At 44.5% G+C, this 71909-nt stretch overlaps 2 protein-coding genes and 1 non-coding gene across 4 annotated transcripts; 1 reads left to right on the plus strand and 2 right to left on the minus strand.

Moving 5' to 3' along the window:
• The first annotated feature begins 24732 nt into the window (after window positions 1-24732).
• Window positions 24733-28448, plus strand: LOC123182587 (F-box protein At5g46170). The gene is made up of 2 exons (XM_044595217.1): window positions 24733-26137; window positions 27920-28448. The coding sequence occupies exon 1, from the start codon at window positions 24812-24814 to the stop codon at window positions 26093-26095; it is 1284 nt and encodes a 427-aa protein (XP_044451152.1). The 5' UTR covers window positions 24733-24811; the 3' UTR covers window positions 26096-26137; window positions 27920-28448.
• A 1969-nt stretch (window positions 28449-30417) lies between these two features.
• LOC123182586 (serine/threonine-protein kinase ATM) lies at window positions 30418-57784 on the minus strand. Of its 2 annotated transcripts, XM_044595214.1 has the most exons (78): window positions 57573-57784; window positions 57319-57427; window positions 57093-57236; window positions 56216-56377; window positions 55931-56129; window positions 55636-55792; window positions 55415-55551; window positions 55256-55343; window positions 55045-55151; window positions 54412-54510; window positions 54269-54325; window positions 54020-54095; window positions 53266-53349; window positions 52521-52562; window positions 52338-52408; window positions 52018-52066; window positions 51216-51293; window positions 50034-50171; window positions 49859-49951; window positions 49348-49532; window positions 48456-49062; window positions 48294-48362; window positions 48016-48180; window positions 47238-47363; window positions 47028-47155; window positions 46730-46886; window positions 46526-46572; window positions 46383-46446; window positions 46209-46283; window positions 45520-45642; window positions 45000-45185; window positions 44651-44775; window positions 44493-44562; window positions 43756-43883; window positions 42932-43073; window positions 42712-42852; window positions 42502-42600; window positions 42374-42420; window positions 42053-42251; window positions 41743-41961; window positions 41462-41533; window positions 41295-41364; window positions 40684-40792; window positions 40472-40595; window positions 40242-40400; window positions 39458-39526; window positions 38952-38999; window positions 38423-38527; window positions 38226-38312; window positions 37613-37912; window positions 37416-37528; window positions 37172-37238; window positions 37011-37085; window positions 36808-36930; window positions 36549-36713; window positions 36366-36467; window positions 36052-36203; window positions 35759-35939; window positions 35637-35684; window positions 35457-35540; window positions 34650-34733; window positions 34429-34509; window positions 34254-34343; window positions 34100-34162; window positions 33600-33740; window positions 33443-33499; window positions 33286-33351; window positions 32978-33072; window positions 32780-32888; window positions 32526-32615; window positions 32358-32437; window positions 32161-32239; window positions 32029-32075; window positions 31830-31929; window positions 31624-31755; window positions 31369-31503; window positions 31213-31278; window positions 30418-30998 (listed from the first exon to the last, which is right to left on the minus strand). In XM_044595214.1, exons 1-78 carry the CDS (start codon window positions 57639-57641, stop codon window positions 30780-30782), a joined length of 9048 nt encoding a protein of 3015 aa, XP_044451149.1. In that variant the 5' UTR covers window positions 57642-57784; the 3' UTR covers window positions 30418-30779. The 2 variants fall into 2 exon arrangements, with proteins under 2 accessions (XP_044451149.1, XP_044451150.1); XM_044595215.1 differs by lacking the exons at window positions 51216-51293; window positions 52018-52066; window positions 52338-52408; ... (12 more) ...; window positions 57319-57427; window positions 57573-57784 and adding an exon at window positions 50552-50642.
• A 5582-nt stretch (window positions 57785-63366) lies between these two features.
• LOC123183736 (U6 spliceosomal RNA) lies at window positions 63367-63471 on the minus strand. The gene has a single exon (XR_006492765.1). It is a non-coding gene; the product is annotated as a U6 spliceosomal RNA (small nuclear RNA).
• Between the last annotated feature and the right edge of the window lie 8438 nt (window positions 63472-71909).

The following is a 71909-nucleotide window of genomic DNA, read 5'->3' on the forward strand; positions in this document are numbered from 1 at the left end:
GATCCTGTTCATCGGGAGGGGTCTGGCGTACTGCAAGACGGAGGAAACGGATCTCCTACGGTGGAAACGGGGTCCTGTTGATCAGGAGGGGTGTGGCATACCGCAAAACGGAGGAAACGGACTTGTGTTGGAGCGCTACGGTCGAAACGAGGGTCCTGTTCATCGGGAGGAGTGTGTCGTACCGCAAAATGGGACTCCACGGGATACTGTTCATCTCCACCGTCGACTGCCTCCACGGGCTACTGTTCATCCACCGTCGACCTCCTCCAGCCTCCACCTGCGGTTGTTCATCCACGGGCTCCTATTCATCCAGTCTCCACCGCGCGCTCCTCCACCGGCTACTGTTCAACCAGCCCTCTCCACGGGCTACTGTTCATCCAGCCCTCCACTGGCTACTGTTCAACCAGCCCTCCACGGGGTCCTGTTCATCCACCGGCTCAATTGATCAGGGTACTGTTCATCCAGCGGCAGCGGCCTCTACTACCACGAGGTCCTGTTCATCCAACCCCCCACTGGGAACTGTTCATCCAACCCCCCCCCCCCCCCCCCCGCCAACAATGCTCACTATTCATCCAGAGGCAGCATCGATCGGCTTCAGTTAGCAGTAGTAGCGAAGGAATCAGTCGGGTTCAATTAACAGCAAGGGATCGATCGATCGCTCGGATTCAGTAACACGTAGCCTGCAGTGCAATCGCTCGGGTTCAGTTAGAGCCCAACGCCTCGCGCACACACGCGTACGTACGAGAGAAACGCGCATCGCTCGGCCCCCGACCACCCACCGTAACCGGGAACTCCCCGATATTTTCCTCGCCCTCGCTTCTACCATGGTTTCTTCCGTCATGGACGGCCCAAAGAATGTCATGCAGCTGCGTCTCCGGCCCACCCAGGATGAAAAGCCCATTTTCTGTCATGAATTTTTATCATAGAAGTAGGACCCCACCACATCTATGATGATACCGAGTTTTGCCACAATTATCGTCATAGAAGTGTCATAAGTATGACAGAAAAAAAATTCGTTCGGCCCAAAATGTCACGGATGTGTCTTTTTTTTGTAGTGTCTCCTGCATGACAGAATTAAAACAGTTAGTAAATAGACCACACCTAAAATAATTAAACAAAGAATGCAACATTTTTAAATGACCTGGTGTAAATTCTTTCTCATCTCAAGACTTGGTTTTAGAGCTTTCCCACAGTTAGTATATCTATGGCCTTGTAGACCACAATTGCTGCATGTAATTGTTCCCATCCTGCTTGTGTCCTTTGGTGCAGGCACCTCAAACTGGCCCTTTCTCCTAGTTGTCTGTTTCTTGCCTGGTTTTTCTTTGAACACTGGGGGCTCAATATCCCGAGTATGGGTGTCAGGCTAGAATTCAGGACCAGGGACAGGGTACAATATGCCTTTGTATGCTTCAATATATAGTGGTTTTTTGAAAAATTCATGCACATAGTCCTCTCGGTGCATGTGAAGCTTGCTCATTGCTGCTATTGCATGACTGCATGTCACACCTGTCATGTCCCACCTCCTGCAGTCACATGAGTTAGTAGCTATGTTCACACAGTACTGATTTTCAGCACTAGACACTTGCCAAATGTCAGGACCAGCCCTATGTGCCTCACAAAATTTGGCATACTTCTTATTCTCCTCCAGTTTCTCTGAATAGTTGGGTGTGATCATCCACCTGCTGGTCTCTGTCTTTTCCCTGGTCTTCTGCCTTTTGATCATCTGCTTAGTCCTAATTCCTTCAAACATAGTCCTAATTGGTTTGGCCCTAACATCAAGGATCATTTTGTTGAAAACCTCAGTAAGGTTGTTCACAACAAGATCAGTTTTGCAATTATAATCCATTGCAGACCTACACCAAGTCTCCTTTGGAATTTTAAGCCACTTCCAGGCATCCTCACACTCTGCTTTAAGCTCTGCCATTGCTAATTCATGGCCATGTTTGGTGAATGAGTAGCTAGCCTGATCTACTAGCTTCTTTAGTTCTGCTCCTCTGAAACCAGCGGACTAAAAATTTGCATATATGTGCCTGAGGCAGTATCTCTGAGGGGAATCAGGGAACACCTCATTTATAGCCTTAAGAAGACCCTGATTATAAATTAATAACCATGGTCATGAACAAAAAGAAATAAAGCCAGTAATAACAATATATCTGAACTACTGGCTAAGATAGGGTGCATACCTTTTGCCTGTCAGAAATAATGGTGTAGCTTCCAAATTTGCTTCCACTTCCAATGCAACATCTTAGCTGGGTTAGGAGCCATGTCCAACTATCAGAATCTTCCTTATCAACCACACCAAAGGCTATGGGGTAGATGTTCTTGTTGCCATCTCTTCCTATGGCTGCAAGAATTTGTTGTCCAGTGGTTAGCTTGATGAAGCAACCATCAAGCCCTGCATCCATACCCAAATTAGCTACCATAAATTTCTCAAAAAGATATTTTGAACAAAATGCAGTTGTAGATTTACCTATAAAGGGCCTGCAACCATTAAGAAATCCTTGCTTTGATGCATGCAAGCAGTAGAACATGTACTTAAATCTATGAGTTGGTGCAGGGTTTTCTGGGTCCTCAAATGTTGTAACTATACACCTGCTACCGGGGTTTGCATCAATAACTGCTTGCAGGTAGTCCCTCAGTCTATAGTACTGCTCCTTCTGGTCACCTTGCACAACCTTCATAGCCTTCCTCCTTGCCCTATAGGCCACACTCTTTGATACATCAACTGAAAACTTGACTTTGTTGTTTCTAATAACAGGTGCTCTAGGATCTGCTCTAAGAGAAGGCTCAACTGCTTTGGAAAGCCACTTAGTAGTAACCTTTCTGTTCTCTGCTGATGCTGGACAAGTGTGCTCCATGTTAGACTCCTTAATGCAAAAAGTTCTTTCATGAGCTATCCTGGAGGCACACATGTAAAATTCACATCCATGTTCTCTCTACGAACACCAAACAATAATTCTTGTTGGGGAGTTCCCGTGGTAGTGAAAAGACCTCAAAGTCCTTATATGAAAATCGCTTAATGCTTCTCTGAACTGGTAAACATTGTCAAAACACAAGCTCTTGCACAACAGTAAATGTGAATTGGGAATTGAGGGGTCAAAATATACCCTTTCCTTCATCTTTTTCTTACTACTCTTTGTCTTTGGCTTCTTCATGAGGTATGGTAGTTCAACTTCATCTTCTTCTTCCTCATCACTTATGCCTACATCATGAGCAAAACAAAACTCATCTGCTTCAGGAAACCAATCTTCAAAACATTTTTTCTCTACCTCATTGTGACATCTGCTAGTTGGACCAGGATTCTTCACATGTTTCACAACAGCAGTACTTTCCAATGCTCTATCCTCTTCAGAGGCACACTCTATTTCCATTTGAACAGCTTCAGCACTCCCATCTGAATGAACTGAATCATCAGAACAAAATTCAGACACTTCAGTGTCTCCTTCAAAGTGGTTGAAATCTGTCTCTCTTTGAATCCTGCTCCTCTCAAGCTGAGCCTTTCTATCATCTATCTGATTCTGAATCTCAGATTGCTCCACAACCTTTTTCACACAGCAGCTCTCTTGAGTGTTTATGTAATTCTCATTAGCCTGTGTACTAATTCCAGGTTCAACATTTCTCACAACCTTTATGTTCACAACCTTGACATGATGAAAAAACTCCAACATTTCATGAACACTAGCTTCATTACCTAAATACTTTACTCTTTCAGATCCAATTTCCTCCTCCTTCACATAGTACATGTAATCACTCTCCCCATACCCTTCACTAGCAATGAGTGATTGTAGAGTAAGAAAAGAAATAGATGTCTCATATATACCCCTTTTCACATGGTTTCTTCCTTCTAAATGAAACCATATCTCCCACTTCTGGTCAGCCAAACTACACAAATATGTGCTCATCAATTGAATTGAAATTGACAGAACTAGAAGTCTCACTAATAGAAACATGTTCAACAAATTTTACTAAACATGTTCAACAAACAGAAACAAAGTCTCACTAATTTTCCAGATTGAAGAAAACATGTGCATTTAAGCAAGAGATTCTCCATACCTGCCACCCTTAGAACATCCAGGTGTCGGCGATGACTGGGCGACCGGTGCCTCCGGCTGCTGAAACCCTGCCTGCGTCGCATAGCTGCTGCTCCCCAACCAGTTATCCACTTCAGAGAACGAGCCCACAGCGTCCAAACTTGTGCCACCACCGCCGTTGTCCCCGCCGCCGTCGCCGCCACCCATATCGCCGCCGCCCCCGTCCGGAATCACCGACGCCATGGCGGCCGCCACCTAGGTCAGACAGAGGACAGAGGGAGAGGAGGGATAGAGTGAAGCGTGAGAGGGGAATGGATCAGATCTTGACCGTTCCGACCAACAGCTGCCGTTTCCGACCGTAGACGCGCCGTTAACGACCGTTAACGCGCGGCGGGCGTCGGTTGGCCACCTTGGCACCTGAATCGTGGGACCGGCCGGTCAGTTTGGTGATTCGCGCGGGCGAAGCAAGCAGTTTCGAGACTTGGTAGTTTTTTGCCATTGATTAGGACAAAAGTGGTAGTTTTCCGCACAAAAACGTAAAGTGGTAGTTTTTCGTCACGTTTCCGTGAAATGTGGTAGTTTTTGGTTAAATACTCGGCTACATTACAGGTGTGTTCATCCAGCCGAGTCAGGTAAGGGCATGTACAATGGAGGCACCACCCAGTGGTAGTCACAGGTGCCACATTTGCTTAGACTATAGCACACGAAATGTTCACCCAACGCAGCTGATGTTAGGTGGTAGCCTCCATGATCCAGCTGCTAAGATAAGAAAGCTTCAAACGGAAGAAATTGGGCGCTCGCACTCTCTTTCTCTCTTGTCTTTTTCCTGCGAGGACCACTCTTTTCCCATGGAGAGACCGCTTCTTCTGTAGGATCCCGCTTGCCTCTGCAAGCTGCTATCTTTTCCCTCAGACTTGTACATAATGGCTCTTCTCCGACGTGGAGGCCGTGAGGCGCCTGTCTAGGCTGGAGCATTGGCCACGCCCTAAACAAAGATCTCCGCACTTGACTGAGAAATGACCAGAGAGCTCTCGACTTTCCCAGCCCAAGAAAAGATATCCCATCATCACCCACACACCGCACGTCTGCACGACGAGACAGGCATCCGCGCTCTGCGGCTCGGGTATCGGCGGGAGGCCGAAATCAATGTTCTCACCTTATCAGTATTTTTCGTCGCAAACTAAACCTGACATGAAAATATTTCACGATTTGACCATTTTAGAAACACCAAGGCCCGTGGCGTTTCTAATCAACACTGAAACGCCAAGCTAGCTGGCGTTTCTTCCCTGGCCCACTGCCAGGCCGAGAACGCGTTGCTTGCTGATGTGGCAGGCCAAAAACGCCGAGGCAGATATTTTAGGTGCCCGTGGGGCTTTCACCCACCACTCACCACTAACTCTCTTCTCCCTCATTGGCATATCCCGAGCTCTTGCCCCCTTTCCCCCTTTGTGTCCCTCACTTAGCCCCTCTCAAATCCTTGTAAATCGATTGGGTTGGTCCGTGGATCCGGTGTCATTTTCGTTCGTTGAGGTAACCTCCTTCATCTCACAAATTTTTATTGGTTGGATTTGTCTATTTGGGTTGTTTTATTCATGTGGTTCCTAACCCTAGTTTTGAACATGGATCTATAATGTGATGTTCTTGAGTATTGTTGTTCCAATAGTGTTGCATTGTGATGTTGGTGAACATACCTTATTGTTTGGGTTATGCCTAATGTTAAGATTTAGGGTTAGGGTTATGCCTAATGTTAAGATTTAGAGTTAGGGTTAGCGGTTTTGTTAGCAATGTGGTATATTTAGCACTGTACATTTCTTATAGGATATTTCTTGAGACTCCTAGTTATGAAGAGGTTGTGGAAGAAACACGGATAAGATTAAAGTGGGTGGATGCAAGTGACCAAGTTGAATTAGTAGGAACATATGATGTTGGGTCGGCACACAAGTGTCGAATGAAGATAATGCCTATCAAGTCCAATTTGCATTGGGTTGCATATAAGGAGGTTGTTGCATCCTCGGCAGCAGTGGCGGAGCTTAGTACAAGGCTATGCATGGCTTAGATTTGGAAAATATGAATCATTTGCCCTCCCAATTGTTCATATTTTCGCTTTGGCCCCCCTGAGATTCCTGTCAAGCTCCGCCACTGCTCGGCAGTCAAGTCACTCAAAGTCTTTGCAACTAAGGTGGTCAATGCTCCTCTCTTTCATGTTGACTTAAACCAAACCTTAGTAGATGATGTGAGCCCGATTAGTAGTGTGCCACCTATTGTTGAGCATAAAGTTGAAGTGGAAGCCAATGAGTATCCCCGATATGAGTTCGGAGGTAGTGCACCGATCAATGATGATGGTCATGACTCTGACGAAGAGTATGAGAGGCACCACAACATTGTTGGTGACGTAGAGGCTGAAGTAAGGCATAAGGACATGGATCCTGACATTATCTATCAGCGTGCTTCTGTGGATGACTCGGATGATGAAGGCCTGGTGAATGAGTTGGACGAGGATGGCTTGACTGAGAAAGAAACAGAGTGGTACGCAAAAATCACCGGTAGGGACCACAAAGTTCCCTTGTTTTGTGATGTTAGCCTTGCAGATAAGGCTATAGTCGACGGTGGCATGTGCAAGACAATTGAGGCTAGACAATTCGCAAGTAGTACACCCAACGAGATTTCGATGTCGTACGTAAGGAAAGGCTTGACAGTCCATAAGGGCGGTAATGGCCGTCGAGGTCAGCCATGGTGGTGTGCCTTTAAAGTTGAGCACAAACTAAAGAAGATCCATTCCTCTAAAATAAGGCTCGTAGCGATGGTCATACTTCATAGACTCGCGTGGGTTGTGGCCTCTCAACCAAAGTATTAGATGAACCTACAAAACACACACGCACAATTTAGATACTTCTCTAAACTACTCAAAATATGAGAATCAAACAATGTAGATACATAATTACCTCCCCTTTTTCCACTAGCACAACACGATGCTTCTCCTCGTAATAATCGTCAAGGCCGGGATATTTATCCGGCTCAAACATCCTACAAAAATAAGGTGAACGGATTCGTTATGATATATGCTTAAAATTATGAGCACGTCGTATACAAAATCGTGTGAGAAACTACTACAAATCACGAACCACATTACCAACACCAATTCTTTTCAACCAATTTTATCCCAAAGAATATATTACAACTAATTATGAACAAATAATAGGTTCAACCTAATCCAAAAATATATATTACAACTAATTATGAACAAATAATAGGTTCAACCTAATCCAAAAAAATGGTCTATCTATAAATCCAATACTACACAAGTTCACTAAGAATACTTCAACACAAGGAGTGCATGTCTTCTTTCTAAACATAATCTAACCAAAATATTCATCAAACAAATCACTAACAACTCATCTTAGGGTTCCACCATGTTTGAAAAAATGCATCTACAATAGCCAATCTTGACTGAAAATAAATGGAGGATTGGGAAGAGAATACCTCAAGCAACTCGGGGATGCTCCGATCTCCTCGTCTTGATGGTCAAAATAGAAGATTTGGGAGGGATTTGGTGAAGAAGGGGAGGGGAGGCCACCAGTTCTTCGCTGGGACGAACTGCCCGACCGGGGCTGCGAGTGGGCTGGCTCCGGCCCCCACAGCCCTGCGCGCATTACTTAATCCAGGCCAAAAATGCCAGGGACGTTGGCGTTTCAACCCTGCCACGTCAGCGACAAAAGCGGGCTCGGGCTGACCGTGGGCCAGGGTTGAAACGCTAGCTACCTCGGCGTTTCCAAGTTCGTCTGCAACACTAGCTGGGTCGGCGTTTCAATGTTAATCCGAAACACCGCGGGCTCTGACATTTTTAAAAGGATCAAATCAGTAAAATACTATCATGTCAAGTTCAGTTTGCGACAAAATACGCTGACAAAGTCAGAACAGTGATTTCGGCCTCGGCTAGAGTCCAGTGCACGCTCCTTCCTTCCACCGAGAGAAGAGAAGACGAGAAAACCCACACATTTTCCGACGCCTCCCAGCGGTCCTACTCACTCTCCCTGTCCTGTCCTGTCCTGTCCTAAGGGGATGCCACCTGCCAAAGAGAGCCCGGTCCTAAACAAAAGGATGAAAGCTGGCTGAGCAGAATCCATCCACGAAAAAAGGTCTCGAGCCCTACCCTACCCTACCGTTACCATGGGTGGGCAGCCACTCACACCCCGCGTGCACCGCATCGCATCACTCACCGCCGCCCAATGCAACCCACCCTCCAGCTCCAGGTTCTACGCAATTCCTGCAATTTGCTTACCACCATATTAACCAATCAATCAATCAATGAATCAAATTCACGCGTACGGAGTTGGACGGATCGTGCAGCAATTTGCGAATGCTTCCTGCGTTGCAAGATTCTTGTGATCGAATCAACAAGTGTCTCTCTTACCCAGAGCACACAGGGAAGATCAAATCAGAGGCAAACCAAGTTGGTCTTAAAATGCAAGTTAATATAACTGTATACGTCTTTTTGTCTCTATCAACGGATGCGTCTTCTCGTCTACAATCTCATGATAGATTACCAAGCTTCGTTCGTGCCTACCTTTTTCTCGGGTACGCATATTTTGCAGTTTCCTGCCTACATTTCCTCTCGTATATTCTAGACTTTGCGTAGCTTATATAGCGCTTTAGTTTCTCGTCATGGTGGTAGGGTTCGCACCGACGAAAGCTACCCAATTTCCCTCTCATAAAACTCGTAAGACTTTGAAGATTTCAAGTTATTAGTCTCCCCTTTTTGTTTTACACTCCTTCTTCGATACAACCCCCTGACACATCAACAGTCCAGATTAGAAGATACCCTTTCGTGAGGATAAGTGAGGAGGGGTAGGATGGGAAATTTAGGTGGGCGCGGCGTAGCGAGGTGCGTGGCCGTACGGCCCGCTGTACGCCCGTATGTGGGCGGTGTACGCCGCGTGAGGAGGAGGGCGGGCCCACACGTACTTAAGCCTAACCACGCGCTAAACCCTAATTAATTCGGCACGGATTAGGCGAAGCCATTAACGCCGGCGTCAATCCGCACACGCCACCGTCTGACCGCCTGCCGCGCGCCTGCACACGCCACCGCTTGACCGCCCGCGCACGCCGCCCCCTCGCCTACCAGGCATTAATCGCCGCCGCCGATTCTCACGCCGCCGCCTGACCTTCTGCGCCCTTGACCGTTCAGTGCACGCTGCCCGCTCGGCTGCCCCGGCATTGATCGCCGGCACCCACCCACCCACCACTTCGCCCTATAAAAAGCGCCTCGCCCCGCCGTCGCTCGCACACCGCCCTCGCCTCCCCTCTCCTTCTCCCCCTGTCGCCGGCGTCGCCCTCTTGCGCCCTTCCTCTCCCTCTCGCGCCCTTCCTCTCCCTCTCGCCGGCGATGGCGCACCCCAACTTGACGCTCGAGGAGGCGGAGGAGCTCGCCCACTTCGTCATCCCCGCCGCGCCCGACGTGCGCCTGCCGGCGAGGTGGCGCCTGAGCGTCGACGGCGTACCTGTGGAGCCGGTGCCCGAGGTCGGCATCCACCTCCTCGCCCGCGCCGTCGGCCTGTACCGGGCTCGCCTGTCGCCGGAGGAGCTCGCCGACCCCCAGTACGCCCCCAACAACCCCGGCTGGGCGGACCGCCTCGCGGCCGACCACCTGCGTCGCCTCCACGCCTACGCCGGCCCGCGCCCGCCCACGAAGCACAAGCGCGCGCGGCGGCATCAGCTCTGGGATGGGCGCACCTTCGAGGAGGTGGTCGCGCCGTACCGCACGCAGGCGGTCACCGGCGTCGTGCCCGCTCCGCCGGGGTACGGCTTTGAGCTGTACCGCCGCGGCCAGGCGCGCTCCACCCGTGCCCGCGTCGACTTCGGCGCCATGCACCCGCCCGCGCCCCGCGCTGGCCCAGGCGGTGACCGCGGCGATATCCGCCTCGGCCCCGGCGATCGCCGTACCGCGGGCAGGAACGGCGCCAGGTCCAGCCGCGCCCCTCCGCCCGAGCCGCAGCAGCAGCCAGAGCCGGCATTGGTGGCGGAGTACAGGCGGCTTGCGGCGGAGGCCGGCGACCCGGACGACAAGCCGGCTACCTGACGGCGCTCGGGGAGTCGGAGAACATGCCGCGGCCGCCGCTGCTCGTCCAGGAGTACATTCAGCTCGCCCCGGTCGCCGTCCACCCGGAGGACCCGGAGGACTTTCCCGGGTATCACGCCGCGCTCGAGGACTCGATGGCTGCGCCGGCCGTGCCCGTGGTGCCCCTCGACGACAGCGACGACGGCGACGGGCTCTATGACGAGGCAGACTTCGACGGCGTCGAGGACGAGTACTTTAGGGTTACTTTCAAAATGTCGTTTAGTAATGTTTAATTATTTTCGTAATGTTGTTTAGTTAAGTTTAATTTCTAGTACTATGTAAAATATTTATGAAAACTATAATGAAATATCGAGTGTTTGAATGGATGGTTTTAAAATATTGTTGAAGAATCGAGTGTTTGAATCGATACTGTTATTTTAGTTTTAAAAAGAGTTCTATTGTCAAAAAATAAAAAATCAGAAAAGAATTAAACTTTAATTGGAAAAAAACTATGAAAATTAGAAAAGTAAATAAAAAACAAAACAATAAAAAAATTACATAATACTAGCAAAACAAATTAGAAGAATTTTTTTTAAAAAAAAAAGAACGCCGGCCCGGAGCCGAGCGAGGCTTAGTAAGTCGATCCCAATCAAGCCGATCGGCGAAAGGGACCGCTTTTCGGCCCCGCAAGGCCCACGGGCCCAACCAGGCGGCGTAGAGAAAGTAGGCGGTCTATTTATTTTTCTTAGGATCACGGCGGTGTAGGGTGGGGCGCGCTATTTAAGCTGGTGCGGGCGAGCTCCGGCAGGCGAGGTGGGACTAAAGTTAGAGCTCGCCTGTCGCGGCGCTGCGCGTGGACCGTCAAGGTGCGCCGAATTCTGTGGGCCGCTGTAAGGCGCGCGTGCGAGCGGCCTCTCGCGGCGCTGCGCGTGGACCGCCGAGGTGGGCCGATTTCAGTAGGCCTAGTGGGTCGCTGGAAGGCGCACGTGCGAGCGGTCGAGGGCGCAGGGGCGGGCGGGGGGGGTGGGGCGGTACGATGGATTGTTTTGTTTAGTCCCACCTCGTCCGCCGAGGACGCCCAGACCGGCTTAAATAGGCGGATTCATGCACCCTGACAGATAAGATAGTTAATAATAATGTGATTTGACTTTGCACTGCCCGGACAGCTCTGCCCCAGCTGCCCGGACAGTGTTACACTGTCTAGACAGCTGCGGGAGTGCTGCTAGTGCATTATAAACTCACATCATATCATTACTATCTATCTTACTTTTGATATTTTTGATAGTTTAGCACTTTACGCAAGTTTGTTTTATTAATACCTAAATTTTTGTAATATTTTTGTTCGGTCAGCGTTTTAGGTGTTTCGACCGAAAAAATTATAGAAAATTTATAAAGTGGCAAGAAGCCACGAAACTTGTCATGCATCCTAGTCATGATGGTACAACACTATGAAAAAAAATTGGGTTCATTTGAAGGATGTCGAAAAAAAACTCGTTTTCGGACAGGGCCTTTGCTCCTACCCGAACGGTCTACGGAGAACGAGGTCAATTTTTGACATCTTTAGAATGGCCTGAAATTTTGCATGTGAGTTAGTATGCCCACTCCCACACGGAATCCAAAAATTGATCGTATTTCGATACCAAGACGTTGCGTCACGTCCGGTCAGCGTTTTAGGTGTTTCGACCGAAAAAATTATAGAAAATTCATAAAGTGGCAAGAAGCCACGAAACTTGTCATGCATCCTAGTCATGATGGTACAACACTATGAAAAAATTTGGGTTCATTTGAAGGATGTCGAAAAAAATCTCGTTTTCGGACAGGGCCTTTGCTCCTACCCAAACGGTCTACGAAGAACGAGGTCAATTTTTTGACATCTTCAGAATGGCCTGAAATTTTGCATGTGAGTTAGTATGCCACTCCCACACGGAATCCAAAAATTGATCGTATTTCGATACGAAGAGCATGTTGCGTCATATGCCACTCCCACACGGAATCCAAAAATTGATCGTATTTCGATACGAAGAGCATGTTGCGTCACGTCCGGTCAGCGTTTTAGGTGTTTCGACCGAAAAAATTATAGAAAATTCATAAAGTGGCAAAAGCCACGAAACTTGTCATGCATCCTAGTCATGATGGTACAACACTATGGAAAAAATTTGGGTTCATTTGAAGGATGTCTAAAAAAACTCGTTTTCGGACAGGGCCTTTGCTCCTACCCGAACGGTCTACGGAGAACGAGGTCAATTTTTTGACATCTTCAGAATGGCCTGAAAATGTAATGTTCATTATTTACTTTATAAGTAAGAATAATGAGTTGTTTATTATAATTTATACGTAAAGATAATGAGATATTTCTCATAATTTTTTATGATTTTTTCGTTAATGCCTAACATTTTTCAGTTTATTAAAAATTATAATGAGTTATTTGCTACATTAAAAACACTACTTAATATAAAATTTATTTAGTCAACAATGATAATTTATTAAGTAGTTATAATAAAAACAGTACTTAATATATAATTTATTAAGTAGTTATATTAAAAACACTACTTAATATAAACTTTACTATTGCTATTTGTGTCAACAATGATAATGATTTGTTTTATATAATTTTGGATCCCACGCAAAATTTCAACAAATTCGGGCACCAAACGCACGTTGTGTCACGCCCAGGTCATGCAAATAACCCTACGCAATTTGAAGGATGTAAAAAAATTCTCCGTCGGGACGTACAAAAAAATCTTTAAGCGCGGATACTCATACCTTACAACACTTATACAGGTCATGCTATATCAGTCCACAATAATTGTGGAGTGACAGAGCAGAACTTGCATAAGCATAGTAAGGTATGGCCACCACGATTAAAGATTTGATGTTGTAGATGGATGAAGCTATTTAAACACGATATTAGCCATGAAAACTAGCAATATGGGACTAAAAATACAACACTGTGGGCGGTTGGCGCCACTAGCGGCGCACACACGGCCGGCCGCCCCATCTTGGCCCGTACGCGCCGTGGGCCGCCCTTGCTTTGGCCCGTGCGCGCCGTGGGTCGCCCCCGCGCGCCTTTATGTCCACTGTAGGCGAAATTTTTATTACTTTTATAAATACAAAAATAATGTGTCCAAAAAGTACTGTATTTGTAAATATTAAAAAACAGAATAAAAAACTCCTGTAGTGTTTACGGTACAAACCAGGCACAATGGCATAGGAGGAAGAAAATCTGTTTGGACAGAATAGTGAGTCCGGATATGAAAACAAGTATCCTAAAAAAGAATTCCAGTATGATGACATACACACACCTAATGGCCGAAATGGCAGTGGGCATTATGATTTGGATTCTGAAGGAGGGGGTTCGTTCAAACTCGGTACTGGTCACTTGAGTAGCTATAAAGGTGAGAAGGATGATCCTATAGATGTCCGAGAGCAGTCGGAAAAAAAAGAAGCATCATCTCTAAAAACCCATGAAATAGAAGCAACAAGATGGCAAGTGCAACAAAATGAGCAAGAAGTGTCACAGGCGTGTCAGATGGTAATAGCGAGATAGAAGAGAAGAAGGAGGTGATTCCAGGGAAGCGAAAGCAGAGTGCGTCAAAGTACCAGAAATCTCCTTATGTTAAAAAGACTCCGAGAAAACGTGCGAAACGTTGCGCGAAAGCGAGTAAGTTAAACATGGTATGAATATTTTTTTGATAATTATATATTACAAATTTGTACTATAACTATATTGACTTGTGTTGTAGAACTGTTTAATGAAACAACCCCTCAGTTTGATCATTCTGTGGACGATACGGTGCGTGCCACTGTGCAGTACGTGAAAGCGTACGAGCACTCACCAAAACACAAGAACCATGAAATATTCAACAATGGTAAAGATGAAGGACTTTCTGCGGCAAGAGTTTGCCAGATACTTAACCATGCATGGTTATCCGGTGATGTATGTACTTTTATTGTCATGCTTATTTCATGTGTTAAGTATATTGCATCCATGTTAAATTTAGTCATCTATTTCAAATAATTGACGCATATGCGACGTACATATCGGATTCAAGTATCGTCAAGGACAGGTATCTTGTACCCACCCATAGGTCTTATTGGTTATTGAACACTCGTCCAAAGTTAGTAAGACGAGGGAAGTCGGTAGACGATCCAGAAGGTTTAACACATGCAAATGAACCTCTCAACAGATGCATGACAGAATATTTTGCAAAACCGAAGGTACCGTTTGTATTGCAGAATTGTATTTTCATTACTATCATATGCGAGCTTAGTAACAATATTTAACTTGTGAAATAGGCTTATTTTGCTTTAAATAAGGATAAAACCATTGGATTACGTGTGTTATGCACACTAGAAAGAAAGAGTTCCAAATTCTTGATTCTTTGAGGGGGGGAAAATATCTCTGAATCTACCAGGAAATTCGTTGAAAATTTTGTAAGTCGTATTCATGTGTGTACAATTAACCATATAATTTGTTTACCGTATGTAGTCAACGCGTTTATATTTTTTTATCAGAGAGCGACTTGCAGGAGATATCCAAGATGCAAATGATAGTGCAATTATGTCGTTCCCGGATGTGTCCGCATGGCCTATAGTCCCGTACGACATGCCTCAACAAGAAGATGGGTGAGTTACATGTTGCACGTGCTTTTGAAATACATTAATTGATTCAGTGCTATCTTACTTAACGTGCTTTGAAAATTACACTTATGATTTTCAAACACAGGAATTCATTTGGGTTGTTTGTCCTTCGCTGTTTTCAATACTGGGACGGAGAAAATTTTATTACTGCTATTTCTCAGGTGGGTACATTTTTAGTATGAAAAATTAGTTCATCATATTATATATAAGTGATGAAATTAAAATTATTTTTATTCCTTTTCAGGAATCTATTGACAGTTCGAGAGAAAGAATGATAACTGGAATTATTTTGTCCCCAGAAAATAAGCTTACAGAAGTGAAGAACAAAATAATTCGACTTGCGAAGAGGAAACAAAAATAAAAATCTCATACGAGAATTCTACATAGTTGTTTTCAAAACATGATGTGTTCATGAGCGAGGATTGTGTGTGGATGGTCTTATTTTTTTATGTGAGTTCCAAATATATTTCACATGTCCAGATTATGTAGACTGACAAATTTATTTAAAGTATATTTTAATCATTTGATTTTTTAGAATTTAATTTATATTTTGTGTTGAATGAGTGTTCACGCGAAAGTACAATGTTGGGGCTTTAAAATACACAGTTGATATATCATGTTGACGTATCAGAGGCGAGCGTCGCCCGCGCCGCACCACGTGTTCGGCGCGAGATGGCACACGTGGGCCGCGTCATCTGGCCAGCCGGCCCGCGCCGCGCGTCGCTCCATGGTTCGCCTGTGCCGCCCCCGAGGTTGATTCCCCGTCTGCCCGCGTGCGCCCCTCTGCGCCCGAGGGCGGCGTCTGCCTCAGGATCGCCATCTGCGGCGGTAGCAGAATCGTCCTCGTACGTACCGCCCATTTGCGCCCGCTGGCGCCACTCGCCCCCAGGGGCTGTTAACGTTTTTATTTTAAAATAAAGCAACCGGCGGCTGTACAACGCCTCCAATCGCCCAACATGCATGTTTTATATACAAAATCATATATTTCTACGAAAATAATGTATACATCATATATCGTATTAAAAACAATGCCTATAGCGCCAAGAAATATATATTATAACGTAAAATGTGTATGTCGCATATCATATTAAGAACAACGAGTATAGTGCCAACAAATATGACATAAGTAAACACCGATTACAAGTCTCCCGTATCGATGTTCCGAAACAAATATATAAGTACTATTCTTCAATAGAACCAAATAAATCGTCAACTCTATTCAGAAGTTGTTCTTCTTATTCAAACAATCCTTGCTATGATCATCATGCCATGTTCCTGCATAGAAAGATCATAATATACGTCAAAATTTTGTAAAGAATAAACTTAACAAGAAAAGAACGTTAATAAAAAGGTGTGCACATAGTTAGGATTCTGAGGACAATTGTTTTTGAAATGACCTTTTATTCTGCATAAACCGCATAGGCGTACAGGAGGTTTCTCATCAAAACCTTTAGGTCTACCGTTTTTAGTCACGCCAGGTTCCTTACCACGGCCTTTGTTATTCTTCCCTTTCGGTGCTCCTTTCGTATTGATTTTCTCTGGATCACCAACAAAAACATGATCTTGATCCGGCACAAAAGCATCGTCATGTGCAACCCTATGCTGTCTCACATAATCTTCCTCCTCAACGTCCTTGTTTGCTATCACATCCTCCAGAGCAGCCTTCGGTTTATCAAATAGGAATGGTCTATGACATGCCGCATGATTTGCTTCCGCGGACAAAATAGTCAACTCACTATACTTAGTTCTCTCCTCAGTACCTGCCCATCCCCATGCGAAGAGATCGCTAGTGCGTTTCACGGGCAGTCCACCTCTAGCATTCTTGGTGAATCTTCGCAGCACTAAGCACTTAGGTAAGTCCTTCACGTTCAACATGGCTAAAACATAAAGGACATGCTTGCATGGAAGACCTTTACGTTTCATACTATCACAACTGCACTTCACTGTTTCTTCTGAATTAGTAGGTGTATAGTCCACTTTGAATCTCAGTTGCCTCTTATTTTTCCATGCCACTATGAATCTCCTACTGACGGCTCCACTGAGTATATCTATGATCTCAAGATCCGCTGCCTTCTTCATTTCTTTCTGCAAGAGGTAAAAGTTCACCGCAGTGAAGTCACGGGCAGCGGCTTTTTCAATGCATTTGAACTCGTCGAGTACTGGTACAGGGAGTGTCTGTGTGGGCATGCAGTCGTCGTGTGACTCGTTCTCACGAAGCCGAACAATGCAGTTCTCATAATGCACAACCATATCAACAATTGTCATGCCAGAGTCAAGATGCATATGAAGGCAAGAGTTCAGACTCTCACTCCTCTGGTTACTCCGCATACCAAGGAAGAACTCACCGGTGAGATATGATGCAACCCAAAGCCTTTTCTTCCTATACATCCTACGCAACCATGTTTCAGTTTTCTCCGACTCCCATTTAGCTCTAAAAGCTGTCCATCTCGCCTCAAACTCATCATGTGTAGTAGCATAGTAAATAAGAGACCTGAACTCCTTAAGGGACTTGTGGTGGAGGTGTTTCTGCATGTTTTTCTCTATATGCCATGAACAAAGTCGATGCCACACGTCAGTAAGGACCTTCCTGACGACCCTTATCATGGCTGCGTCTCCGTCTGTAATTACAGACCTTGGCTTCTTCTGACAATGAGCTCTCAAGAAGGTCTGCAACACCCAAACATATGTATCCTCCGTCTCATCTGACACAACAGCACAACCAAACACAGTGGTGCAATGATGATTGTTTAGACCAACAAAAAGTATGAATGGCATTCCGTACCTATTCATCTTGTAAGTGTTGTCGAAGACGATTACATCACCAAAGCCAAGGTAATCCCGACGTGACTGAGAATCACACCAGAACATGTTCTTCAGCTTGCCTTCTGCGTCAACAGTGTGCTCAAGGAAAAAGTCTGGATCCCTTGCCTTTCTCGTCATCATGATACCAATCGCAGTGTCCGCATCACCCTTTGCTAGCAACTTCATTTTCTCCCTATAACACATGTTATAAAGCTTCCTCCTCCCGAAACCAGCCCGTGCATATGATCCATACCTACTAACGAAGTTGTCATAAATCCAATGTTTTTTTAGCCCAGCACCTGCCATTGCTAAGATCTCGAGTTTCTGGTCCCTTTATCTGATTATGAGATCGAAGATATATAACTTCATCCGGTCTAGCAAGAGTGTGACTATGATCATCGCTGAAACTGCTGACATACCAAATGGAGCGCTCTCTGTCAAGCTTCACAGTTAGATGGGCCTCGCAATAGCACCGAGTCTCCGCTCTCAGCCTGCGCTTCTTCCCTTCCATGGTACAAAACTTGGCATGTCGTTTCCCAGCCCTTGAACACAGAAACCTCCTCAAGCGCCTACGTGCGTCGATACCCTTTGCATATTTCAAGTTGTCCTTCCTAATGTTGAAGCCACGCTTTTTTGCATAATCGTTATAGAAATCATATGCCTCCTCGTCTGTCCTGAACGTCGTGGACATCACCGTCCAATGCCTGTCTAGTGACTCTTGCTGGTATTCATTGTACCCAGTGTCAAAATTGCACTCATCACCATCGGCATCATCATCGTTTTCGCACGCGGCACCAACCTCTCCCTAGAAAAAAAATACAAACAACCTTATATGTCAGTAAGTAGTTGTATAAGGACTATCATATGTATTCACTTTCCACTACTTACTTTGCTCGAGCTGTCATTATAAGATGCATCAATATCGTTTTCGTCATTGGTATCATCGAGAAAATTCCACTCATAGTACCCTTCCACTTCCATCTGCGCAAATTGTAAATATGATAAGTAAGATTTGATGCGTTTTTCATGTTACTTTAAAAAAACTACAATACATAAATCTAAACCTACATGGCTTCCGCTTTCAGCATATGAATCATCTACATCCATATCCTCATTGTCATCATCCCTTCCTATCTGTGCAAAGTCAAACATGTTATTGTCATCGCGGATGCTTGTATTTAATATGGTTGACAACATGCAGACCACTTACATTGCCACTGTAAGACTCATCCAAACTCATATAATTTTCGCCGTCATGTTCGTCTTCATCCAATGACAATGATCCGTCCTCGCTACCGCCATCATCACCGTCATATCCTATTTCAGCCTCAATCTATACACGTTCATATATAATCAAAGATCCATTCAAACATCAGGTAACATCTTCGCAATTAAAATCCGTTTTTAAATCACTATGCCAGCGCCTCGCGTACCTCGTTGGCTTCGTCAGACATGAGAATAGTGTTGGGATTCGTCGGAGACTCGACGGCGAACAGCTACGAGCTGGCGGCGGCGGAGGCGTCTGCCCGACCGAGGCGGTTGTCGGCGTCTAGTCACACACAACGCGAGGGAGAACAGCACGCCGGGCTGACGAGGGGCGGTTGTCGGCGTCCGGTAGCGCACAACGCGTAGGTTTTTTTTTCCGTCGGCCAGGTACTGCCGGAGATGGCGGCGGCGGTGGTGGCGCCTGAGGCGACGTGAAGATAGGGTTCGCCCGATCGGTTTTTTTTAATCATTCGGGCGTACGCAGCGGGGCGGGCGTGCATGCGGGCGGGCGTACACCGGGCGTGGGCGCGGACGGGCGGGCGTACGCGACAGCGCCGTACGGCGACGCGGGCGTGCGTACGGCGGGCGGGTATTTTCATACGGCGTGTGAAATGACCACCCTACCCCTTGTACGTTTTTTTTTGGGGAGGGGGTTGTACCGAAGCGCGCCTCTTTGTTTTATAAAATACTGCAAGTGTACAACTGTCTACTCTTGTTTGTCTTTATCAACTGGATGTATAAATTCTCGTCTACTATCTCATGATAGATTACCTTTTTGTCTTAAAATACTGCATGGAGTCTCCTGCCCACATTTTCTCTGGACTAAGCATATTTGACATGGATATAGGGTACTCGGACGTTCCTGTCACGTAGGATCTGACAGACCGAACCCACCCTAAATCCCTCCAAATTGATCTAGTCCGCCAAATCGATTGCTGCCCTCCCACGTATGTCCCTCATTTCCTACGGCCGAGCTGTCGTTGTCCTCCACCCTTGCTCCCTGTCCGCCATCGTCCGCTGTCATAGATGACGTCGCTGAGTACCCCGTCCCTCACCGCCGGCATGGATGATTCCTGGCGGAGTCCATGGGGGTTAGTTGCAAGGTGTAGTATGTGTCCGAAGGGAGCGGCGCGCCAAGTAACGCACGTAGGAAGCTGTGACCAGGAAGTGGTCCACATTGAAGTCGCTTGTGGTGAAGAAAAAAGAGATCAACACATGCAAAGAGAGCACGGCCGCGGTCGCGAGGGTCGAATGATTCATTCTTGCGTCGTCTATCTATAAACCGTAAAAAAATTTGGCATGTGTTGAATTGTGGTTTATTCTGCTTTGTTGCATTGTTGAATTGACGATGAATTTATGCTGTATGATGGAGGCGCATGAAATTGCATGATTTCGAGAGTTTCAATTTGAGAGGTGTGGTTGTGCGAGTGGACAAATAGAGAGTTTCCTGCCTACTCTTTTTCTAGCCTAATCTAGAGTTTGCTTGGCAGCACAGTTTTTCTAAAACCGTAGTATTACAAAACCTCAGTATTCCAACGCGTGGGCGTTTAATACTTCAGTATCTAAAAACTGCGGTTTTTCATGGCTCTGGCAAAACCAGAGAGGCGTTTGCTAAATCGGTTTTTTCTCAGTTTTCTCCAATTCTCACCTGTTGTTAGGTTGCATGGCTAACCCTGAAGATAACGAACTGAACCGAACTCAGCTACACGATCTGACCAGCTTGTGCTCACGGCTGTTGTATGCATGCAGCGTTGCCTTTACCGTGAACAAGTGGGCATGTGTCTTCACGCTATGGATGCCAACTCCTGCCGCTCGCAGGTCTAGAGTGTGAGAGGGAGCAGTGGCGCAAGGCTGCCAAGGAGGTCGCGGCGGCGCTGTGCAGAGACAGGCAAGGACAAGCAGGACGTGGGGGTGCTGTGCTAAATCAACAGGCTGCCCTGGTACAACACCAATTTTTTTTCATGGTAATACGTGTCTTGTTCATATTACAAAGAACAAAGTACAAGTCACGTAAAGACCGACATGATAAAACTGAAAAGATAGCAGAACATCTCTGAGCTTTACACCAACGTTCGTCACCTGCCTCCGGCACCACCACAACAGCCATCGAAGAAAAGAACGACGAATCACCTCCTTACCCGAGCCCGACGCGGTTTCATCGTTGATATGCAGCTTTGCGGACCTCCAAGGTGGCTCACCAAAAGTGAAGCCCTTGCCGTTGAACGAATCAGACCGGGCAACACTCCGGACACGCCATCGAACTCCAGATCTGGCACCCCACCACGACTAAAACACCGAAGGAGAAAACCATACCTGCCATCCACGAACCACGAGCCAGCACATGCTCCGTCTTCCAGATGTCGTCGATGCAAACCATAATCTGCATCCGCTCCTGGACTACCTCCCAAGCTCCGCGCAGACGCTGGAGCAAACGCCGTCGCAACGGCGGAGCCCGAGGACAAGGTCCACCACGAGGATGCCGTCGCTGCCGCCACACCATCCTTGCTTGAACAGACTGATTTCTAAATCCACCTCAACTATAGGACCGATGACCTTGTCAGGGAAGGATCCGAAGAATCTTTATTCAGCGTTGTCATCATAGCCGCCGAAGCAAAGACAATAAACAACCTAAAAAACCTAAACTACGAGGGAGTAAAAACGACCTACATGCGTGGATCCGGTGACCCCCTCACCACCGACGACCGAGGTTGCCGGCGGATGGGAGCCGCCGGAGAACGATGTTGAAAGATCGGCCTCTCCTGGCGGCGGCCAGGGTTCCAGCCGCCAGGGAGAAGAGGAAAACAACGATACGTCGTGATTACGTGGTTCAGGTTTAACCTGCGGGGTACAATACCAAATTGGCGAGATCAACGACAGAGTAGATCAATAGGCGTACAAGGCCACAAGGGCACGTACCTTCCTTCCCATGTGCTGAGCTTGGATTGTTTATTCATAGCTACAGAAAACATGCGGTATAATCACAATGGTTGACGGCCGGAAAGATGGAGTTGAGAGACCAATGAGAGCGATCGTTTCTCGGTTTAAAAGAAAGGGGTCCGGACCTCTTTTTCTGATACTGTGAGAAAACCAGGGTTTTGGAGATACTACGGTCTTGTAAACTGGAGCATTTGGTGACACCAAACACATCAAAGTATTTTAAACCGTGGTTTTTAAAAGTACCATGGTATTTTTCTAAAACTCCAAAAATACTGCAGTGCCAAACGCAGCCTTAGAGCATCTCTAGCCATTGGCCCCTCAAGGGCGTCGAAAAAGAGCGGCCCGGGGGCGAACCGGCGCTAGATTGGCCCCTGGGGGCGATCTAGCTCCCAGCCACGCCCCCAGGCGCCGCCTCCCAAGACGCGACAAATTCAAACTTGGTCATTCCCGCTCACAAAAAAAGCCACAAGTCCGGAGATCAGCGGCTCATCAGTTCGGCGGTCACCTTGCTAGAGTTCGGCGATCGGATGAAAAGTTCGGCGTACAAAAAATGGAAAGGACGTGTGGGCATCAAACGGCGGGGTCGGCCTCTTGCGTCGGTGGAGTCGGCGTGCGCGGGCTTGGCGGTGTCGGAGCTGCTTCTGTGTTGGGCGGCGTCGGCGCGGCTTCTGTGCTGCTGGGCGTCGTGGAGGCATCATCGCTCGGGCTTGGCGGCGTCGTCGGCGTGGGCGTGGGAGTTGGCGGCGCCGTCGACGACAGCTGGTTCAGGATGAGGCCGTGCTCCGCCAAGTACCACGCCTTGAGCTGCTCGTCGTTGCTCTGGAGCATGTCCGCCCCGCCCATGAGGAAAGCCAGGTCGGTGTTCCTCTTCTTCGCGGCGACGTTGGTCCGGAGTAGGTCGAGCTTGACGGCGCTGTTGGTCATCAACGCCGACCACCGCGCCTCGGTCTTCTCTTCACGCAAGGCGGCCCGGGCCTGTGCGTCGGCGAGGCAATGCTCAATGGACTCCTGGACTCGTGCGGTTGCCGAGTCGGCGTGTTTCCCCTTCTTGGCCCCCTTGTTTCCTTCGAGGCGCCCGTCGCCCGCACCCGGCGTCGGCGCGTCCAGCTTGTAGGTCTCCTTGGCCTTGGCGAGGGTGCGCCGGACATCCGCGCACTTCTCGCACTTCTCGATCCGCTTGAAGACGTGGAGGTACTTGAAATCTTGGTCGCTGCTGTCCTGGCGAAACATGGCGAACATCCGCACCAACTGCGCCGAGGAACAACCAGTCAGCGGCGCGCACCGACGAAAGGAAAAAGGAGAGGCCGGCGTGTCATACGTGATCCTCGATGCTGGCGTCGCTCTCCGAGCGAGTCGCGATCTCCTCGACGATCCCATGCCATTTGTTGCACGCCGACTGGATGAGCCCCCAATGGTTCGCCATTGCCTTCGCCCCGCGCTGCATGTACACGCCTTTGAAGTAGGGGTCGACGAGCTTGCGCTCGTCGAACTCGGCCTTGATGCGGTCCCAATACGTGTCGATGCTCTGGTTCGTGCCGGTGATCGGGTCGAGGCAGACGACTTTCCACGCTTCGGCGAGGCACTCGTCCTCCTTGGACGCCCACTTGATGCGCGGCTCGCCGGTCCTGGCCGTCCCCTTCTTCTTCTTCTTCTTCTGTTTCCTCGCCGGAGCAGGCGCCGGCTCCTCCTCGTCCTCCGGCTCCGGCTCCGGCTCCTCCTCGCTGTAGTCGAGCTCGCCGTCCATGTCGCCGTTGATGTCGTCATGGGTAGTAAACCCGGGGGACGCGGCGGCCGCGGCCGAGCCGGCCGTGATGATGTCGTCCATGTCGGCTTCGGTCGCGTCGGTGTCGCGGAGAAGCGACGTGGAGGCTTGGGAGAAGGGCAGCGCGCCACGACGGAGAGGGGGCGTCGGGGAGGATGCGTAGGCCGGCGGTGAGTAGGTGTACAGAGGGTATTGCACGCCGGCGAAGGCGGGCGAGGGCGTCCGGCGGGCCGGGTGACCATGGGGGAAGGTGACGTTGGGGTTGAACCCGCCGGGCGCGTCACCGTCGGTGTAGCCCGGCGACGGCGTGCAGCCCCAGGGTTGCGGCGACGACGAGAAGCCGGCCAGAGAACCGACGCTTTGCTGGCTTCAGGGCGCGTACTGGCCGTGGCCGCCGGGTGGGTTCATCATCCCCACGCGAGCCGCCTCGGCTTGTTCGGCCGAGCGCTCCGCCTGCTCCGCCGCCGCCGCAGCCGCGAGCCGCGCCGCGCTGTCCCGTGCCTTCTTGGCGTTGGCCCCGTTCCTCCGGTCGGTGGTGACAGCCTCCCGGCGCTGAACTTCCGCCCACCAGTCGGCGTTGGACATGCCCGGCGGCTTGGACGGCAGCGCCCTCGGCTTCCTCTACTTCGGCTGGGCGACGGCGGCGGTCGGAGCCGTCGCGGTGGGGGGGCCACGTACTTCTTCGGTGACATGGCGGCCGACGGGGAGGGGAGGAGGAGGAGATTGACGGGAGGAATGGAGAGAATGAGAGGGAAGCCGGGTGGAAAAGCGGGAAGAAACGGCGGAAAAAGGCCCTCCTCTCGCCGACGGAACGGCCCCGCACCCCTTTTCGCTTGTGCCGGCGCCCCCAGCGCGCTGGGTTCGGCTCGGGTGCGCCGGCTGTTATTTTGGTCCAACCCGACGAAAAACAGACTTCTAAAGACGCGACTGGACCGATTTTCGCCCGTCAGCGCTAAAAAATCGTCTGGAGAAGGCCCGTTGAGGGCGCGGATGGAGTCGCTCTTGGCGTTTCATTTTCTCAATCACATCGTGGTGCCGGTAGGGCCTGGCACCGACGGAACCCACAGCGAATTCCTCTCCGAAAACTCCCAAAGCTGAATTATTAAAGTGAAAAAGAACTGCATTACACCGCCACGATTTCGGGAAGGTGCAGGGGCTCCACGGCATTTTGTCTTCCCCGAGAGAGCAGAAAACATCATCAAGGATTCAAGGCAGTGCAAGCCGTCCACCTCCACGCCCGCTCCCTCCTCTCCTCGTGGCCTCCCACGCCCCGCATTCCCCCCTCCCCCAGATCCGGCCCCCCGACGCCGCCGGCCGATGGCCGCGGACGCCGCCGCCGCCGCCGCGGGGCCCCGCCGGTGGCGCTGCGAGGAGGAGGAGCGGCAGCCGCACCGCCTCTCGGCCGCCGCGGCGGCCGACGACCGCTTCGACGGCCTCCCCGACCCGCTGCTCCTCCTCATCTTCAACCGCATCGGCGACGTCAAGGCGCTCGGCCGCTGCGCGCTCGTCTCCCGCCGCTTCCACGCCCTCGTGCCCCTCGTCGACTCCGTGCTCGTCCGCGTCGACTGCGTCATCCCCGACGACCCCGCCTCCTCCGCCTCGGGCTCCCCGTCCTCCTCCGCGCCCTCCTCCCCCACCGCCTCCGCCTCCGCCCGCGCGCGCGGCGTCTTCTCCCAGATCGCGCGCATGCTCATCGGCGGCATCGTCAAGCCCATCCAGGCGCTCGGCCAGATCCTCTCCCACGCCGGCTCCGCCTCCGACTTCCCGGCCTCCGCCTCCCTCTCCTCCTTCCGCCGCTCCGCCGCCTCCTCGCTCTCGTCCTCGGCGTCGGCGCCCCCCGGCGACGTCTCGCACCACTCGCCCTCCGAGGTGCTCCGCTCCTTCAAGGAGCTCCGCAGCCTGCGCATCGAGCTCCCCGCCGGCGAGCTCGGCATGGACGACGGCGTGCTGCTCAAGTGGAAGGCCGACTTCGGCTCCACGCTCGGCAGCTGCGTCATCCTCGGCGCCGCCTCCGCCTCCGCCTCGCCCTCCTCTGCCGCCAAGGACGGCGCCACTGCCGCACCTCCTCCTGCGACCGCTGATTGTGCCGAGTCTGACGATTCAGGGAGCATACCGGAGTCCTTCTACACCAACGGGGGGCTTAAGCTGCGGGTGCTATGGACCATCAGCTCGCTGATTGCGGCGTCGGCCCGGCATTACCTGCTGCAGCCCATCATTTCCGACCACGCGTTGCTGGAGAGCCTGGATCTGACGGACGCCGATGGGCAGGGCGTGCTCACCATGGACAAGTGGCAACTGCAGGAGCTACGGGTCAGGCCAGTATCAGCGTCTGGTGACTCGCACCGCACGCTCATGCCGGCCCTTAGCATGCGGTTGTGGTATGCGCCACACATTGAGCTGCCTGGGGGCACGGTCTTGAATGGAGCAACACTGGTGGCCATCAAGCCGAGCGAAGAGGCAATGATGGATGCAGTTGGGAATGCAACTGCTGGGTCAGCAGGTGGATCCTGGGTTTCAGATGCTTTTGAGGAGCCATATCGGACGGCCGTCGGTGTGCTTCTCAAGCGGAGGATGTATAGCCTTGAGATGAACTCATTCTAAGCTATGGAGGGAGTGCCATTCCAGAAGTTTCATCTGTGAGAGGTAAATTTCACACTGCATTCGGTCCAATATTTGTCTGATTATTTAGCTTTGCCTCTAAGGACTGACTCAACCTTATTTTGCACAATTGTGACACTATCATCACCAGCTCACCACCATTGTGATGCATTGTAGATTTGTAGCCAACGTAGTTAGAAATTTTAAGATTTGAGTGTTAGTCGGAATGTTGGATTTAGGTTTACCTCGTGTTAATATTTTGGTTATTTGTCGTAAGAAGCAAATTATTATAAACCAATCATCGAATTAGTGTGTACTTATATGGAGTTATTGTGAAGCACTTGTTTCGGCTATTGTATACTAGTTCTCCCTTTAAATATTCAGTTTTGGCTCCAAACTCAATTTACATGAGTACATTGCTAGACTGAGTGTACAACCATACAATGGAACTCAATTTAAAATCATACTTCTCATGAACATTATGAACTCTGGCAATACGTTATTGCACAAATCCTGAAAGAGTATCGGAGTTTGAACAGGCTCCTAGATTCATGATTCAGCAGTGATGTGTTTGGTGTTCGTTACTTCAGTTTTTTTGGTGATGGTGATAAGCCAGTAACCTTCATATAAACTTAAATGAAATAATTCAATTCGTATGATCAACAAGTGGTTTGCCAAATCATTATTCCCGGTCACTTTCTTTCTTTTTGCGACGTTGGAAAATTATGTTAGCACTGATCATCATTCATCAGTGATACATGACATAGATAATCCTGTTTGATTTGCCTGTGGCGCTTAATTTATGAGGTGTCAATTCTTCTTCTGAGTTCTGACTCTCGAAAATTTAACTGACTGACCAAGTTGAAACCCACATATAAGAATGTCCATCTTTCCAGCAAGAAGCAAACAGGTTTAGCTGGCTAGCTTTCTTTGCTATGCCTAATATCTTGCATTTTCTTATGTACAAACACCAATATCTACCCGCAAACTGTCGTTTTCAGCTGTTTTACCATTTTGATAAGAGCTGTACTCTGCACTTCATTAAGAACCATCTTTCCCATTATTACTTTGGACATGTGCAATTAAGGAATAGGAAATAAAGAGAGGGGGTGTTGGAGATTTGGGGAATGCTAGGGGCTAAGGGCTAGTGGAAGGCAATTGTGGTTTAAGAAAAGAAAAATGCTGTGCACCAACCTGTACTTTCGGGATGTATTATTTCTACCCATTATGATAAAAGTTGCACCGCGTGCTCTTTAAGGATCACCCGTTCCATTACTACTTTTGAATTGTGCAGTTAAGGTAGGAAAAAAAGGAGAAATGTTAAGAAGTCTTGATGCTAGGCTAGTCAAAGGAAAGTGTGCTTTCTGGGACAAAAGCCGATCTTCTTAATTGCGTTGGTTACCAACTTACCATCATGTGTATCTGCCGATATGGCCCAACATGCTGTGTACTTTAGTCGTAGAATTAGGTACTTGCTATCCATAGCCCAAGCACATATGAGGAATCTTCCGCATTCATCCATCTAAATTGGTTAGTTCCGCTTCAAGGATTTTCGCTCAGGAGAAGATGAGGGTGGATGGGCCACTTAAAATGTAGGATCCACTTAGTTATATGTAGGCTGTAGATTTCAGGCCCTACTACAATAGTTTCTGGTCGATTTATAATGCCATAAAACTCAAATCTGTTTAATGTAATGTGCAGTTGTACACTAATTAACTAATGTGCAGAAGGCTATATGGAAAGCTGTAATAACTTTGTAACTGTGAAGTCCCTTCACTCTTCATAGCATTTTGCTGAAATGTTTCACGTTCCTGTCTCTGTTTTCAGGTTTATTCTGTTCTCTCACGAGATGCAACTCGAAGCACAATGTAACTTAAGCAATGGAGTCGAAGTTCTCTGGCTGCCTATTTTACTCCAGCCTGCACCTACCTGAGAAACCCGGACAAGTAGTTAGTAATGTATGAACGTGGAGAAAAGCTATGTGCATCCTTCGGGTCTGTTCGGAACCTCTCAACTCGTCGATGTTGGAGCTGCTAGACAAGTCATCGTTGAGCCTGCTGGCGGCCGTCCCTCCACTTGCCTACGTCGGATGTGGCGGCATTACGGGTAGATCTTCGTTGTATGTATGGATCCTCGTGAAGCTGGTGCTAACACCATGTCGATTTCTCGCTTCGGATTGTAGCTCTTTTTGGAAAGGAAGTTTGCAGCGTTCTGTAGCATGAGATGTACATGAGTATCTGCAAGTTCGTTTCTAGTCTGAACTTGCAGACCCTCCGTAAATGTTTACTTCGAAACAAGGGCTAATGTAGTGGTACAATGCTGTGTGTTGAGTGCTGAAGCATTTCTGTGTCGATGCTGCTGCTGAGAGCATGTCTTATTCGGGGTCGGCGTGAAATATTATTTCGGCCTCGACTCTCTTCTTGTACTGTTGTTCTATGTGTTTTTGTTTGTTTGCGGGATTTTTTTTTTGAACGAAGAGAGGCCTCCCCCTCTGATTTCTGTTATTAAAGAAACCATCTGATTCATTACATAGACCTACTCAAAGAACTACCAGCATATCATCATCAAAAACCTGAAAGCAAACCCGCTAAACAGGCAGTAAACACCAGACTCCATACTTACAGCACATTGCATGGCAATGAAATGCACGGGAGGTTGAAGTTGAAGAAGCTTCAGCCATGGATCCGGAAAGAAGTTGAAGAAGCTTCAGCCATGGATCCGGAAAGCTCCAGGATGCCACCCTTGAGATGCTCGGCAAACTTCACTTACATGCTCTATGATTTTTGCTCCCAGCATCAACACCTTTGGACTTTCCTCCTTTATCTGCGACATTGCTTTTTATCAGTACAACAGAATCATTACTGATAGTCCTTTCAAATACTATGTCATTTCTACATCTCAAAATAATCCAAAATATAGCAGCAACACCAACCAACACCAACTACTAAAACATACACTCAAACTATCAGGTATAGATCTTAAATTGAAAGCACACTTAAAAAGGCTCCATACCAGTCTAGTAACAGAACATCTAAAGAAGAGATGCTCAATGCTCTCATCATGACCACAAAACACACAGTTTTGCTGCCTTTCCACCTCCTTAGCAGATCATCTCTAGTTAGGACATTATTCATGACCATCAATCAAAGCATGACTCTGATTTTTGGTGGAATTTCGGTCCTCCATAAAAACTTTCGTGGGAATTCATGTCTGCTACAACTAAATGTCTATAGAGAGATTTGACAGTGAATAAACCATCAACAGTCAACATCCATTTTACTAATCTTTATTATCTGACTCATGTCAGGAGAGTAGGCGCCTGTATCGTATCTTTCCCTTTTTCTTGTATAAATTTAAGTTGGCCCAGTCCTGCGTTCTTCATGCAGTTGAACACTTCGGGTGCTGATCCAGATGAATATGGGGCCTGTTTGGATGATATGACACTTTTCGTGTTTTCCCGAATCCTATTCAGGGTATGTACGTTTTGGGTCACGTTCGGCATCATATTTGTTTGCCTCCAAAATCCCAGTCCGCATCGTCCTTCATAGTTTAAATTGCACTACAAGGAGTTTGCATCTATGGAAATGGTCGATTCAGGCGTTCCCACAGAGCTTGTCTGAGGGGTGCCTTGAGCTTCGTGTCGTGCAAAACTAAACAAGCATACGAGTAAGCAAACAACCGAAATTTGACCCACTGTGCCATGGATTAGGAGGGCCACTCACAACCATGAGGCGTGGAGCTCCCACAAGGCACTAGTCATCAGCATCTCCTCGGCCCAGAAGTAGATGTTTAACTCGGTTTAGCTCTTAATTTAGGTTGTGTTATGTACAATGAACCAACAAGTTCTCTAAGTCTAGTTTGAACTTCTATTTTAAATGACCATCTGCAGAAAGTTTCTATTTTGAGGAAGGGTTGGTGCAAAAAGCTATAACTCAAATTTGAGGACTTCTAATTTTTATGGGTTAAAATTTTGGGGAGGTGCCAGAGATGATCTAATATAAGTGCTAGCTCATGCAAGTCATCTAAAATATTTATTTCAATTCGATAATTTTCCACTTAACCATCATGGGCTCATTCATTAGGATAATCAATACCAAAACTTTGCAGATACCAGATTATGAATATTTGTATTCAATGTTTGTTGTGAATGATATCTACACTAATCGCACATAAAATTATTTCCCTGCTTGCTGCCTCTTATTTGCTCTCCAATTCACTTTCCACACATCAATAGTTGTTGTGCATCAGACACCGTGGTCAAAAGATATTCATGTCTTTGTGGCGTGCATTGCGGTTAGTGAATTATAAAGAAAAGACAATAGTCCTTGAAAAGCAACTTCTTTTACATTTCGTCAACACTAATGAGTTTTACCTTTCTTCCGCGTACATCCTCCAGACAAGAGGCCCCTTTATATCTACAACAGTTATATGTACACCTACAGGCCCATGTATGATGTGATAAGTCCCTCTCCCACCTTCGCGCACAAGAGCAAGCACCGAAAGTAAAAGCTTCTCAAGCAGTGACAAAATCGCTTTTACCGTGGGTTCGGAATCTCCATCCATGTTTCTCACCTTCACGCACAAAAACAGGCGCCGGGCACCAAAAGTAAAAGTTTCTCTAGCAGTCACAACATCGCTTTTACCGCGGGTTCGGAATCTCCCATCTATGTTCTTTCTCATGGGCGCTTCACAGCCAAGGTGCCCACCCTGGGAACATCTGGCATAACCGATCAGTGTCTACCGCGTCCTGTATGAGCTGCTGGACCTGCCCCTCTACGCTCCTCATCTCGCCGTCCTCATAACCGTCCAGCTTCTGTTTGACGCGGAGTATCGCACGGGCCGCGTCCTTGTTGCCCTCGCACGCCTCTTGAGAATCATCCAGGCACGAGTCATTGTATTCAGTTTCCTGAAAGATCAGATGTTACTTCAGACTTTGGAATTCCACACCTTCCAAAGGGAAATTAAGAAAAAAATGGTGTATGTTTCGACAAAGATTGTATGTATGGACGATATAGTGGCTTTAGCGCTAACATATGCAGCAGCACCAGCGCTACAAGCTGTAGTCGTGCATAGTGGACATTTATAGAGATACTTGTATAAGCGAAAAATCATCTGGTTACCTTCTGACGCTGTAAGGCTTTCAGTGGCGAAAGGGCCCATTTATAAAGAGGATCATGGATGAAGACCTGACATGTTAGATCAATTATCAGGATAAACTGTAATGGCGACTTGCCTGAAGAATGCATTTATGAAAAGACTTTTGGCAACAGACATACTTCAATAATGGTAAGCAATGCCTCTTTATTTTCTCTCATTACAGACAGAGTTTTCTCACAGCATCTTTTGAATACACCTTCAGTGCCAGTAACGCCCATGCCGTCTATGATGTCCCTTGTCAGCCGGAATGGAACCTACAAGCACAGATGTAAACTTAATCCAGGCTATCATTTATAGTAGGCTTCACGCACATAGTAGGCTTCAGGATGGTAACTAGTAGCAAACATTACAATGGTATGGTTTCGATCACGTACCCATTCAGGTGTTTTAAGCATGAGACCCTGCTCAAATGCAACACCAAGATCAATGTGCACAACCTCGGCTGTGTCTTCATCAATGAGAATGTTCATGGAATGGCGATCTCCAAGCCCAACAATATATCCCACCTGAACCCTCAAAATTAGTAACCGGTATAGGCAAAGACAAATGACTTCCGTTCACCAACTAAAATGAAAGTTACCATTGAGCTTGCTGCCACACTTCTTGTGTACGCAAGTCTACTTTGGAACCAGTCTGCGGGCTGCAAGAATCTCTCAATGAAGAAATGGTGCATCACAGGCCTGGTTATTGCAGGACAAGGAAAAAAGAAAAGAAAATGTAAGCAAAACAGACAACTTTACTTCTGCATTTTTCAGTAAATGAAAATAATCAACAAAAACCTAAAGTTGTCGCAGATTTTGAAAAACGCCTTCCTTTTGTCTTTCTCCTACAAAACATAAGTGCTTTCAGAAAGGACACTAATCATCATTTATTGGAATATATAAAAGTGAAAGCTCCAGATATGAACATACACACGCCAGGTGCTCTCTACATTGCAGAAATGTCCAGTCTCCAGTTCCATATCGTGCATGTGCTCCGCCAATTCTATTGCTGTCCGAACCAATGAAATACGTGTTTTTTAGAAATAAAAAATACCTTTAATTAATAAAAAACATCCAGAAATTGGAATTTATTTTACATATAACAACTGGAATCTGAACAGAATTACCTGTCTAAGAGATAGTCACCAAGCGGAACAGTCCTATTTACCCATTCAACGACACCAGCACTTGGGGTGAAAGGAACAACCTTGAGAAAGTAGTTGGATTTGTCACAAGTTGCAAAATAGGCATGGAGAAACTTAAGAGAAATGCAAATTTATGGCATTCATTCCTACATTATATGTGCGTATTCGCAATCTCCTTTCCGAAGTATCTCTGTGATTTTGCAAGAACATATTTACCAAACTGAAAAATTGCTCCATAACCTGAAATTTACACAAGACAGCGTTTACTCAGGCTCCGGGTGGAAGTGCGGTGTATTATGATATTCACAGGCAACTATAGCTTTTGCCAAAGTTAAGTACTAATTTAGTGTCAAACCCTGTATGTCTAATACATTGTCACAATAAAATGAAAGAGAAGAACATACAGCATCTTGTCGCAGGTCATCATTTCCAGATTTTGCAAGTTGGCGGTATCTGTTACCATCCGAGCCAATACACTGAATAACTTTTGGAGCATTAATTCCATTCATTATACTGTCATGGAGGAAGTCCAACAGTCAATAAAGACCAAAAACAGTAAATCCTCGGGTACAAACAATGTGTTAAACCAAAACCCAACTTACGTAATAGAATCCACCAGCCCACTGAAATGTGGAAAGGTACCTTCTTCATACCGACAATTAGGGTCAACTGGAATAGTAGCAGTCACAACAGGAACCTGATGAAATCAAACAAACAAAGAAGCAGCGTAGTGAAATTTCCATAAGTCATTTAAAACACCCACGGTTGAGAACACACAGACCCAGGTTATTAATCAAGGAAAATCAGAAGGTCCCACAAAGCAAAGACTGCTTATTGTCCTAACCATATGGTAATTTTTCAGCTGGAAGCGACAGAAGGAATTTGTAGAAGTAAATTTCATAAAAAGTACCTTTGCAAGTTCAAGCTGGCAAATGCTGCGGAACTCCCTGGGTAGTGAGATTTTTTTGTTAGTGTCCTGAAAACCAGATGTACAAAAAGAATATGTCAGCATGGAGAATGTATGTATACAAATCCCCTACAAGCCATTATTTGAACAGGTAACTAACCTCCTTCCTAGTCTCCAGTTCCGCTAACCTAATGTAGATCTCAACCATTTGCTTCATCTATAAGACGTGGGGATGAGCATCATGAATAATATATTACATGACCACCTCCATGGTTAAGAATATCGCGATAAAATGATCATTGTAAGAAGTGGCAAACCTGACGAATCAAAGCCCCATGAAAAGAAGATAGCTCCTTTAATAGATTCTCAGCAGCAAGCTTCTTGTCCATATCTACAACAAAAGAACTTCTACTTCTTTGCTTGTCTTTGACACGGTCACCATTTGCTAGAGCCAAAAGCTGAGGCCAAAGAATGACACATACTTAAAACAGCAAAAGAGTGTTCTACTGGCCTGAAAGAATCTCAGATTTAACAAAAATGTGCTCGAGTTGCTCCATACATCAACTCGGCCTAATGGTGAAAGTCGTGGTGGGGTTCTCCTAAAACAATGTTGTGTTGGTATTTGTATTAGTTGATACAGTACTGACCATGTTATACGATTGTTTTACATGCATTCAGCATTTGGCTGACTAGATCTGGGTTCACTATTCAATATACTATTAGGTTCAACACTAAAACAATACGAATTGTATGAAAACCATGAAAATAGACTTTGATCGTAGTTCCTCCAATATATAGAAGACTGTAACTTTAATACCTGACATATTGTATGATATGGATGATCAATGGCCATTTTCTTCAAGAGAGAAGCTAATGCATTCTGCCAGGGAAAATAATGATCTTACTTGAGAGGTTCATATTCATGTTTACTCGCGGAAGCAACATATGACAGTTCTCAATGTTGTGCATACCTGGAAGTTTGTTGACCCCTGAGCATCTTTTGAACTCCCAAGTCTAGAAGCAATCTGGTAGACCAATGGTATGAACTTGTAGCTTTGGACCTATCGAACCAAAAAATAAAGTTTTTTAGCATGGAAGGGAAAAAAGTACCAGCAGGAATAATGAAATGGAGCTAAAAGAGATGACCTCTTTTGTTGTTTTAATCATTGAGTCCACAACTTGTTTCCTTGAGAAGAGATTAAACCACAGTGATACCAACCGGAAAACCTGAATGTAAGATGTTTGACACTGACATAAGCAACAGTATCCTTGAGAACAGAACACAGAATTGAAGGTAAACCGTTTTGCAGTATGAACCACATTGAGACTGAAAGAACAAGAACATTCCCAGCAAATATATTGCATACCACTTGTAGGTCATATTTGCCACCAACGACTAGGGAACGTTGGTACCCCTCAAGTGCTAGACTCAAGAACTCGTCTCGATCATCCTGGTAAAAGGGCTCAAGTTAATAAAATGCTCAAAACAAACTGAAAAATTTAATATTCCATGGAATGCGTTGCATAACACTCAACATGCCCAACTAATTGTAACGCTAAAATTATGCTGTGGGTTTCTACTGAGGCCATAATGAACGAGGGACTCCATATTTGGTGCTCCTATGGACACCAAAACCCCATTTATGAAAATCACATGACACGCTAGTCCAAAATGTAGACGGGGGAAGCAGGACAGACACCATAGGAGTCAATTCTAGTGCATGGGGTCAGATTGACGAATGTATGAGCTTAGCTCCATGGATAGATAGTGATTGTATAAGATATGCAAAAAATTATTAGGTTAACTCATTGGTGGTATGCTGGCTCCACCTCTGGATGTAGACAACTACGAAAAGAAAAAATCAGTAAAAGAGAATAATGCATGATGCAATAATCGTCATTCTGGCACTCTATGCCTCAGATGAATTTACCACTAAATTTGGCATATATGCACAACATGAAGTGAATGCATCTTTCTGTAAATTATCATAATATTGCATCATCCGTTTGCCAAATAGTTAATTTTTGAGAATGGTAGGTTTTGCCTATATATCAGCACCTTTTCTGGATATATGGTTATTGGACAGAACTATTAAACAGTATATTTGGTATATATGAAGGGACCATGAACTTGAAATTTTGGTGTGAAGCTTGGATAAACAGTATATGCACACCTGAATCTTCTGTGCTTCTTCTCTGTCAAGTGCAAGTTGTTTCTGCAACTCTTGGATTTTCGCACCGTAATCACTTTTCTCAGCCTGAAATTTTGAAGGCTTAGTATACGAGGTAGCAAGAATAAAAGACCTTGCTTTTCAGGTTTCAGCAACACTCAAAAGTTCCAGTTATCTACGTGCCTTGGATGAATTTTTGAGTCTTTTAAGCAGCGTATCCAACTCCTTAGTCTGCATTAAATAGCAATTGATTAAGATAAACAAAGCTTAAAGTCAAATATTGATGGCATTGTCAACTCAGCTACCTTGTATTTCCTTAAACGCAGAGCGGCTTGCCATTCATTGGATGAAAGTCTTTCCTCGTAGCTTTTGAACAAGTTGTATGTGTAATGTGCTAAATGAAAATGCGTGCGACACTGCCTGGACATGTACTTTTTGTCAAGAGCTACAGAGTGGTTTAGGTAGTCTTCAATGATTGTTCTGGAGCTACAAAATTATTATAAAGAATGTTCATGTTAACAACACATACAAAAAGTTGGAAGAGTTCTCACTTCGCAATAGAAAAACAGTATACGAGGCATCAAATATAAAGGATTACTTGCTCGATCTTGTTTCAGCCAACCACTTGCCAACCAATCGGTAGACATCTGATTTGTTTCTCTCATCAGTATGGTTCTTCAGTATGTATTTACCAAGACCAATAGCCATATCATGCTGCCCCTGAGCTCTCAGCAGTTTAGCTTCTTCAAGCTGGAGAGTGAATGCAGGATTATCAGAATATGAACTTCAATTGATCACATAAAAAAAAACATGCTCTGATATTAAGATGCAAAAGAGAAAGGGAAAGGAAAGCAAGTTAGAACTTCAAAAGTTCAAATCAGCAGTCGGATAACAGGAAGGTAAGTTGTTTACCTTTGACAGGAAATAAGTGCTTGGCACAGTTTGCTGATCTCTGTGACAGCAAAGTTCTTTGAGTTCATATAAGGAAGCCGCAGCCAAAGAAAACCTTAATCCCTGAATCCAGAAAATAATCATGATGTACGAAGCAAACAAACACAGTGGACCCGTAGTCGGAAAGTAAAGAAGTGAGCCAACCTTCCGGAGTGCAGAAGCGGATTGAAATAAATGTTCTATGAGATGTTCTTCAGAACCTAAGATCTTGAGGAGGCCACGTCTGAATGCTAAAAAGGGTTCAAAAAGATCAAGGTTACGTTCTGTTTGACACAGGATGAAATTCCACTCTTTACTCAACAACTCCAGCTGCAAAAAAAAGGGTAAGGAAATGATTAGGCAACCAGGAAAATTCAAGTATTAACAAAATGGTTTCAATATATGACAAGGAAAGCGTCAGAACCTGATTCCTCTTGGGTACAGCAGGCACAAGATTGAATTCCTCAGTTCCAACATTAGATTTTGGAGCTTGGTCGGGACAAAATTTCCAGCGCAGCTCCCATGCCATAGAAAGATGATCTAGCATCTAAATTAACAAAATGTTAGAAGTAATGTACCTAACGATAACCAAAAACATGAAGGCCACCATATGATCACAAGGAGTACTTGTAATTTGAGAACGGTAGAGTGGATGTATTTTGTGCTCTCCTTGCTAGCATTTGAAAGAGCCAACACAAGATCCTAAAAGAGGACAAAGTAAATAAGTTACAGTCTAGAGAAACCCAAATGAGTACCCTGTGTAAATTAATATGAACACTGAACACTACCATTTTGGAATGGGAAAGTTTCCCCTGGAACTGCTCAGAATCACCATTCTGAAGAGCTCTTAGGCAACTGAAGCATGCAGAGAGAAAGTTAAAAGATATATCAGAAGTAGGGAAACAAGTTTTCAGAAGGTAAGGGCAAAATGGCGAAATGAAAATAATTAATTAACTTAGAGCTGTTTCAACAGAAGGTAATGTGGAACGTGTAAAGCATATTGATATGCAAGGATAAATGAAGAATACGGACCTGTGCAAATTTTCATTGAAAAGACAATAATCGCGGGAGCGGCTTGAAGGCTGCGAAGAGTATGGAACAAAAAAGGAGAAATCCCAGTTTCCTGCCCTCCAAGCAGCTTCGTACTGCGAGATAGATAGTCAAACATATAACAAAAATACTAAAAAAATCTAGCAATAAGCATATTATCTAGAATACGCAATACTAACTTGTATATCAACAAACTCTGAATCCTGTTGAAGGCACGCTTTTTGGTTGGTTAACCCTTGGCTGTAAATATCAAGCACATGGCTACATCCAGTTTTCTGCAATGACCTCATCAGACCTTTGTGCATTTTCCAGTTCAGCAGATTCTCTTCTGCTTTAGAAGACACAGATGGTCCAGTCAACACTGTCCCAGCAAAATTGGCAAGGTTCTCCTTCGGGGTTGATCTTACTAGTAAATCATAATATTCAAGAGCGCTGCTCCAGTTACCCTCATGCTCATATCTGATGATTTGAGAAGCTACCTGTTCAAGATACAGCCAGAACAAGAAGCAATCTAAGATGCATAACTTCCAGACCTTAACAGCAAAACTGTTATATCTAAAATAGCATTCCCTCTGTTCCTAAATATAAGACGTTTATAATGCGAATTTAACAATTGTGTGCCTATGTGGCGATGGATGAAGATTATTTCCCTTCACTATTTTCAAATTTGTATGGAGTTCACACAGAAAGGTGAAAGTAAAATGGCGTTTTAAGAACAACCGGATTTCATACATAAAATTAGAACACGCCCAAAATAAATCAACAATTACAAATAGAAGTTGTGCGAGTAACCTCATTGGCCAGTGTTATTCCATAAATGCTGTCCGGCTCATTTATGTGAGTAAATGCCTCAACCAATAGCCCAATATGTGGTGGCAACTGGAAAGAGGAAGAAACATAATTTGACACAACTGAAGACATCAAAATAGAGCTAAAAAAGCACAAGCAAGATGTAAAGCAACAACCGACGAAATGTAAAGTGGACTGACCGACTCTTGCTGTGAAAAATCTGGAGGTCCTAGGTCCAGCTTATTGAATTGTTCCTCACACCAAAGTTCAACATACATAAGCGTCGCAAAGTCACATGAGCAACGCTACAAAAATCCAGTAGAAAGCAACAATCAGTGCCATCAAAGAGAAAAGGAGCCCTTGAAGCATTGAGACATTCAGTCTCTAGAGGCGTAAGGTGGAAAAAATTGTATGCAGAAGAAAGGTTTGGTGCAGCGAGCATTTCTGTGGCCAAGAACTATTCATGGTTGAAATGTTAGAACAAGTTTTATTTTGTTAAATACCACTGCGAGGGACGGGATACTATTACTCCAGAACCCATACAAAACAGCACATCGATCCTATTACTCCAGCCATGCACTTTTTACCATATCCAGACATGGGTTCAAACCAAAGACTGTAGCTAAACATATTTTCAATGGAAGGTAACTGAACATCTACAGAACTATAATAGAGATCGGCAAATGACAAAGGAAACAAACAACATAATGACAAAGTTATCACACTTACTTGAGCAGCTCTGGCAGCTACAAGATAATCAACCAAAAGCCAGTACACCTGGAGAATTAATGACATGTTAAGAAAGGGATAGCAGCTGTAGACATTCTCCCTAGTTACAAGCAAACATTCAAACTTTTGAGATAGACTGATGTGAGAAGCTTCGCATGTGCCAACTACAGAAAAACATAGAAGCATGGATGAAAAGGAGTACACTACAAAGGAATTTCTATTTTCGAAGGACATGCTCCTGCAGGCCTAGAGATTAAAGGTGGAGTCTAAGAGCATTCCCAAAAATTCATTACTTAATTCATTGCTAAGAGGAGAGATAATACGCCAATTCATCAATAGAAATATAGAATGGCATGTTTATGAGCTTGTGACAGCCAAGAACTGTAAAAATACGACAGATATCCTCTTGTATACCAAGATTTACAGAAATGCGTACAGCAACAAAAAATCTATAGCAAAAGATACCTGTTTTTTTTCTAAAAGAGAGAGATAAGATAATAAGGTACCTTCCTCCATGAAGATGACGGCGTTGCCGCTGGTGACCTACTTTTGGATCTAGCGGATCTACTACCATCCTACAGAAGATCCATAGGCAGTTGAAAAGTACAAATAAACAGAAATAAGTTCATCAAGTGCACAACATTACTATTGAAGAAAAACAGTAGTTAAGTTTGTGACATCCGGACATTGAGTATTGGCTCCTGATACGTTCATTCCTGACAGACAGGATTGTTAAAGGCTACCATACAATAGTAACTAATCAACTAGACCCGCCAAGTGGATTTGTATGCCGATTGCTTGATTCATGCATGCAGTATCTGAGTCAAATCATTTAAAGTAAAAGACAAGAAAGCTGGAAGGCAAAGGAACAGTAAATTGCTCTTCGATGTGATGCAGTCACAGAAAGTTACCAAATGGAACACTCTCAAGAAAAAGAAGATGTGTTGACTATATGGTCAACAACTCAATATTACATGGTGAAGTGTCATGCAACAAAGAGTTTTTTTCAGTAAAGAAACCATGATAACAACTCTAAAGTAATCGAGTTCCATGCGAGGGTAGCGAACCATGGTTTTTTAGCATAAAGATGCCAATAACTTGAGCACTTCCCACGAAAAACTAAACGCTAAGTGATATCTTGGAGATATACAATTGACAGGCGCAGAAAAACTTGTCATGAGCCTTCAATCATATATCATGTAAGTGTGTAACTATGGTAAGAGAGAACAATGGTCATGATACACAAAATTTAGAAACAAGCAGCCGAACAGACTGCCATTAAAAACATACCTTCGGAGTATTGTAAGGGGAGGGGGAAGCTCTAGTATTATAAGGGGAAGCTCTGGCTCGTTCGGTAACATAAAAAGATCTGACAACATTCAGTGCATCCAGAAATAGCTTAACTGATTTCATCATATAATTCGAGTCGCAAAAAATTATTTTCTCAACCTACATGCATATATCACAAAGGCATCAATTGACAGTTTTCAAGCAACCAAATAACTTCGTGTGGTACAAACCTTTGATGAAATTAATCCGCAAATGCCGCTATTAGAATCCATATTGCCAGCAATGTTCACCAGAGCACTTGCCAGCAAAAGCTCAGCAGCCTCAACTTTAAGAAAAACAAGACTTCTACAAAGTCTGTAAGAAGAACACCATTATCAAGCTCTATAGAGGTTACAGTCACACTGACTAATGTCACGGCTATATTTTCTGTGGAAAATTATACCTTAGGATGATGTCATCACAATGGGAAATGAGCGAGCTCACTAGGGTACATAACCATTGCTCATACGGCTGACCATCAGTCTGCCAGATGTCTGAATCTTCAAGTGGAACTATCAAACAAAAGTTCAACCAAAACGGCAATTAATTTAATCTGGAATTACCAGCGAACACAGGCCCATATTTGAAAATATTACATGGTGCACTATACAGATTTCAGAATATTCAGGCATATGCACATACAAAATCTCATGATACAATTTGTCAAGTATTGTGCGGGACCAGAAACAACGAGTGCACAATAAAATCCAATCTGTCAACTTGCCAGTAAAAAAAAATTACATGGTGCGCTGCGCTTGTTAATTCGTCCAAATATTTATGGTTGAATAATTTATCTTTATGGATGTGGCATATGTCTCTGTTCCATTCTGGGATAGTGCATTGTAGAGCAAACCATTCAGAATAATTCCAACATGAAAATGGAGTAAAACAAAGAACAAAATTGCTTCTGAAAATAAAATAACAAATTTGCAGCTGTAAAATTTCAAGTCGTGCAACTAAAAGGAAAAAATAACACAAATCATTAATTTATAAAAGGTACAAGCTATCGCTCACCAGTAGAATACTTATCCATCCCCAAAAGTGTCTGCTCAACTAACTGAGTGTTTATTCCCCTTGAATGAACCTATGGGAAAAAAATGAGTAGCTGAAAAGATAAGCTGGAAGGCATGAAAAATGAACTTGAAAGGACATAAGAAACGCGACAATGTAGCACTAAATACCATCAGTAAAGATCTATCAAGAGAATCAAGACACTGCAGAGAATTGAGGCCCTTCGATGTTGACAGAATCCCCTGTTTATGGAAACAAAAGCAAAAACCAGCTATTAAACGAATTGTAGTGACATTACCAATAAAGCTGAATCTAGGATATTCATGACACTTGCAATTCCATGTAAAATTTAACAATCGAACAAGTCATCATTAGTCCATGTAAAATGTGCTCAGTAATTACCACCATGAGCAGTCACAAATCCTCAAACAAAGAGTTAGAAGTAACTTACCTTCAATGTCCGTGAAGTAACTTCTATTATTTCGACAGACCCGTCTGATAAATAAGTCTTCAAAAGTTTCAGAAGATCAAGCAAGATATCATCAGAAATACCATAGTCTGAACACAATTTATCTTCCTTGGAAGTAGAACCACTTTGAAGTTGTAAAGAGTGCTTTTGAGTAAGATTTGGAACATCGAATATTACTTGATGAGCATCAGATATACCAGCCTGCACTTATGTTGAAAAAAAGTGATTACAAGAGAAAAATCGCATTAACAATATAATGGGCATGGCAAAAGGATGAAGATAGAAAGCACACCCTAGAGATAAAATCAGCAAGCACTGAAGAAGCTTCATTTGCAACAGATGATGAGCTGCAAAGGCCAACAAGAGTCCATACAGCCGAAACAACATCTGGGTCGCTGCGCCAGCAACTAACTGTGTCAGCATTACCGACAGATACATCGCCTCTGCAGATGATTTCTCCCGATAATAACTTCTTGTGATGTGTACGAAGACTTACAAGAACAAGAATTATGTTAGAACAAATAACATGATCACTTCAAAAGAAAGACATGATACAATATCATGATGGTCTAAGCTAACATGTTTCACATATGCTGTGCAAATAAGGGCATACCTCAGCAAAAATAATTCTGCAGGCAAGTGAGGAGCCCTGTGAACAAACTACAGGAAGTTAAAAGTAATACATTAGCCCATAACAAATATTACAATAATAATTATAGGAAAAAAGAAATGAATAGCAACCTTCAGAAACTGGTCTCTTGAGGCATATGAGTCAGAAAGTGAAGCATGGAAAACTTTTATATCTTTCAAGCAATCAAGACCAGGAAGTGGTTCCAAATCCTGCAAGGCCATCAAGAACAAAAAAGATCACAACGATGATAAGGAAAACATGTTGCAGCCTGTCAGACTGCAATTGTAGATACAGAGTGGGTCAGTGGAGATGAAGCGTACTCGTATGTAATCATAAAGCAAGGGATCAGCATCAACTGTTAATTGACGAAGCAAAGATAGAACTTTCGACAAATCCCCATTGAGACGCCCTCCTTCTTGATCATTAGGTAGGCAACAGGTGATTAATTTAGGAACCAAACGCTGCAACAGTCCAGATGAGAAGAGTAAGTGACAGAAGAAGTACAAGAAGGAAACCAAGGACGTTATTTGTGAAAATAACCTGGAGCTGCGTGCCAAGCACAGCGACAGTTTCTGTAGATGAGTTTGCATTGAAAGCAACCAACAATTTAGATAAAATGTTGCAGCACTGGCCTTGCAATGGTTGCCTCCAGATATAATTCCCCACTATACAAATAATATAGCTGCAGTCGAGACATGCACCCAGTACAATTTAGATTAATACTTCTTTCGTCCCAAAATACTTGTCTTAGATTTGTCTAGATACGGATGTATCTAGGCACGTACAAATCTAAGACAAGTATTTTGGGACAGAGGTTGTACAAGACAAGATAAAAGTAAAACCCAGTGCTAGAATACAGCATGAACCAAGAAGTCTAGTAATTCAGAACTGCACATACACTTAAATGAAGGCAGTTAATTAACTTTAAGAAATACTGCATAGTAATTGGTGCTCCAACTAAAGCTCTGATAATGGCATTGAGCCATTGACACACAGGAGCCAGCATCACATTGAGCCATTGACACCAAGAAGTCTAGTAATTCAGAACTGCACATACACTTAAATGAAGGCAGTTAATTAACTTTAAGAAATACTGCATAGTAATTGGTGCTCCAACTAAAGCTCTGATAATGGCATTGAGCCATTGACACACAGGAGCCAGCATCAAACTGGAAACAGGAATCACATTCCTACAGAAGATTACAGCAGGCATAACACATTTTCTTGCCGAGCAAGTCTAAAGTTGGATCATTGAAATATTTGAGGGTGCTAGACAACAACGACAAAATCCATTCCGAACTGACAGACATCTAAAAATCATCTGGTACAGCAATGACAAGAAAGAGAACAGGAAAAACACTTACAAGCAAGTGCTATAATGTACCACTCTGTGCCCAAGTACATCTGTTAAAACCTCAATCGCACAAAGCCGATGACTCATGTGCCTAGGATGGCCTGCTTCTGTAACTTGTTGATGTATTGCCAACAGGAACTATGACCAAATAAGAAGAAAAAAACATGGAACTTGGTCAAACCCACATAACGAAAGAACTAATATATACTCCCTCCGTTCCAAAATAGATGACCCAACTTTATATTAACTTTGTACTAAAGTTAGTACAAAGTTGGGTCATCTATTTTGGAACGGAGGGAGTAGATTAGACCAAAGTAATGTTTTCATTTGTCCCTATGTTGTCGATGAACAACTGCAGACTTGCACAAAACACTTTGTAGTTTGAAAAGTTTTAATTGGGTAGGCAAGAACTAATCCCCACTCATAAATACAAGCCCTCAAGGAATACACTTTAGATATTGAACTCCAGGTATTCTTTTTCGGTTGAACATCATAATTCGTTTGTGAGGAAGGTTTAACATTCATTTGGTTTACTTGAGGAATACACTTCTCATGATATTGAACTCTAGGTACAACATACAAAAATAATAATCACAGGAACAGTGTGGCTGGCAGATAACACTCTTGACTATTCATCCCTCAGATTGCAGCATAACATTGCAGTTAATAATTGCCAGAAAACATTCTAATTTGCAGTTAAGAATTCAGAAATTAGATAAACATTGAACACGTGAAAAAACAAAATACCTTAAAAACTCTGTCAGCACGGAATATATTAACTTTGTCAATAACCACCGTATCAGCCGAATCATCATCCCTAAAATGAAAGAGGCGTAGCAATGATTTTGTTACATCAGCACTCGACCATCAAAATTGTGTAGGATACACGAAAAATAAGGACATACGCTGTATCCATGAATCCATCAACAACTTGTTTGATTGTGCGTGCTAAAATCTCCCTGGAAAAGTATGGCAATTCTGATTGGCGAGCAGTGGATGAAACTGTGAGCAAAACGCCCACAATGGAAACCTAAAAATAGGACAAGAATGAGTGCGATAATGAATAACAGCTGATAAAAGATCGAGAACATCTAGATTGTAAAAGTCAACCACAAAAAGGAGCACAAACAACATCACTTTGCTGTGTATATGTAAATGCACTAGATGAAAACAACAGATAAATATTACAATACACAAAGGAACAGTAAACATTGCATGCAGATTGAAGGGGAGAGGTTTACTCAGAAAGCATACCATATGTTTTCTAATGAGATCATCACGCTCAAACTCAGAAATTTCGCCAAGCTGTAAAAGTGATTCGTATAAGACAGTTTCTGCCAAGTCCTTCTCTGGCCCAGTGCCATTTTTGGCGGCAATACACAATCCAAAGATCTGAACAAAATATCCCTTGATGACAGCAGATAAAGGTTGTAACAACGTCTGAAAAGTGCATAAAGGTGGAAAAAAAATTAGACCATAGACATTCAATGCATTCAAGTACTGGGCAGTGGAGACTAGAGAAAACGCCTTATAAAAAGCATTTGTACACGGTACTATCAAATAGTCAAAGAACTTTTGAAACTAATAATACTGCGATGTTTGGTATGTTTTTCTTTCAGGGAAGTTAATTCACAAGGTCAATTTTAAATTTAATTTTGTATGTTCCGTTGTTTACAAGCTTCTTACATGTAGAATGAAACACTACAGAAAAAAAACAGAAACTAAGAATCAACAGCAAAGCTAGTATTATGTTTTAGAATAATGGTGAACACACCTTGGATATCCAATTAAGGCCAGCGGCATCACCCCTGAGAATAAGGAACGAAAGAAGCCATGGGCAAATATGTTCAATGAACTCCTTTGGCTTGGCCGTATCAAAACCAAACATCTCTTGCACCTGTAAGAAATTGCATGAGAAGTACAATGCATTAACGCATGAATGAGTAATTCATTAATACAATAACAGCTGGAAATCTTACAAACCCTAAAAATAAGTAAATAAACTTTCCAGTTTATGACTGTTCACAGCAAAACTAAGCAATTGTACTGTGTTCAGAGTACAGAACTGTTTTCTGCAACGACAAAACAATAGGTTTCATGTGTGTTTTCCAAGTTACTCTGGCTTATCCCCATGCCAGAAGACCAGATTCCAGATGGCATTGTGAACCCTGGATGTATACTATCACGACACAGCTATTCTGTGTCGCCTTCTCTCATGAGAGCAATGCCCTTTCGGAACTGGATGGTGGCTTTATGAAGATCCAACAGCTAAGATCTCAGGATTTATGAAGATTCAACGTCAGCTGGAGCTAATGGCCTACTTATCTCATAATCAACCATTTAAGCTGTGTTCAGTTTGCTTAACTTTTTAATGGCATCGTTTTGTGGCGCTATGTGGAAACATTGAAATCATATTTCAGAATCAATTATCAAAATGTAATAAGCAGTAGAAAAGAAGATTACCTTAACAAGCGAAACTAGGCTCACTTCACAGGCAACCCACCGGAAGAGAATTGGACCCATCAGTTGGTCCAAATACTGGGTATGGAGAAAAATTACAATATGCAAATTTTAGTTTGCCACAAGCAAGTCATTCTCTTCTAGTAAACTGAATAAAGTAGATGAATGTCCACTCACCTTGCTTCGTGAAGCGTAACTGAGCTTTCTTGAGATAGAATCAAATAAAGCATATTCCAATTTTCTGAGAAGTAGCATGAAAAGAGAGTAAGCATGGTAATATTTCCATAAACCAGCAAAAAGTTCATTTGTTGTGAAAGTACCGCTGAGAAGGCTGTATAGCAGCAACAGCAGAAATCATGAATGCACACTGCAACATCAGACAGGACAAAATTATGTTGAGTGAGAAACTTCAGTGCAGAGTCAGACCAATATTTTTTCTCCAACATGAATTAGACATCAGTAGGCAAACACATAATGGTGACACATCTCCCAGAAATACTTTGTGACAACGAGAACAAACATACCTCAAATTCAACCTCCTCACTATGCACAGACAAATGAGCTAATGTAATGAGGACAGTTTCAATAACTGGAACAGATTGTGGACCAACAGCTAAGACTTCTCTAGATTTAACTGGAATCTCGCTGGAGAACTGCACCATCTTGACACCAATATTTGAGCTGACATTAACAGAACACTGGTAAGCTAACTCTCATGATTAGAGGTTGGCAATCTAAATGCCAATCATCATTGATGTACAGGGTTGGCTAGCTGGTGTAGCCAAATGAATTTAACAGCATGTATCGTCGTCAAACACTTACCAAACGTCACGAAACAACTCATCATGTCCTTCCCATGTTTCGAATAGCACAACCATTTTCCTAGCCAGATACAACCTAACACGATAATCAGTATCATGCAGCATGTTGAGGAAATGTCCAATCATATCCTGAAATGAGAATATTCAATTCATTATACACATAATTTGAAATGGTAGTACGAGATAACAGAAAACAGAAAAAATATATCACCTGGGCACCATCAGGGAACAAGTGAATAAAGTGGGTGATGCAATCAATGAGCATGATCCGGAAAAACCAATCTGTGATGCTGATCTCAGTACCTTTAGTCACCAAGTCTAATAGAATGTCCTGGTTCTGCAGATAGTTAGAACATATGTAGCAGTTCGTTACTTCCAGATTCCAGCAGTATTACAGGTATTTCTTTGGATCAATGGACCAACAAGGATTATGCAACCAGCTGGTTCGTACTGACACCTGTCAGGATCAGCATATTAACTCTGATTTATTCTAAGTACAATGATTTATGAACGATTCTGATCAGTTCTTACCCGATGATTTATGGGGTTTCGAAGAAACTAGAAAGGAGCATTTCTTTGTTTGAAAGATGTTCTCTACATCCTTACTCTGGCACAATTGAGTATGTTCAGTAGTTTGAACCACTAAACACAACTAATCAAGAAAATTGAAACCAATCGTCACTGCTCATTGAAGTGGCATGCAAATATCTAACAATACATTAGGTCACCAGTAAAACTTGGAAGGGGAGGAGGAAAACATGTTCAGTGCCAATTCCACTGTAACATAATTGATCAAAATGCCCTTGCCCGATATGCATTTTATTAAAAAGAAGTAACAGCCTATTCAATAACAATGATTGACTGTGATTCTTAAGTTTATTCATGGCTTAGATTCAGGACTCCACTAAGTTAACTTTTCATTGAAGACAACAAAACTAACAACAGAGAAATATATTTTGCATAGCAAAATGATTATCCCAGCTACCAACCTCATTTGAAACCTCATTATATGCTTGCAGCTTTCCATCAGTATTTTGTCCAACATCACGTGTAACCATTAAAGTTCTTAACAAGGCATGTACATGTGTTAAGCAGTCAGCAGAACCAAGTAGTAAACTTGCACATTTCTCCCTCATATCGAATATCAAATGGACCTGCATGACCAAAACCAAAAGGTTAAAAACACATAAAGCTTGAGTGGATAAAACTCATAAGGCAATAGCTTAGTACAAATTAGAGTATAACTCAAGTATGAGTCGGACGGTACCACAGAAGATAAACTTTTAGATGAAGCGGAGATATTTTGACAAAGATTAAGCAGGATGGCATGGGAGACCTTCAAAAGGAAATAAAATGTTACAATGATAGTATATAAGTACAACAACAACAATAAAATGAACATGAAGCAGATTCTATTACAAATTTGTACCTTGACATCACTCTCTTTCTCCACTAAGTTGTACAAGATTTCCCATGTATGGGGTGCTGACACTGAGAAAAAAGTTGAAATAACACCAACTAGTTCAAGCTTCCACTCCAAAAGGCGTGACGAGATACCAATACTTCCACTTCCACTAGCTGTGATAGAGTCAACCTCACCAGAGTCCGTCATATCAAAATCCATATCAACAACACTTTTGTGGTCAACAAAAGGATTTAGATCTTCTGACAAGTTGACAGAAGATATTGGCAACATTTTACTAGTGTTCTCACTATCAGAATTATTCGCAGAGCTAGAAAGACGAGAAAACAACTGAGAGAATTCCACCAATAGTTCATCAAGCAATACAGTGACACCTTTAATAAGCACAGAGCTGGCTCTGTTACTAACACTCCGCAGTCTAAAAATTGGAGCAGAGAGGAAGGTCTGAAATGAGGATAAAATGGAGCCGGCTGTCTCAAATGCAGAGCCTACACTAGTAAGACCATGAGATAGTTCCTCGTGCTTTTTCATAACCATTGATATAATATATTTTATGATGCCAGTAACATGACCAAATAATTCTTTAAGAAATAAAGAATTTTCTTCTATTGCCCTGCAAAAATTCACAGATAATATAAGGAAAAAAATTGGAATACCAGGCAAGAGCACTGCCTGTTCATTAACAAAAATAGAGAAATACAAGCATGGAGTTATACAACATAAGACTGATTGGTACTACAGGAAAACATATAACAGTATTTGGTAAAGATTACGACGTAACTAGCTAAGTAATTGGTATCTACAATTTGGGTATCCTATTTTAGTCAAAAAAAAAAAGACACAGATGTTGATGCCACCAACTGATTACAACAGATACATATGACTAGAAAAAAGATACCTTGACAATAGTGCACAATGAATTAGATTGCAGAGGAGGGAACAACGGTATACAAGAGTACATAAGTCCACTTTCTCAAGCTGTTCATTTGAGGCCATAAATCCTTCGAACTCCATAAGCTGATCAAGCAATTGCTGTTGGATGTGCCCAGGAAGGTGTGCTCGGTTGCATTTATCAGATATAACCTGTTTAAGAAATGAGTAACCTTCTGTAAGAAACATACATAGAAGTGGAATAAAAATCAAACATACATAACTATGTCATATTTGATATATCACTTTTCATTTGGGTCTTTCACGATGAGAAATGAGAAAATCTGGATATATCTATTATTTACATATGTTTGCAGTGCATGTTAAGTCAAAATGGCTTTCAGTTGCCCATGAAATCAGATGACTTCATAACAAAAAATCCATCTTTACAGGACATGGCTTTATAAGTTCAATGCATAGACACATGCTACTCACAGACCCAAAACTATTGTGAGAAAAACAGGAAACAAGTAAATCACCTTGGTAGAACTTTCAGTACTGATTTCTGATAAGGCTTCCACAGAGTAACCTAGTTCATCTTTGATGACCCAATTCTCACTCTCGAGTAACAACTAAAATAAACAAAATTAGTAGAAGGCAACCAGAAAGAAATATTTAGAAAGATTGAAGTGTTTGTAACAAACTGTAACATACCTTTGAGAAATCCTTGCATTCATCAAACAGTTGGGATGCATTTGCTGAGTTAATGGCTGATGATGAAAAACCAGCACAGATAGAAAAAATGGCTTCAGGAATCATCACAACATTTTGCTCATTTAAAAGAGAGGATCCCTGCCGTAGAACGTATATCAGTAACTGAGCTTGAATATCTCGATGGCAATTTAAAATGGATGACTAATTCCCGACAGGAAGTGAGAAAAAAATAGATGCAGTGGTGCAGAATGTACATACGAAAATGGACAATATATAGTGATGAAATGCTAGAGCAAACCCAAGTTCAATTTGCTATCTTGCTCGACAGTGTTAACAAAATTAGTGTATGGACAATAACATAAGGACTACAAGATTTATTAGTGTATAGGCAAATAAACACCACAGTAAAATACATCACAATAACATAAGGAGTAAACGTAAGTGTAAACTAGATCAAATCAGATCAGATAAGACTTAAATAATCACACCATCAAGAAACTAATTTCAGCAAAACTCACATTCATTTAAGGCATGCAGTAATCACATACAAACCATACTCCCTTGCAGAAGAGGAAAAAAGCATTTACGACACAGAAGTCAACAGAGAAGCTGAGAAAAAATGAAAAAATAACCAAAAATGTGTAAACAATGGGACTGCATGTTGGCACATAGAATTACTATAACAATGAGTTCATGAGTAACGGAAATTCCCTGCATGATTCAGTTAGTAAGAGAAATGCACACAGAAGCTAAGTTACAGTGAATTACAAAATAGCATCTTTAAAGATGTACTCCCTCTGTCCCAAAATATAAGAATGTTTTTAACACTACACTAGTGTCAAAAACGTTCTTATATTATGGGACGGAGGGAGTAAGATATAAACTATATGAACACAAGCCATATAAATTCCGAAACAAGTTCTTTCATGTTATTGTTGCCCTGTCGCCTAGATGTGTGGTTGCTGCATAGAGTTCATTTAGCAATCACCAATTCACCATATACAGGCCTGAGCCATGCATTCACATTCTAGAACATGAGTGCAGCTAAACCAGGAGTTAACATAACTGGAGAGGAGGCAGAGTTTGGTCAAATGTTTGTGGATTGAGAAGTATACATAACTTGAACAAAAGTTTAAAATGGATACAATACAAAGATAGAAAAGGGGTTAAATATAGGACCACCTTTGACACTGACTGAATCAACTCCAAAGTTGATCTTAGCAGATTCTTTCGAACAAGGCTAGAATTGGATAAATCGCCCTGCATAGCAAGGTGTCAATTAACAAATGCATCCTTTGAGCGTATTTGAGATACACACTAAAATAAGGCGGCAGCTGCTTTATCTGATAATGGCAGATTACTAAGTAGGTCGTATGATTTGGACTAGTACATCGAACCTGAGCTGATTTTATTTTGTGCTGGTTTATAAATCCCCACTATCGTACATTCATACTGTCCTGTTTACCTACTGATCAGTTTGGCAAGCATGGAAACTATACAGAGCCAGGAGCAGCTTCAGGAGCAGCTTCAATATTTTTCAACTTTAGTCATAAACAATATAGGAACATGTGAACAATCTGGCAAACACTACCGGTGAGCTGCAGCCATTAATATAGAAAATTATGAAACAACATGCGCATAATAATTTTCAGAATGACCAGCAGTAAACCATATAAAGTTTCTTACATAATAGAACTCCATTTGGGCAGAATATAACCAAATTTACTTGAACAATTTGAATTTGGGTACCAAGCAAACCTAGCGAACTGGGAAAATGATCTCAGCCATTTAAAGTCCTTTTTTGCCCAATTCTTCTGTGTTTACCTTAAGTTGGGTTTTATGATTTAAGAATCCCTCAATAAAAAGAAAAGTAGCAAAAGGGTAGGGTTTAAGATAACTAAAGCTGCTTTTCGAAAAAATGGGGTCAAGTCTACCATATTCAGGGCTCTAACTAGTTAACGTAGTAAAATGATAGAAAACATACCTGCAACCCAATCCTTGAGAAGTAACAAGCAATGAAGTACAGAGCAGACCTAGAGCGAGAATGATTAGTAGAGTACAAACATAGCTTCCATGAGGACCATAATTATTTTTCTAAAAAGTTGACACACAAGTCACAACTAGCAAGAATGTCGGAACTCGGAAAAAACTAGAAGGCAAAATTCTATGTAAGGGAAGGGATGCCGAGAACAAAGAAAATAAATTAAGGAATAGCACTAGTAAGCTACCACAAATATGGCAACTAGCAGCTACCATAGCCATAAGGAAAACAACATGAATGAGTTTATGGAAAAGAAGGCATACGGTGATGGCGATTGTTTAAAAGTTTGCAGGTTCCATGTATCTTCTGACACAACTGAAGTATGGACTTGATCCTAAAAGAAGAAAGCAAGATAAATTACAGAAGTTAAAAGCCAACTAATGCCAGCTATAGGTCATACACAGTATTTAATATAACATGCCGTAAGCTCAGGCTAAAAAGCTCACCCGCATGATCATTCCACCCAACAGATTTAGAGCTGAATCAGCCTACAAAAGTGCACAGTATACACTATCAGAGTGTAAAGTAGATAGATGTAGTGTAATGTAACAAGTTAAAGCTTAAATTTGCAATGGCAAGTAACACCCCTACCACCACTCACAATAACAACAAAGCAAAATACCGCTAGTGCATACAAAGGCAGGGAGTTTGTATGCAGAGTTCAATTTCAGTATGCAGAGTTATATATCTATTTCCAATACCAACATCACTCAATCTTGGGGTGCATCACTACATACTTAATCTTTGCAGTCAATATGAACTCAAAGGTTGGTGGGCGTCACTAAACATTCAAATCTTTGTGGTCATCTAACAGCAAGAATAATCCAGTACCAGGAAAAAGTCACCGATGATAAACAGCGAATGTCTTGCATCTCTTAATGTATTTGACCATGGATGTATCAGGTTCAGATCAATGCTTCAAATTCGGTTTCAAAGTCATTTTAAGTTCTGAATCCCTAAAAATAAAAAATAAAAAATTGCACACAGTGAATTAATAGCATTCTAGTAATTATAGCGATGTTTTACTGAGATATTGTGAGCTAAGATCAGCTATTAGTGCAGTATTTGAATGAAAAGCATCTAGTGTACTGACTGGCAATGACATCGGGCTTTTGAATGAAGTGTTCAAATGTCCAACATGTAGGGGTTGAAAAAACTGCAAATATGGAAAAGAAATTTACTGGAACTCACCACTAGAGCTGTGGGGCTAAACAAAGGAAGTGCATGAATGAGGGAATTCCAGATATCTTGCCAATAACCTTCAACAGTTGACATCTGCAAATAAACAGATATCACACATATTGAATAGAACTACCAGTGTCATAAGTTTACTTGCAGAAAAGTGACAAGACTTGGTTAGCAAAATGGTTAAAGCATTTAAAAATAAAGTGACGCCATGTTTTGGGTTTTGACAATCTGATAACCTTGAGAAAAGATAATAGACAAAACCTTGTAAGCATGCAAGCAAATGTTCACATATCTAATGTGTAACAGTGGACATGTTAAACCAATGTGTAACAGTGGGGCCAGCTAAACCAAAGCCGGTACATAATGGTTGGTAAAATTGAAATGGGCCACTTGCAAAATACTGGAAATTACAGTATAATTCATATACAAATTAAAGAGCTGCATTAAGTAATGAATGATACAGATACTTGCAATTCCTTGCAGTCTTGTTGATGTAGTATCCCTCATAAAATATTCACTTATTACTCCAACTTTTTTAGTGTTATCTAATTTGAAAGATACAAGCTGAAAAAAAATGCGAGTCCAAATTATTCTAGAGCATGCATATAGTGATATGGGGATGGCATATGATAGAGGTGGATCCACTTTAGCCCTGATCCAGTTAACCAGTATTTTCCATAGCAATAGATGTAAGTACCAAGAACTACTGAAATGCAAGTGGCATAAACAGAAAGTTAATATGGATTCGAAAAACAACCTCGCCTTTTGTTAATAAACAATGTGATTCCTCCCTAGTATTCACTATGAACATCGCAGAGAACTCCTTAAGTGCCCTGTTAAGATCATTGACAATCAGGCAGTTCTACTAATTAGCAAGCCATAGAAGATGTAACTTGGTGCTTACATATATTCCATATAACTGGTACCAGTAGTGTATTTACTATACTCCATACAACAGCCCTACATGTTTTATGACATCAAAAAATTCACTACCACCAAAACAAACCTGATAATCCAAAGCAGTGAATCCTGAGAACGTATGACGTTTGCCTTGCTCAAAGCACTGGATAAGCATAACAAAGTCAACTGAGATGGTACGACATATAATTGCATTAACCAAAAACTATGGCACACTGAAAGTACAGTTACCTTTTCAAAGATTGACAACATGCTTGGAGCCAACTGATCAACAAAGATTTGTCCACTCGATATCCATACTTGTGAACAAGAAGACATGTGGTACCAATCCTGTGCAAAAAAAAAAAGATCCATTAGTCAATCTGTCCGTGTGTTCACCAAAGAATATTGTGTCTTCTCATCTCACTATATAGAACATCTGTTGAGAAGTATGCCACACGAGCATACCACCCCCCCCCCCCCAGAACATTAGGAGGTACATGTGGTCACACGGGGGTAACAGAGTTACTCAACTAGTCAGTGTCTCGGTCAATAAAATTGACTTTTCAACTAGAATACAGATGTTTTTCCTTTGTCAAGAGTTACTCAAATTAGAGTAAAATTGACTTTTCAACTAGAATACAGATGTTTTTCCTTTGTCAAGAGTTACTCAAATTAGAGAGAAACAACTAAAGGCATGGAAAGATACTACACACAATAAAGCGTCTAATAGAAGAAGTTACTGAATCTTGGTCAAGTAAATGCAGTTGTAAGAGGGTTCAAGCTTGGAAGGCACCATATTCAGGGTACACATCTGAGAATTCATATAAAGAAGATAAAGGATGTTTTCTTACAGGGATAAAAATGGTGCCATGTACAGCTTACCAACATAGAGATCCTTTTTTTAGGCTATTCGTGATGCGGCTAATAACATCCTCCGTCTTCAATTTTTTCTCACCATCTCCTCTAATTGGTGTGGGGGATTTATATGCCTACACGGTTATAAAAAGTCACTTGTATATTATAAAAAACAAAATGCTGATTTACTACGAGATTCAGAAGAGTTAAGTTAAAGTTGTGTGTGCATATCTATTACCTGATAAAAAATAGTAGCAGATAGATCCATTAACTCTTCCAAGGAGCATCTTAAGGACACGTCTTTCGCATCTCGAGATGCCTCACACCTACATTTATTGAACTTAGTAAATGAAGAACTCAAAATCATAACTCTGAAAAGCATAGTGGTAGCCTTTACCATAATAAACCTGCTTCAGTGTTAACATTTTGATCTAGGTCGTCCATGATGACACCAAGAAGGTTTTTTCTTTCCAAAACCTTTGGAATAGCTCTAGCAAGCTTCAACTGAATTTTCGCATATGTGATGAACAAACTCTGGAAGCAACAGTAACTTCACGATGAATCAAACATAAGAAAATATGAAACAAAGTTGAAAAATGCAAGTCGGGTCATAAGAACCTTCAGCCGCAGATCACGAGTCATCAGCCACGAACGCAATATAAAATCTTGAACTGCTTTATGGATCTCCACAGATTTGTCTCCAAGGTTTGGTCCATCCATGAGTAAAAAGGTGTTAACGCATTCCATAAGCTTGCTAGTCAGCTTTCCATCCTCCCTGATCCCACAAAATTAATATATGATTTCCAACTCAGAGAATTGACAAGAGATGCTATTAAAATGAACAACCCGCTCCTCTTGGAAATTAAGGGGGTTCAACAGGAGAGCCGAAAGGACTTGGTCAGAGACTACTTGCCTCCTAATATGTGAGAATATTGCACAGAATCCATTAAGAACCTCCTCCCTCATGGTGTCAGGATAATCGCCAGGTGGGTTTTCAAGTAGAACATGGAGAGTCCACGTACAGCGGAAGGATTCCTCCTTTGAGCTGGCTTGATTGCTGAAGTTTGCATCAAAACCAGTCGCAACCTTCTTCATATAGAGCACTACAAGATCTAGCGAAGATACAGAATTTTATTAAGAACAGAACAAAAGGGCATTGTGATATGAAAACAGGGAGACCGTTGATATGGCAACTCACTGCTGTATGTTCGAGGTTTCATCTGATATCGGTACTCCTTCACAGTCAAAAGCTGCCGGAGAATTGGGCTGTACTCTAGCTGAAAGCTGGGAGCATCTTTTATGACCTCCAATATATGACTAAAAAGCTGCTTAGCAACTGAAACCAAAAGTAAGGAGTGCCCTGCAACGACAGTGAACCATCTTTAATAGCTTGTAGATAAAAAAAACAATTGAAGAACCTTCCAGCATATATTCCATATAAAAACAATTGAAGAACCACTTGCATGGAAGTCTAGTAGATAAAAAGAATTGAGCATAATGCTAGCAAAGTAGCAATAGCACGTGGTTAAGGCCTACGTGATTTATCAGCTTGCCAAAAAACAGAGTGCTGAAACCACAAACATAATATGCAACACCCACTGTCAAGCTTACAGTTATTATATGTCCAACACAGGATGTATGAATAAGAAAACACATGACTCCCAATACTAAGCTATGGTAGGCAACAATATGCACTAACAATAGTGTTTGGATGACTTTTCAGAATGTTAACAGAGCAAGTAAAACCTCGCATAATACATCAATTCACGGTATAACAGAATGCTGAGACCACAAGCACAAGATTTAACACCCACTGCCGAGCTTACAGTTACTGTATCTCCAACACAAACTCTACGAGTAAGAACATATGGCAAAAGATATACCACATTCCACATGATTCCAGTATTAAGCTACGGCCAACAACAATAGGCACTAGCAATAGTATTTGGACGAGAATTCCAGGGCACTACATTATTCCAGGGCACTTCAGATAACAGAGTCGCAATGATTGGGCATAATAAGGAAGGAGCAGGACGAAGAAGAAGGGCCTTGGAATACTGTTAGCTTAATATTACCTGAGAGCCTGGCGTCCTCTGCGCAGCGGACGGCGGCGCGGAGCATCCCGGCGGCGGCGCTCCTGGTAGCTCCGCGCCTCTTGGCGGCGATGTCGGCGAGGACGCACTTGGCGAGCGCGGTGATGAGGAACGGCCACGTGGCCCCTGCGGAACAGCAAATGCATGACAAGCGTCGACGAGGGGGGGAGCGAGCGAAATGGAAGCAGAGGAGGTGGGAGGTGGCTACCGGAGGCGAGGTGGCCGGGCTTGGCCCTGGCGGTGTTGCGGGCGAGGAGGCGGCAGAAGGTGGGGGCGCGGTCGCCCTGCAGCCACGTCCCCAGCAGCTTCACCCCTTCCTGCAGCAGCACGCGGCGGAGCAATCAGAATCGGTCGGAGGAGCCACCAGGAGCGCCGCCGTCCTCAGAATCGGAGGTCGTCGGAGATGATTGGCTGACTGATTGACCGATTTGGGGGGAGAGCAGAGCGGAGCAGGGTACTCACATCGCGGGGCCTGGCGCGGTCGGAGGCGAGCTTCTGGACGACCTCCTCGACGTCGCGCGCAGTGGCCATCGCCGCTGCCCACCGCTGCCGGCGACGGGGGCTAGGGTTTGGCGGGTGGGGCCACGGCGACGGCGGAGGGCGGGGGGCGGGGGTTTTGGTGTTCGGTGGGTTTAGAACATCTCTAGTTCTTTTGGGCCCACAGAATCAGCCATGAGTTCTTTCCTGAGATCCTAGAGATTGTTGTTACATCGAAATGGAAGTAGAGGAGGTGGGAGGTGGCTACCGGAGTACGTACGAGTTATGTGCTGAAATATCTGTAATGATTCTAGACTGAAACTATGTACTTAATTGCTAACATTTGTTTATTTCAAATAGTTACACGTCGAATGTGAACACGAAAGAGATTTATGAATATTTGTAAAATTCTTAAAATTACCATACACATTTGCTAAGCAGGGGAGAAACTAGAGAAAAAAATTCCATCATTCATTTTTTCCCACCAAATGCCATCAATCATAAAACTACATCCATCAATCACTACACATTTGCACCATATAAATCAGCATATAATTTATCAAACACATAAGCATACAAATTTGTACCATACTCAATTGCTAAACAGACAGAAAAAGAAAGAGAGAAACAGAGGAGAAAAGAGAGCCAAGCTCAGGCGGACGAGACTGGGTGGTCGGGTGCGGAGTTGACTGTTGGAGCTCGAGGTAGCGGCGGACGGGACAGAGCGGTCGGGTGACGGCTCGAACTCGAGCTGGCGGCGGAGCAAAATGAATGAACCTACACTCTGAAATATGTTTATATACATTCATATGTGTCCATGTTGAAATTTCTAAGAAGACTTATATTTAAGAACAAATGGAGTAGATAAATAATGCAGGATGCATGCATCACAGCGTAAAGGTGAAGAAGATTTGTCGTCGTCCAGTGAATGACAGCGAAGGCTCCTCCAGGAAGACCAAGATCGATCCCCGCGCATGCAATATGCAAATTAACTGCGAGTTCGTTCGTAGGATAGGATGCAAACATGCAAGATGCATGGATGCATCTTGGTCCGAATTCACGATCCATGGCACGGTTAACGCACACGCACCCGCACCAGCCTCATGCAGCCATCATCCTATCTAATCCTTGTTCAATCGAGTTCATCGACGTGTGGAACAAAAAGCCACGAATTAGACACCCGGTACTGCGAGATAATCAGGAGTAGTATGGAACAAGCATGGCCGGAGTAGATGACATTTTGGCTCCAAATGAAGCCTCCTTTGATTCAAAGGAACTGCATAGGGTTTTTGGAAGATATGGATCCTTAGGAAATTTTCCTATGGTGACCGTTTGATTCACATGATTGGAGTTCTTAGGATTTTTTTTTCATATGATTCATTTGCATTATATTTTGGAGAAAAATTTTCATCCACTCAAACATCCTGATAGGATTCCTTTATTTTTCTCGTGCTACCAAACGTTCTATCATCCAAATTTCTGTATACAAGAGGACATGCCACTCTATTGATGTGTTTTTTCTTTTCTTGTGGTTTGAGAATCCCGTGAATCAAAAAGGCCCTAAAAATCAGGCTCTGTTTGGAAGCAATGTTTTTGTAAAACCTCAGTATTCCGATACTACAGTTTTTCATACCGATGACAATGAATACTGTAGTTTATGAAAACAACAGTTTTTCTAAGTATTGTGGAAACAATGGCATGTTTGGCAATTAAGGTATGCAGCGTTATAATAGGCCACCGCTACCTGTTTGATAGCAAAATATTTTCTATGCATTTTCAGAATACTGTAGTTTTTTAGATTACCATAGTTTTATTTACAATGAGTTGTTTGATTGCCGCTAAAACTGTTGTTTTAATATTGTAGTATTCGACAAACTGCAGTTTTTTCTCTGTATAATAAAAAGAACTCCAGACCTGTTTTTAAAAAACAGAGAAGGCGAAAAGAAGGGCTGGCGTCGTTATCCTTCCGCACTCTCCTCAACAAACTCGCTACTTGCTCTGGCCTCGTTCCCATGCCGCCGCCGCCGCCCTGTCGTCTTTGGAGAAATCTCCCTCGGCGGCCATGGGGAAGCAAAGAGACGGCTGCTCTGTTGTCGTCAGCCGCCACACCCCACATGATTTGTCTGAAATCTAACAGTCATACCATAGCGATTTTGCTGTTTTTCATTCAGACAATTCAGATTCAGGTATCCTTGTTCAAACCATACCACAACAAACTACACCTGGTACTTTTAGCACGGGGTGGGGGCTAGAGGCGAGTGCATGAAACGGTGGCTCAGCTCGGCTCAGCCGGCAGGAAGGAGTGAGGGGGACATATGAGCTAGTTGTTTTCTTCCTCCGGGCTCCTGATGGGATGGCCCGTATGTTAGCTAGCTGAGCATGTTGATCAGCTCCGGCCAGCAGGCGTGTGCTTGCACTGCTAACGGATAGGTAGCTGAGTGTTTGAACGCATCAATACTGTGTTTTGCGGCAACAACCAAACAGGTCACAATAATCTCAATACTTCAACATACTTTGGTATGTCAAAACTGTGGTATCTTGTACCCATTGACAAAACTATTATGGTTTTCAATACTTCAGTTTTTCTAATACTTTACTGCCAAACATAGCCAAGACAAGGTCTTTGTTGTGTTTCTCAGTTTTTTAAAAAGAGGTCCTAACCTCTTTTTTTAATACTGCAAAAATACTACAGTTTTGTGGATACTGTAGTTTATAATACTACAATTTTAACTAGAGCCAAATACCTCAAAGTATTTAAAACTATAGTATTCTGAAATACTGTAGTATTCTTGAAATACTTTAAAAATACTCTGCAACCAAACACAGCCTGAAACGTGTGGTAATACAACATGAACCGTCCGTACGCCGGCCAGGAAATTACGCTGGATGTACGCGCGTGCAGGTGCACCCAGCTAGCCGAGCCCCGAGCATTTCTACACGAGCTAGCTAGCGTGTGGAGGATCCATCCAAATCCTTAAAGGGCGCATCCTGGACCAAGATGTGTGGAGGATCCATCAAGGGGCGCATCCCTGCCGCCACACAACCACGCGGCAGGTGGCCCGCCACAAGATTGAGCAAATGCGACCGGCGCGCGACGGAACGGAGGCTGGGCAGCTGGGCCCTGCCGCCTCCTAGTGTGGCGGCACCACTGTACAAGGCTATGCTTCTTTGGATTGCGGCTCCTTCACACGAGATGCATTGCTGTGCACACTGGCGCTGCATGCAAGGGAGAGAGAGAAATAATGGGCTGCATGCACGCAAGAGGCAAGAGAGAGAGTAATCAGGAGAGAGAGAGAGTACTGCGCTGCATGCACGCATTTGAGGGAATCCTATGCGTGCAGTAGCCGCGCGCGAATCTCACTAGCTACAGTACTGCGGCCACACCAGGAGGAGGCAGGGCCCATCTGCCCAGCGCTCCGTTCCGTCCGCGTCAGGATTTTTGTCGAAAAAAACCACTTGACGAATACAATTGACAGAAAAGACCACCTCTCAATCCCATTGACAAAACGGACCAGCTGGGTCGTGGCGGCAGGCGCGCCAGCCGACACGTGGCGCCTGCCGCCACAGAACCAGGCGACAGGTGGCCCGCCACAAGATTGAGCAAATGCGACCGGCGCGCGACGGAACGGAGGCCGGGCAGCTGGGCCCCGCCGCCTCCTGGTGTGGCGGCACCACTGTACAAGGCTATGCTCCTTTGGATTGCGGCTCCTCCACGCGAGATGCATTGCTGTGCACACTGGCGCTGCATGCAGGGGAGAGAGAGTAATAATGGGCTGCATGCACGCAAGAGGCAAGAGAGAGAGTAATCAAGGGAGAGACAGAGTACTGCGCTGCGTGCACGCATTTGAGGGAATCATATGCATGCAGTAGCCGCGCGCGAATCTCGCTAGCTACAGTACTGCCGCCACACCAGGAGGCGGCAGGGCCCATCTGCCCAGCGCTCCGTTCCGTCCGTGTCAGCTGCGTTCACCGATTCCTGTGGCAGGACACATGCCGCCTCCGCGCGTGGCGGCAAGCGCCACGTGTCGGCTGGCGCCACGACCCGGCTGGTCCGTTTTGCCAATGTGACTCAGGGGTGGTATTTTCTGTCAATTGCGTTTGGCAGGTGGTCCTTTTGGACAAAAATTCTTGCATGCAAGGGAGAGTGAGAGTAATAATGGGCTGCATGCACGCAAGAGGCAAGAGAGAGAGTAATCAAGGGAGAGAGAGTACTGCGCTGCGTGCACGCATTTAAGGGAATCCTATGCATGCAGTAGTCGCGCGAATCTCACTAGCTACAGTACTGCCGCCACACCAGGAGGCGGCAGGGCCCATCTGCCCAGCGCTCCGTTCCGTCCGCGTCAGCTGCGTTCACCGATTCTTGTGGTGGGACACATGCCGCCTCCGCGCGTGGCGGCAGGCGCCACCTGTCGGCTGGCGCCACGACCCGGCTGGTCCGTTTTGCCAATGTGACTCAGGGGTGGTCTTTTCTGTCAATTACGTTCGGCAGGTGGTCCTTTTGGACAAAAATTCCTGCATGCAAGGGAGAGTGAGAGTAATAATGGGCTGCATGCAAGAGGCGAGAGAGAGAGAGTAATCAAGGGAGAGACAGAGTACTGCGCTGCATGCACGCATTTGAGGGAATTCTATGCATGCAGTAGCCGCGCGTGAATCTCACTAGCTACAGTACTGCCGCCACACCAGGAGGCGGCATGGCCCATCTACCCAGCGCTCCGCTCCGTTCCGTCCGCGTCAGCTGCGTTCACCGATTCCTGTGGCGGGACACATGCCGCCTCCGCGCGTGTCGGCTGGCGCCACGACCCGGCTGGTCCCTTTTGCCAATGTGACTCAGGGGTGGTCTTTTCTGTCAATTGCGTTCGGCAGGTGGTCCTTTTGGACAAACAACCCTGCATGCAAGGGAGAGTGAGTGAGAGTAATAATGGGCTGCATGCACGCAAGAGGCAAGAGAGAGAGAGTAATCAAGGGAGAGACACAGTACTGCGCTGCATGCACGCATTTGAGGGAATCCTATGCATGCAGTAGCCGCGTGAATCTCACTAGCTACAGTACTGCCGGCACACCAGGAGGCGGTAGGGCCCATCTGCTCAGCGCTCCGTTCCGTCCGCGTCAGCTGCGTTCACCGATTCCTGTGGCGGGACACCTGCCGCCTTGGCCTGTGGCGGCAGGGGCTGCCGCCTCCGCGCGTGGCGGCAGGCGCCACGTGTCGGTTGGCGCCACGACCCGGTTGGTCCGTTTTGCCAATGTGACTCAAGGGTGGTCTTTTCTGTCAATTGCGTTCCACAGGTGGTCTTTTTGGACAAAAATTCCATCATCAGTGCACCACGGCGTCCGATGAAGGAACGGCGATCAACTGTGGCGAGGCATGTCGATCTCCCGTGTCATGTGGAATCAACTGTGGCGTAAAACAATATGTCGGCAGGATGCTTGGAAAAACGTGCTGTATCTTGTTTTGTTCTGCATACACACCACAGACCACGCACGCCAATTGTGTTTATATTGCATACAAGTCAGAAAAAAGAAACTCTAGCAAGATACTGTACTTACGTACTATTCCTGCGTTCATCTGCGCACGCATATGGTGTGAGCGCCTCTCCATTTCAGTATAAGTTTCCGCAAAGAAAAATGAAATGCGGCACTACGTATGACTGTGGCCATGACAGGACGTACGATGCTACTGTCTCGCGCCAGCTATTCTATTGCACCAAGGAATCTTTTTTTTTTCGAATATTGTAGCAAGGAATCGGCATGTATCACGCGCAACTTAATTAAGAATTGACCGTGAGGTATGAACCATTTTTTTATGTATGTGTGTCATCCTTGCACAGGGTCATGCTAATTTCTCTATATCGTTTCAATTTTAATGAATGTCCCAATACCGGGTGACTAGTGCAAAAATGCCTCAAATAAAAAAATGCCGTCAAAAGGATACTTTACCAGGTTTAAATTTTTGTGTCACACACGATGACAGTGTCTTGAACTAAGGGGTACTAACCTGTACGACCCACAGTCTAATGGGCCGAGCTCACGGCCCACTGATATCCACAAGGAAGGACTTCGGAAGCTATAAACCTCGGGCGTAATCAAGATGGAAACCTCTGAAAACTTGGCGTGTATTACATGGATAGCTCACTATTCGACATGACTGGCAACCGACCGTATGTGTAAGCCGTGGGGTTTAGTCTTTAGAGGCACGATTACCAGCCTTAGGGTTTAGAACACGATCATACGATCTCGAGGTAGATCATCTTATACTCGATACTCCATCACATCAATATAATCAAAGCAGGGCATAGTGTTTACCTCTTCGAGAGGGCGCGAACCTGGGTAAACATCATCTACTACTCCCCATGTTACCACCGTTCCTAGACCAACAGCTCAGGACCCCCTACCCGAGATCCATCGATTTTAGCACCGACATTGGTGGCCCTTATAGGTCCCAAGGTGTGGTCAAAAAGGATTGATGGCTCGCCTTCAGATCAACTCAGACGTCGGATGCGGCGACATCTTTGTCCCCGACCAGCTTTTTGTGTTCGAAAACATTGCCCTTCATGCTGATTCAACCGGACGCCTCAGTCGCGTTGAACGCTTCACCCTAGATCAGGTCATCAGATTCGGAAGCTTGGAGTACACCGATGACTCCCGTGGTGATCTCGCCCTCGTTGGTCGGGTGCCAGATCGACTGGAGAACTCCGCGGACACCATGGCCTTAACCTCAGAAGCAATCCCAGATCCTAACCTCGGATCGAGCCCCGCCTCGGAACCAACATCGACTTCAAATCCGAGCTCTCACAAAACAGACCAAGCCCTCGTCCTAGCCGACCCGTGCTCTGAAGCTACACCACACGCTTCGTCAAGCGTACTGCAAATCAATCCCACCCGCTGTCAAGAAATGCGACCAGCTGACCTCTCGTTTTTTGACGAGATGCTAGACCGAATTCAGAGTCTTGCGATTTCGGACGGCCAGACTTCGGTCTACGACCAGATCGGATGTAAAGCCGATGATAGGGAAATTTTCGTCACACTCACCACCCACCTAGTCTCTACGATCGAGGATTTTACCGACGTATTGGCCTACGCCTCCGAGGAGGCAATTTATATGGATGAAGATGTCAGTAATGTGCTCGGCATTAATACGTCTACGTCGTATCTATAATTTTTGATTGTTTCATGCCAATATTCTACAACTTTCATATACTTTTGGCAACATTTTATATTATTTTTGGGACTAACGTATTGATCCAGTGCCCAGTGCGAGTTCATGTTTGTTGCATGTTTTTTGTTTCGTAGAATATCCATATAAAACAAAGTCCAAACGCGATAAAAATTTACGGAGAATTATTTTGGAATATATGTGATTTTTGGGAAGTGGAATCAACGCGAGACGATGCCCGAGGGGCCCACAAGCCCTAGGGGCGCGCCCCCTACCCAGGGTGCGCCTGGCAGGCTTGTGGCCACCCCGAAGGTCGGTTGGAGGTGTCCTTCGGCCGCAAGGAAGCTTATATCCGGATAAAAATCGTGTTAAAATTTTAGCCTAATCGGAGTTACGGATCTCTAGATATTTAAGAAACGGTGAAAGGCCAGAAAACGGGGTCGCGAAACAGAAGAGAAATAGAGAGATATATCCAATCTCGGAGGGGCTCCCGCCCCTCCGCCGCCATGGAGGCCATGGACCAAAGGGGAAACCCTCCACCCATCTAGGGGGAGGTCAAGGAAGAAGAAGAAACAGAAGAAGAAGAAGAAGAAGAAGAAGAAGGAGGAGGAGGAGGAGGAGGAGGGGGGCTCTCTCCCCCTCTCTCCCGGTGGCGCTGGAGTGCCACCGGGGCCATCATCATGACGGTGATCTACACCAACAACTTCACCGCTGTCATCACCAACTCTCTCCCCCTCTATGCAGCGGTGTAACACCTCTTCTCCCCGCTGTAATCTCTACTTAAACATGGTGCTCAATGCTATATATTATTATCCTATGATATGTGGCTATCCTATGATGTTTGAGTAGATCCGTTTTGTCCTATGGGTTGATCGATGATCATGATTGGTTTGAGTTGTATGTTTTATTATTGGTGTTGTCCTATGGTGCAATCCATGTCGCGCAAGCGTGAGGGATACCCGCTGTAGGGTGTTGCAATATGTTCATAATTCGCTTATGGTGGGTTGCTAGAGTGACAGAAGTTTAAACCCGAGTAAGGGGGTTGTTGCGTATGGGAGTAAAGAGGACTTGATACCTTATAATGCTATGGTTGAGTTTTGCCTTAATGACCTTTAGTAGTTGAGGATGCTTGCTAGAGTTCCAATCATAAGTGCATATGATCCAAGTAGAGAAAGTATGTTAGCTTATGCCTCTCCCTCATATAAAATTGCAATAATGATTACCGGTCTAGTTATCGATTGCCTAGGGACAAATAACTTTCTCGTGACAAAAAGCTCTTTACTAAAACTAACTTAATTGTTTCTTTATCTAAACAGTCCCTAGCTTTTACTCACGGTTGTTTATTATCTTGTAAACCTATCATATCACACCTACAAAGTACTTATAGTTTCATCCTTGTTCTAGGTAAAGCAAATGTAAAGTGTGCGTAGAGTTGTATCGATGGTCAATAGAACCCGAGGGAATATTTTTTTTACCTTTAGGTCCTCGTTGGGTTCGACACTCTTACTTATCGAGAAAGGCTACAATTGATCCCCTATACTTGTGGGTTATCAGGCATCACGCCAACCAACACAGGCAGCTAGACTGCTACTTGCACCTACGACGTCTACATGGTGGACACACCTAAGCACGATGAGGATAAGGAGGAGAAAAAGGATGTCCCTAGACACCGACGAAAATGTGGTAAACGCACCGGTAGGGGGGATGCCGGCAACAACAATACCTGTGATGGCACCTCGGGTAACAACACTACCCTAGATGGTGCCGAAGACAAGGATACCGGCGATGGCGCCGACGACCGGACCAATGGATACAATGCCATACTTGATCGGATTGACAACACTGCAGAAGATCATGAGGATCCAGATGATAGCAACTATATGCCAGAATCAGAGGAGGACATTAGCCTTGGTCTGGACGAATTTGTCATCCTCGAGTATTTCCTCGCGTTGGAAACTTTCCGCCGTCGGCTCCTTGCATCCGCCCTAAGTATTAAGAAGGGACGGGAGAGGCTTAAAGTCGATCAAGATACACTTAATGAAAAATAGGTAGATATCCTCGCAAACGAGCAAGATCTCGAGCGAATATGCGCAGATCAAAACAAATCCTACCCACGACGTCGTCTACTTCCAACATTCAATGAAGAAGTGGAGGGGTTTAAACCCGTTAACGTCGAACAATACAATGGAACCACTGACCCGTCTGTGTGGATCGAAGACTTTCTTCTCCGCTTCATATGGCTCGAGGAGACGACCTCCACGCCATGAATTTACCATTAAAGCTTAAAGGGCCAGCGCGGTAATGGCTCAATAGCTTGCCCGATAACTCTATTGGCAGCTTGGAGGAGCTTGAAGATGCTTTCCGAGCTAACTTCCATGGCACTTACGTTTGGCCTCCAGATGCCGATGACCTAAGTCATAGTGATACGTCTCCGTCGTATCTATAATTTTTTATTGTTTCATGCCAATATTATACAACTTTTATATACTTTTGGCAACATTTTATATTATTTTTTGGGACTAACATATTGATCCAGTGCCCAGTGCTAGTTCCTGTTTGTTGCATGTTTCTCGTTTCGCAGAATATCCATATCAAACAAAGTCCAAATGCAACAAAATTTTATGGAGAATTATTTTGGAATATATGTAATTTTTGGGAGGTGGAATCAATGCAAAAGGAGGCCCACAGCCTCCACTAGGCACCAGGGCGCGCGGTGGTGGGTGGTGGCCACCTCGTAAGGCGGTTGATGCCCTTCTTTCGCCACAAGAAAGATAATGTTCGGAAAAATTAATGTTAAATCTCAGCGCAATCGGAGTTACGGATCTCCGGATATTTAAGGAATGGTGAAAGGCCAGAAACCAGGAACGCGAAACAGAAGAGAACAGAGAGAGATTCAATGTAGGAGGGGCTCCCGCCCCTTCCCTCGTCATGGAGGCCATGGACCAGAGGGGAAACCCTCCTCCCGGATAGGGGGAGGCCAAGGAAGAATAAGAAGGAGGCGGGCTCTCTCCCCCTCTCTCCCGGTGGCGCCGGAGTGCCGTCGGGGCTAGGATCGTGACGGCGATATACATCAACAATCTTGCTACTGTCAACACCAACTTTCTCCCCTCTATGCATTGATGTAACCTCTCTATTTCCGCTGCAATTCTCTACTTAAACATGGTACTCAACACTATATATTAGTATCCAATAATATGCGGTTATCCTATGATGTTTGAGTAGATCTGTTTGTCGTATGGGATTATTGATGATCGTGATTGGTTTGAGTTGTATATTTTATTTTGGTGTTGTCCTATGGTGCCCTCCGTGTTGCGCAAATGTGAGGGATCCCCGATGTATGGTGTTGCAATATGTTCATGATTTGCTTATGGTGGGTGGCCAGAGTGACAGAAGCTTATGCCCGAGTAAGGGGGTTGTTGCGTATGGGACTAAAGAGGACTTGATACTTGATGCTATGGTTGGGTTTTACCTTAATGATCTTTGGTAGTTGTGGATGCTTGCTAGAGTTCCAATCATAAGTGCATATGATCCAAGTACGAAAAGTATGTTAGCTCATGCCTCTCCCTCGTATAAAATTGCAATAATGATTACCGGTCTAGTTATCGATTGCCTAGGGACAAATAACTTTCTTGTGTGACAAAAAACTCTACTAAACAGCTAACTTTTATTATCTTGCAAATTACTCTAGTTTTATTCTTGCAAAGTAGTTCTAGAATCACACCTACAAAATAGTTTCATACTTGTTTTAGGTAAAGCAAACGTTAAGTGTGTGTAAAGTTGTATCGGTGGTCGGTAGAACTTGAGGGAATAGTTGTTCTACCTTTAGCTCCTCATCGGTTTTGACACTCTTTTTTATTGAAAAAGCTATAATTGACCCCCTATACTTGTGGGTTGATAGGTCTCCAACATATCTATAATTTATGAAATTTTCATGCCATGTTTACAACAATTTTATATGGTTTTGGTATGACTTGAATGGAACTAACCCGAACTGACACTATTTTCAGCAGAACTACCGTGGTGTTGTTTTTTTGTGCAGAAATTAAAGTTCTCGGAATTGGACGAAATTTTTTGATGATTTTTTTGGAAGAAAATATTAATAATGGAGCAATAATCATCAGAGGCAGGCCCCCTACTGCCCACAAGGCACCAGGGTGCCCCTAGCTCTCCCTGGTGGGTAGTGGCCCCCCTAAGGCCCATCTTTGCGTGAAACTGATGTTGGGAATCGTAGCAGAATTTTAAAATTTTCCTACGCTCACCAAGATCCATCTATGGAGTATACTAGCAACGAGGGGAAAGGAGTGCATCTACATACCCTTGTAGATCGCGAGCGGAAGCGTTCCAATGAACGAGGTTGATGGAGTCGTACTCGCCGTGATCCAAATCACCGATGACCGAGTGCCGAACGGACGGCACCTCCGCGTTCAACACACGTACGGAGCAGCGACGTCTCCTCCTTCTTGATCCAGCAAGGGGGAAGGAGAGGTTGATGGAGATCCAGCAACACGACGGCGTGGTGGTGGATGTAGCGGGATCTCGGCAGGGCTTCGCCGAGCTTCTGCGAGAGGGAGAGGTGTTGCAGGGGAGGAGGGAGGCGCCAAAGGCTGTAGTACTGCTGCCCTCCCTCCCCCCCTTTATATAGGCCCCCTGGGAGGGGGGCGCCGGCCAGGAACCCATCTGCATGGGGGGCGGCGGCCAGGGGGGAGACTTGCCCCCCAAGGCAAGTGGGGCGCCCCCCCACCCTAGGGTTTCCAACCCTAGGCGCAGGGGGGAGGCCCATGGGGGGCGCCCCAGCCCACTAAGGGCTGGTTCCCTTCCCACTTCAGCCCATGGGGCCCTCCGGGATAGGTGGCCCCACCCGGTGGACCCCCGGGACCCTTCCGGTGGTCCCGGTACAATACCGGTGACCCCCGAAACTTTTCCGGTGGCCGAAACTTGACTTCCTATATAGAATTCTTCACCTCCGGACCATTCCGGAACTCCTCGTGACGTCCGGGATCTCATCCGGGACTCCGAACAACTTTCGGGTTTCCGCATACTCATATCTCTACAACCCTAGCGTCACCGAACCTTAAGTGTGTAGACCCTACGGGTTCGGGAGACATGCAGACATGACCGAGACGCCTCTCCGGTCAATAACCAACAGCGGGATCTGGATACCCATGTTGGCTCCCACATGTTCCACGATGATCTCATCGGATGAACCACGATGTCGAGGATTCAATCAATCCCGTATACAATTCCCTTTGTCAATCGGTATGTTACTTGCCCGAGATTCGATCGTCGGTATCCCAATACCTTGTTCAATCTCGTTACCGGCAAGTCTCTTTACTCGTACCGCAATGCATGATCCCGTGACTAACTCCTTAGTCACATTGAGCTCATTATGATGATGCATTACCGAGTGGGCCCAGAGATACCTCTCCGTCATACGGAGTGACAAATCCCAGTCTCGATCCGTGCCAACCCAACAGACACTTTCGGAGATACCCGTAGTGTACCTTTATAGTCACCCAGTTACGTTGTGACGTTTGGCACACCCAAAGTACTCCTACGGTATCCGGGAGTTGCACGATCTCATGGTCTAAGGAGAAGATACTTGACATTGGAAAAGCTCTAGCAAACGAACTACACGATCTTTGAGCTATGCTTAGGATTGGGTCTTGTCCATCACATCATTCTCCTAATGATGTGATCCCGTTATCAATGACATCCAATGTCCATAGTCAGGAAACCATGACTATCTGTTGATCAACGAGCTAGTCAACTAGAGGCTTACTAGGGACACGTTGTGGTCTATGTATTCACACATGCATTACGATTTCCGGATAACACAATTATAGCATGAACAATAGACAATTACCATGAACAAAGAAATATAATAATAACCATTTATTATTGCCTCTAGGGCATATTTCCAACAGTCTCCCACTTGCACTAGAGTCAATAATCTAGTTACATTGTGATGAATCGAACACCCATTGCGTCCTGGTGTTGATCATGTTTTGCTCTAGGGAGAGGTTTAGTCAACGGATCTGCTACATTCAGGTCCGTATGTACTTTACAAATATCTATGTCTCCATTTTGAACACTTTCACGAATGGAGTTGAAGCGACGCTTGATATGCCTGGTCTTCCTGTGAAACCTGGGCTCCTTCGCAAGGGCAATAGCTCCAGTGTTGTCACAGAAGAGAGTCATCGGGCCCGACGCATTGGGAATCACCCCTAGGTCGGTAATGAACTCCTTCATCCAGACTGCTTCCTGTGCTGCCTCCGAGGCTGCCATGTACTCCGCTTCACATGTAGATCCCGCCACGACGCTTTGCTTGCAACTGCACCAGCTTACTGCTCCTCCATTCAAAATATACACGTATCCGGTTTGTGACTTCGAGTCATCCAGATCTGTGTCGAAGCTAGCGTCGACGTAACCCTTTACGACGAGCTCTTCGTCACCTCCATAAACGAGAAACATATCCTTAGTCCTCTTCAGGTACTTCAGGATATTCTTGACCGCTGTCCAGTGTTCCATGCCGGGATTACTTTGGTACCTTCCTACCAAACTTACGGCAAGGTTTACATCAGGTCTGGTACACAGCATGGCATACATAATAGACCCTATGGCCGAGGCATAGGGGATGACACTCATCTTTTCTCTATCTTCTGCCGTGGTCGGGCATTGAGCCGTGCTCAATTGCACACCTTGCAATACAGGCAAGAACCCCTTCTTGGACTGATCCATATTGAACTTCTTCAATATCTTGTCAAGGTACGTACTCTGTGAAAGACCAATGAGGCGTCTTGATCTATCTCTATAGATCTTGATGCCTAATATATAAGCAGCTTCTCCAAGGTCCTTCATTGAAAAACACTTATTCAAATAGGCCTTTATACTTTCCAAGAATTCTATATCATTTCCCATCAATAGTATGTCATCCACATATAATATGAGAAATGCTACAGAGCTCCCACTCACTTTCTTGTAAACACAGGCTTCTCCATAAGTCTGTGTAAACCCAAACGCTTTGATCATCTCATCAAAGCGAATGTTCCAACTCCGAGATGCTTGCACCAGCCCATAGATTGAGCGCTGGAGCTTGCATACTTTGTTAGCATTCTTAGGATCGACAAAACCTTCCGGCTGCATCATATACAATTCTTCCTTAAGGAAGCCAT

The sequence above is a fragment of the Triticum aestivum genome, chromosome 1D, assembly GCF_018294505.1.
Source record: "Triticum aestivum cultivar Chinese Spring chromosome 1D, IWGSC CS RefSeq v2.1, whole genome shotgun sequence".
NCBI lineage: Eukaryota > Viridiplantae > Streptophyta > Magnoliopsida > Poales > Poaceae > Triticum > Triticum aestivum.

What these genes read in the sequence shown, in the direction of transcription:
- LOC123182587 (XM_044595217.1), top strand. Translation starts at nt 24,812, where the DNA reads ATGGCCGCGGACGCCGCCGCCGCCGCCGCGGGGCCCCGCCGGTGGCGC.
- LOC123182586 (XM_044595214.1), bottom strand. Translation starts at nt 57,641, where the DNA reads ATGGCCACTGCGCGCGACGTCGAGGAGGTCGTCCAGAAGCTCGCCTCC. An exon ending in GCACTTATTTCCTGTCAAAG is followed by an intron (nt 36,204 to 36,365) that starts GTAAACAACTTA and finishes TTCACTCTCCAG; the next exon opens with CTTGAAGAAGCTAAACTGCT. An exon ending in GACTCAAAAATTCATCCAAG is followed by an intron (nt 35,541 to 35,636) that starts GCACGTAGATAA and finishes TCAAAATTTCAG; the next exon opens with GCTGAGAAAAGTGATTACGG.